The sequence below is a fragment of the Rutilus rutilus genome (genome assembly GCF_951802725.1).
Source record: "Rutilus rutilus genome assembly, chromosome: 5".
NCBI classification, from domain to species: Eukaryota; Metazoa; Chordata; class Actinopteri; order Cypriniformes; family Leuciscidae; genus Rutilus; species Rutilus rutilus.
Genome location: NC_140213.1, coordinates 25233599 through 25305687, shown reverse-complemented (window position 1 = coordinate 25305687; position 72089 = coordinate 25233599). Strand labels below are relative to the sequence as shown.

Below are 72089 nucleotides of genomic sequence, written 5' to 3'. Positions count from 1 at the left end.
TATGTGGGAGCTCATACTCAGGAAGGCCTGTGAGGCCTGAAACCTGGCGACCACAGTATGTGGGAGCTCATACTCAGGAAGGCCTGTGAGGCCTGTAACCCGGCGACCACAGTATGTGGGAGCTCATACTCAGGAAGGCCGGAGAGGCCTGTAACCTGGGGACCACAACCTGTGGGAACTTACTTACAGAAAAGCCCTAGAACCAAAGTCTGGGCCACGTAAAAAAGGGAATAAGCGTACAGCGCACAACCCTTACCATAAATATGGATATAGAAAGAACATGAAAGAAAGTGCATGTACTTAGCCATTCTGAATCCAAGAAGGCCGGTGAGGCCTGTAACCTGGCGACCACAGTATGTGGGAGCTCATACTCAGGAAGGCCTATGAGGCCTGAAACCTGGCGACCACAGTATGTGGGAGCTCATACTCAGGAAGGCCTGTGAGGCCTGTAACCTGGCGACCACAATATGTGGGAGCTCATACTCAGGAAGGCCTGTGAGGCCTGTAACCCGGCGACCACAGTATGTGGGAGCTCATACTCAGGAAGGCCGGAGAGGCCTGTAACCTGGGGACCACAACCTGTGGGAACTTACTTACAGAAAAGCCCTAGAACCAAAGTCTGGGCCACGTAAAAAAGGGGATAAGCGTACAGCGCACAACCCTTACCATAAATATGGATATGGAAAGAACATGAAAGAAAGTGCATGTACTTAGCCATTCTGAATCCAAGAAGGCCTGATGAGGCCTGTAACCTGGCGACCACAGCATGTGGGAGCTCATACTCGGGAAGGCCGGTGAGGCCTGTAACGCGGTGACCACAGTGTATGGGAGCTCATCAGAATGTGGAAGTTAGCTAGAGAAAGGCGTCTGTCGTAATATACGTGACGACAGGACGCATCTAGAGTGGGACCCGAGGTGAAAAGACCAGGGTCTGAGCCACATAGGAAGGGACCGAAGCGAACAGCGCATGACCCTTACCATAAAAATGGATTTTAGAAAGTACACAGGACGTTAGTCGTGTGACTTACCATAAGCATGGGTTTAAGAAAAATAGATGAAGTAAAGGTGCATGTACTTCATCACTCTATATTCAGGAAGGCCTAGTGAGGCCTATAACCTGACGACCACAGACTGTGGGAGCTCGTATCCAGGAAGGCCGGTGAGGCCTGTAACCTGGCAACCACAGCATGTGGGAACCCATGATCAGGAAGGCCAGATGAGGCCTATAACCTGATGGACACAATGCGTGGGAGCTCACATTCAGGAAGGCCTGATGAGGCCTGCAACCTGACATGTGGAAGCTCACAACTAGTGAGGCCTAAACCCTAGCGACCACAGTGAGTGGGAGTTCACATTCAGGAAGGCCTGGAGAGGCCTGTAACCTGTATCTGGATGATAGGCTGAATTACTAAATATCTAACTTCTTAAAAATCAGATAATATTCCATCATTTTAATTCATAGAATTAAATGCAGCCATAATCACCAGACAATACTGTTTTAACATTTATACATTCTCGTAATCTACACACTGCCTCGGCAAGCGCGAGAAACGAGCCGTTAAAATATATTTGGCTTTCATCCCTCAAGAAGAAAGTCAACAGGTGCGAGGTTGAAACATCCAACAGCGCACGGATTTTTTCTTTCTCACGCGCGCCGAGATATTTCTTAATGAACACTGCCAGCACCCTCAGGAACTGACTGTGAACGCCTCGTACCCAAACAGTATTGTTTCACAAATCGCACGCACCACAGCTCAGATGCTGAACCCTCCTCCCTCGAGAAAAGGGTCCGACGAGAGCGGAGCATCTTTAAATGAAAAACGCTCACAGTTTGCACAAGAGGCTCTCTCGAGAGCCTCCCGCGCGCTTCAGCGATATTCTCAAAACAGACAAACAGTCCCTGAAGACGAAAAGATGTTGTCATGTGTGCAAGGCTCCCCTTTATACATCCAGGTCGCGCGTTAATCAATCAAGCTGATGATTCACGGGCTGTCGCCGGTCAACATGATTGACGTGAGTTGATATTTGATTTCAGACACCTGTCACGCCTGAGGCGTTCCCCCATAGCGTCATTCTGACGTAGTGTAGAGTTCCCTTTCATGTGAAAACTCATAACCAGGAAGGCCTTTAGGAAGCCTGAAGCCTGGTGACCACTGAATGTGGGAGCTTAACACTCAGGAAGGCCTGTGAGGCCTGAGACCTGGCGACCACAGTATGTGGGAGCTCATACTCAGGAAGGCCTGTGAGGCCTGTAACCTGGCGACCACAGTATGTGGGAGCTCATACTCAGGAAGGCCTATGAGGCCTGAAACCTGGTGACCACAGTAAGTGGGAACTCACATTCAGGAAGGCCGGATGAAGCCTATAACCTGACATGAGGAAGCTCATAACTAGGAAGACCTGCGACCACGGTGTGTGGGAGCTCATACTCAGGAAGGCCGGGTGAGGCCTGTAACCTGGCGGCCACAATATGTGGAAGCTCACATTCAGGAAGGCCAGGTGAGGCCTGTAACCTGACATGTAGAAGACCATCACCAGGAAGGCCGGTGAGGCCTGTAACCTGGCGACCACAGTATGTGGGAGCTCATAACCAGGAAGGCCTGGCGAGGCCTGAAACCTGGCGACCACAGCATGTGGGAGCTCATACTCAGGGAGGCCTATGAGGCCTGAAACCTGGTGACCACAGTATGTGGGAACTCACATTCAGGAAGGCCGGATGAGGCCTGTAACCTGGCGACCACCATGTGTGGGAGCTCATATTCATGAAGGCCTAGTAAGGCCTGTAACCTGGCGACCACAGTATGTGGGAGCTCATAACCAGGAAGGCCGGATGAGGCCTGTAACCTGATGACCACAGTATGTGGGAGCTCACATTCAGGAAGGCCGGGTGAGGCCTGCAACCTGACATGTAGAAGCCCATCACCAGGAAGGCCGGTGAGGCCTGTAACCTGGCGCCACAGTATGTGGGAGCTCACCTGTAATCTGATATCCCAGTATGTGGGAGCTCATAACCAGGAAGGCCGGATGAGGCCTGTAACCTGGCGACCACAGTATGTGGGAGCTCATATTCAAGCACAGTATGTGGGAGCTCATACTCAGGAAGGCCTAGTGAGGCCTATGACCTGATAACCACAGTATGTGGGAGCTCATATTCAAGAAGGCCTGGTGAGGCCTATAACTTGATAACCACAGTATGTGGGAGCTCATATTCAACCACAGTATGTGGGAGCTCATACTCAGGAAGGCCTGGTGAGGCCTCTGACCTGATAACCACAGAATGTGGGAGCTCATATTCAACCACAGTATGTGGGAGCTCATACTCAGGAAGGCCTAGTGAGGCCTATGACCTGATAACCACAGTATGTGGGAGCTCATATTCAAGAAGGCCTGGTGAGGCCTATAACTTGATAACCAAGTTATTTTAATTCCTCAATTAAAATGCAGCCAAAAACACTGGATAATGCGATCTGGATGATAGGCTGAATTACTAAATATCTAACTTCTTAAAAATCAGATAATATTCCATCATTTTAATTCATAGAATTAAATGCAGCCATAATCACCAGACAATACTGTTTTAACATTTATACATTCTCGTAATCTACACACTGCCTCGGCAAGCGCGAGAAACGAGCCGTTAAAATATATTTGGCTTTCATCCCTCAAGAAGAAAGTCAACAGGTGCGAGGTTGAAACATCCAACAGCGCACGGATTTTTTCTTTCTCACGCGCGCCGAGATATTTCTTAATGAACACTGCCAGCACCCTCAGGAACTGACTGTGAACGCCTCGTACCCAAACAGTATTGTTTCACAAATCGCACGCACCACAGCTCAGATGCTGAACCCTCCTCCCTCGAGAAAAGGGTCCGACGAGAGCGGAGCATCTTTAAATGAAAAACGCTCACAGTTTGCACAAGAGGCTCTCTCGAGAGCCTCCCGCGCGCTTCAGCGATATTCTCAAAACAGACAAACAGTCCCTGAAGACGAAAAGATGTTGTCATGTGTGCAAGGCTCCCCTTTATACATCCAGGTCGCGCGTTAATCAATCAAGCTGATGATTCACGGGCTGTCGCCGGTCAACATGATTGACGTGAGTTGATATTTGATTTCAGACACCTGTCACGCCTGAGGCGTTCCCCCATAGCGTCATTCTGACGTAGTGTAGAGTTCCCTTTCGAAAGGGAACTTCAATGGTGTTTTAGTATACAGGTTTATTTTGAAGGTCTGTAATTTTAATATAATATTAAAAACATTATTAGGCTATAATCCTGCTTTATCGACAGCCAGGATGGGCTAGCAAAATATAGAAAATAGAAACTATACCTTTAGGCTATAACCTAGACTAGCACAAATGACACCCCACGCATTCTTTAAAAATTAAACAATCATTTTTATTGTATTATTTCATTTTGTTTTTCTTTTAACGTGCTAACTCCTGCTGCGTCTGTCTTCCAGCTCCTCCCGCTCGGTCTGGGGCGTAGCGCAGCCACTTCTGTACAGCTTGAGCGAATTAAGTCATAGGTGTTTGCCGTTGTAAGACGTTGAGTCAAGGCATCTGGAATACAAGTAAAAGTATGCTGTGATTTAGTCAATGATTTGTTCAATCAAGCTGTCGTCAAGGATTGGGAGCAGAACATGGCACGAACACAGTAGCCTACACATAGGAATAAATCTCACCGCAAAAACAGGCTAATAATAATAGGCTATGTCTTTAAAATTAACGAGGCATTTAATTGTTTCTATATGAAGTATGTGGGGCCAAGCCCCCCCTTGACGCCAGGCCTGGTAGTCAAGCGCTGTAATAACAGTGCGCACGGCGCGCGCGCTTCCCCGCGCTTAGAAAAGGTGCAGATCATCAAAAATCGTGATATCGCATATAAGCACTAGTATAAACCGACTGTTATCATTTCTGAAAACAAACACAATGGAGTTACAAAACTGTATCGCACGCATATCGCAGCCCTGCTTGAGGATTATATTTTGGATTTGTATTACGACGAGATGGTCTAATCGGCATTTCCAGTTAACGTTACAACTCGAGACAGTTCTGCATTGAATAAAGTAAAGGTAACTTACATGTCTTCTGTGTAATTCTGGCCCGCCGCGGTCACTTCTGTGGGTAGCGCTAGATGGAGCAGTATGCTAGCGTTGGTTCCGTCGGTGTTCTCCGGCGGTCAGAACAGAAGAAATAGCGGTGCTGTGTTAATAGATTTCACGACACTAGCAATGGGTACAGCAGACATGTAGTTTGAGCTAGCTATCACAAAAATAGATGGGACTCGAAGGTTTTGCTAACTTTATAACCTAGAAGAGAACCGCGAAGTACTTTTGGCAGATTTTGACACATTGGTAAAACAAAACAAAAATTTCAGTGACAGCAGCACTGCGTCGGTTACACTGACCATCATGTTAACGATCAACCTAACAGTATTTGATTTGGCACAATTCATTCATATCGAACATTAAGCAAGCTTACCTGTACGCTTGTGCCAAGGGTCCAGAAATGTGTCCGGTGCAGTACGTTGGTGTCGATCTTCCGGTCAACCAAAAATCGATGGATTTTCAATCATATTTCCCGGTCAACTATATATCGATGCATTTTCAATCATATTTCCCGGTCAACTATATGCCGATGATTCTTCAACAACAGCGTCGTTTCCCGGTCAACTATAAATCAATGACTTTTCAACACATTCAGCGATCGCCCGGTAAACCAAATATCAATGCTTAATCAATCATAAAGATAACTATAGATCAATGTTGTTCCAATATTGTTGCCATCAACATTAATAACATCAGGTTTTCATCGATATGGTAATGGTGATTCAACATTTATTTTGCATTGAAATTTCAATATCAACCATAATGATGATTCAGATAGAAAAACAATGTTTATTCAATGTTGGCTTGCTGTCTGGGAATAGTTTATAGAATAAATAAAATAAGCAAGGGACTGAAACTGATCTTGTACACAGCGATAATAATTCCCTCACGAAAAATAAGTTTATTCAAGTGTTCTATTACTATACTTCTTTTCAACTAAAAAGAACAAAGCATACTTTCAGTCTACATTTTATATACTTCTCAAAAATATATGTACTTCTCAGAAATATACTTAATTACACTTAAGTGTACTTGACTTATACTGAGAGAAAAGGCCTATACTTGTACTCAATCTTTTGATCGAGATATACTTAAAAGTTTAATTATTCAAAGTATACTTGGCTTGTAGTTGTGTTAACTCTTTTGATTGAGTAGCCTATTAAATATACTTTTTTTTACATCGTTTTTTTCATATACAGTCTTATGAAACTCACATTGTTTGAAAATATTGATTAAAATATTGATATAAAACAGATATGTTTATAATTATGCGTATCTGAATTTTTGGGTAGGCTAGTCCACTGGTAGTGCACATAGGAATTTACTTTAATTCTACTTTACTCTATCCCCACCATTGACTGAATTTTCCAGCTATCCATGTTTTCACTGTTATACGGTGGGGGCCCTATGACACATCTTCTAGGACAGAATCTCCGGATCAAAACACAGGAGAAGAAGAAGCTGAAACAAGTGATAGAAGATTGTTCACTCAAATGTAAAATAATGTGATCATCAAACATTAAACAGCTTGTAAATCAAAACTGCTTAATGTTTCCAAATGAAATGAAGCGTAACCCATGAATAGAAAACGACTGTGAAGCTTTGGGGGTGTTGGACTCGATCTACTCCATCTGTGTTTGATCACGTTTCTGAATCTGATCAAGGCGTAGTCTTTGACAAAAATGAGATTTTCTCATCTTTTTTGTTTAAAATGTTGCCTTTATTTATGAAACTTACCAACATTCAAGTGTTGATAAAAAAGGATACATGAAGCTAATAAAATGTTTTTAAAATTAAAGTACAGTTAAAGGTATTTTTCAAGTATAAAAAATAACATTTGAACATAGTAGTATAGGCCTACTGCAAGTGCAAAAAATTATATATAAATAGTAAACTATAAGTATAATGTTAAGTTCACTTAAAGAAAACTTGTAGTATAAAACATACTCGGTTACCTAATGTAACCTCGGTTCTCTCTAGAAGAGGGAACGAGTATTGCGTAAGCTGCTTACGCTACGGGTAAAGTCATCTTTTCTCGAGATATGAAGCCAAAAAATTATCCTTAATTTTTGTATTTATTGTCAACGCAGTGCAGCAGCCAGCAGACCTATAGCAGGCTACCTAGCGTGCTCATTGGCTGCCCTGCGGCAACTGCAGCAGCCTACCACTGAGCCCCGCGTGACGTTGCGCCCTCACGCGTCAAAGCCTGCCAGAATGGGAGTGGCTTAGCGTATATAAGGAAGGGCTCGGAGGCTGCTTCCCTGGTTTTCATCAACTGAAGCGAAATCAGCTCGTGGCGCGAGCACGGCAGGTTACGCAATACTCGTTCCCTCTTCTAGAGAGAACCGAGGTTACATTAGGTAACTGAGTACGTTCTCTTACGAGAGGTTCTCTCGTATTGCGTAAGTTGCTTACGCTACGGGAACCCCTTGTCAACGCCGTGCGCGCCAAGCATCCACTACATGAGTCCCAGGGGAAGCCCGGGGAACACAGATAAGTGGGAATCAGGCGGCCAGCAACGCGGACCGGCGCATGTACATAAGCACACCGTAGGGGAATACAGAGTGGCGCTGCCGGTCTATATTAAGAATATCAACTCTTATAGTGCAGCTCAACCAGGAGAGCTAAAGTCACGTGAGAGTAGCCTGCACACGAACAATCTGGGCAGAACATACACACCACTTAGACTGACAAAAATTTTGCCTGCAAGGCGGGAACTTCCAGGTTATATAACCTAACAAATGTAGAGGGGGAGGCCCAGCCTGCCGCCGTACAAATGTCATGAATAGAAATCCCGCTGTACCAAGCCCACGATGAGGCCATGCCTCTAGTGGAATGAGCCCTGATGCCCAGAGGGCACTGGAGGTGTTTAGACGCATAAGCTGCTGCGATAGCGTCCACTATCCATCTGGACAGGCTATGTTTCAAGGCGGCGAGACCCTTGGTGCGCCCATCAAACGAAACAAAGAGCTGCTCCGAGCGCCTGAAGGTGGCGGAGCGCGTAATGTAAACTCTCAGCGCCCTGACAGGGCAGAGGAGGTTATTATCGCCCTCGCTACCGGATGTTGGCAGAGCCGATAGAGAGATGACCTGCGTTCTGAAGGGAGTGCCAATCACCTTGGGGACATAACCATGTCTTGGTTTGAGGATGACTTAGAGTCATTTGGTCCGAACTCGAGACATGCGGCGCTAACAGACAGCGCATGTAGATCCCCCACACGTTTGACTGATGACAGGGCTATCAGAAAAACGGTTTTGAGCGAAAGGTATTTTAGATCCACGGAATCTAATGGTTCAAAGGGATGTGTTTTCAGGGCCTCTAGGACAAAAGAAAGATCCCAAATAGGAACCGATGGGGGCCGCGGGGGATTCATCCTCCTGGCTCCTCTAAGGAAGCGGATGATGAGCTCGTTCCTTCCTATTGACTGGCCGCGCGTCAACATACACTTTGAGCGTGGAGGGGGACCTGCCCTCGTCCAACAGCTCTTGAAGGAAGCAAAGCACCCACGAGACCCCACAAGTTCGTGGGTCTAGATTTTTGCCGGCGCACCACGCGGAGAACAGAGACCATTTAGACGCGTATAGCCTTCTCGTAGAAGGAGCTCTAGACTGCGTGATCGTGTTCACGACCCCTTCTGGCAAGGCAATGGGTATTCGTTGATTATCCATGCATGCAGAGACCAGCGCTCTGGATGGGGATGCCAAATTGAGCCGCCGGCTTGAGAGAGAAGATCTCTCGTCACCGGAATCGGCCATGGGGCCATGTGTGACAGCCGTATCAGCTCTGGGAACCAGGTTTGGTTCTCCCATCGCGGGGCTATGAGGAGCACCGAGCGGCACTCTTCCCTGATTCTCTTGATTACCTGTGGTAACAGCGAGATCAGAGGGAAAGCATACAGTGGGTGGCTGGGCCAGGTTTGGGCCAGCGCGTCCTCGTTCTTTGAAAAGAACCTTGGGCAAAGAGCGTTGTCTTTTGACGCGAAAAGGTCGACTTCCGCTTTGCCGAAAAGGCGCCATAGTAACTGGACTGTTTGAGGATGCAGGGACGGCTGGGCCAGGTTTGGGCCAGCGCGTCCTCGTTCTTTGAAAAGAACCTTGGGCAATGAGCATTGTCTTTTGACGCGAAAAGGTCGACTTCCGCTTTGCAGAAAAGGCGCCATAGTAACTGGACTGTCTGAGGATGCAGGGACCATTCTCCCGGGGGAATGTTGTCCCTGGACAGTCTGTCTGGGCCGTCGTTCGGGTGGCCCGGCACGTGTGCGGCTCTCAGGGAGCGTAGCGAGTGCTGAACCCAAACGAGGAGGCGTTCTGCTAGATCGCAGAGATTCCTGGATCTGACACCGCCCTGGCGGTTCACGTAGGACACCACAGACATGTTGTCCGTACGGACTAGAACGTGGTGGCCCCGTATGTATGGGAGGAAACGCTTCAGCGCGTTCTCGACTGCTATCATCTCCAGACAGTTTATATGAAGCCGTTTCTCTCGGTCTGACCACAGGCCAAAGACCGGTCTGCCCTCGAAGAGAGTGCCCCAACCTAAGTTGGAGGCGTCCGTCGAGATGACCTTTCGGTACGAGACAGCTCCCATCGTCACTCCCCGCTGGTACCAGTCGGCCGCCAACCAGGGCTCCAGGGCTGAAACGCAGCTCTGGGTCACTCTGATTCGTAAGCCGCCGGAAGCCCAAGCTCGGTGAGGCACTCGAGCGTTCAGCCAGCGTTGCAACGGGCGCATACGCAGTAAGCCCAGCTGAAGCACAGCTGCAGCTGACGCCATACAGCCCAGCATTCTCTGAAATGTTTTCAGAGGAGCGATGCTGCCCTTCTGGAAAGACGCGGCCAGGTGTCGAACACGCGCGCGCTGTGTCGACAAGCGGGCCGTCATAGCCACAGAGTCCAGCTCTATTCCCAGAAAAGAGACTGACTGACTGGGCAGTAATGAGCTCTTGGTCCAGTTGACCGTAAGACCCAGGCTTTCCAGATGGCTGAGAAGCACTGTTCTGTGAGATATAAGTTCTATCTCTGACTGTGCCAGAATCAGCCAATCGTCCAGATAGTTCAGAATTCGCATACCCCGATTTCTCAGGGGAGCGAGAGCCGCGTCCATGCACTTCGTAAATGTACGGGGTGCTAAAGACAGGCCGAACGGGAGGACGGTGTATTGATATACCTGATCGTCGAAGGCGAATCTCAAGAATGGCCTGTGACGGGGTATTATCTGAATCTGAAAGTACGCGTCTTTCAGATCGAGAGAAATAAACCAGTCCCTCGGGCGAATTTGCGCGAGTATCTGTCTGGTTGTGAGCATCTTGAACGGTCTTCTCATGAGAGCTTTGTTCAAATATCTCAGATCTAAAATCGGTCTGAGAGCTCCGTCCTTCTTGGGCACGAGGAAGTAACGGCTGTAAAAGCCTGACTCGCTCAGAGAAGGAGGTACTGGTTCTATGGCCCCTTTGCACAGCAGTGTCGCTATTTCTGCACGAAGTAGGTGTGCTACTTCCATATTCACTCTCGTCTCGGTCCGTGCTCGAAAGCGCGGGGGACGGCGAGCGAACTGCAGCGAATAGCCCTGTTTTACTGTGCTCAGCACCCATTCTGACACACCTGGAATAGCTTCCCATGCTTCTGCATGTACAGCTAAGGGCAGAATGGCCTCCAGGTTTCGATTTCAATTCGGTTTATATTACCGCACTTCGCGGGGTTGAGAACCTGAACCGGAGGTATGGGCGTGGAGCGCGCGCTCTCGGTGCTTGAATATGGCGGCTCGCTGACAGCGATGGCTGGTCGTTTTACACACGATGCGCGCGAGCAGAGCCGGGGGTAAAGTGTTTGTCAGTAAGTGTGAGCGCTCGTGAGCGGGCACAGGACTTACATTCATAACATGACCGGTAAGAGGTAACTTTGGCCGTGTAACAGAGCGGGCAGTGAGTAGGTGTGGGCACGGGTTCGTGGGCACATTTCCTACATTTAACACTCGAGCGGCATTTGCCAGCTTTATGAGAGTGGGCTCTGTGAGGGCGAGAGACACGGGGGGGTTATCGTGCTTGTGTGTAGGTGTGAACACTGAGACGCGGGCACATTTTCTACATTTAAAACGCCAACGGCGTGAGCCAGATAACCAGACATTACACTCTTTTAAGATTTCGCGGTTGCGTGCAGGCGAGCGGGTTGTATTACCGGCTCGTTGGCTGCAAAATACACTTCTGCAGTAGCCCTATTAAGGGGACTGACAGAGTAATGCTTTGAAGGCTCATATGTTTAGACGCTCATAAATACTCGCGGGAGGGTGCTAGAGGCGGGTTCGCTTTCTGTATGTAAGAAAGCTGGCCGCGAACTCGGAGAAGCGAACAGCATAATTTTTATCTGCCGCCAGAGCCAGGATTCGAACATGGGTCTCTGGCGCGAAAGCCTAAAGTTTCGCCACTGAGCCACAGGGGGAAAACACATAAGCTTTCGGTCAGCGTGAGCATATAAGAGAGCGTCATCATGTTCTGTGTCGGCGTTTGTTTGCAGGCGTGCATGTATTATAACAGGCTCATATACTGCAATATTAATATTTCCAGCCGCCTGAACTTAAAGGGTCATGAAACCCTAAACCAAATTTTCTGAGATTTTAACAGAGGTATGTGTGTTGAACACCATTGAAGACAATGTTAGCATCTGTTAGATTTAATAGTAGGGGTAAAATTTTTGTTTTTTTTTCCGCTATTTTCATCTTCCGGGTTTAAAATCTTCATCGTGTCCACGTCACAGAGCACTATAGTACTTTGATGACTCATCGGTGTCTCATAATTATGATAAAAATGATAAGACATTTTCTCTTAATTATTCATGACACCACGTGGAACTTTCCTATGATAGACATGTCAAACTGTGATATCGTGTAGTAGATGAGAGAGGCAGTGATGGGACGCGCGTTTGTTTTCGTGGTGCAAAAGTTCCAGTGCATCTTTCCCCGCGATGCTGCCAGGGCTAGACTCTGGCTGCGGGCGGTTGGTTGGCCATCAACCACGGACACATCTAAACTATGTGTGTGTAGCAACCATTCAACTGGAGAATGGTGGACTTGTACACCAATGCAGGTTTCGTCTTGCGAGTGATGCGGTTCCGAGGACTTTTCTATCGCTTCAGAGGTGTATGTGTGTGTGTGTGTCTAAAATGTAACCCTGACCGTTTACTTGCCTTTTGTTAAATAATCACTCGTTATTAAAATTTAGATATTTCGATAATACCTCAATTGTATGGAACGTATGCTTAATTTGTGCAAATTTCTATGTCACTGTCCATCTTTATTATGTGGGTTTAGGGGGCGTGTATCTAGGCTATGTACTGAACGTTTTTTGTTTTGTTTTTTTTTTAAGCGGAAAATTGCATTTATAGTGTGTATATAAACAAATATATATTTTATAATGACATCATTATAAATATGCATGTACATTTATATGTTTTAAATAGAATTATGATTAATGTAGGCTAATATATGTAGCAGGACATTCAGTTACTTTTGAAAGGACAAAAAGAAGGTGTCAGTGTATTTCATTAGACTTTAACTTTGCCAGCTATAAAAAAGCTAGCATTTCCTCACGTTTTACCACTGATTTTTAGTGACAGTCAATATGCATGGGCCACTGGCGATGACAGCCCCGCCGCCGTGCCATATCACACCCACTCCCCTCCCTTCTTCTCACAGCCATCCACGCCCATTTAAGTTGCATTTTTCAAAAAGATTGTGAGCTAGAATTGAGCTGAAAGAGGGGGGTTTCATGACCCTTTAAGAGGGGACTGAGAAATGTGTGAGAACTGGAGGTTGGTCCGGCCTCGGCGGGACTAACAACACTCTCTCTCCTCCTTTCGCCGGTGAGTGAGGCATGCGGGGTGCTGAACATTGCTCGTGACCGTCCGTTCTGACCTCCCTTGTGAACGGCGCAGAGCGGGAGAGAGAGCGGGAAGAGGGGTCGTAATAGGCAAATAGCCAGAGAGCGTCAACATGTCTTGTGTCGGCGTTTGTTTGCAGGCGTGCATGTATTATAACAGGCTCACTTACTGCAATATTGATGTTTCCAGCCGCCTGAACTTAAGAGGGGACTGAGAAATGTGTGAGAATTGGAGGTTGGTCCATCTTCGGCGGGACTAAAACACTCTTTCCTCCTTTCGCCGGCGAGTGACGCACGCGAACGGGGCGCGAGGGCGGGGTAGCTTTCTTGTAACGTAAAGAAAGCTAGCCCCGAGACCGTCTGCTTCTGACATCCCTTGTGAATGGCGCAGTTTGCGTGGCACAACAAAGGGAGCGAGAGCGGGAAGAGGGGTCGTAATAGGCGAGTAGCCAGAGAGCGTCATCATGTTTTGCGTCGGCGTTCGTTTGCAGCCGTGCATGTATTATAACAGGCTCATGTACTGCAATATTGATATTTCCAGTCGCCTGAACTTAAGAGGGGACTGAGAAATGTGTGAGAAATGGAGGTTAGTCCGGCCTCAGCGGGACTAAAACACTCTCTTTTCTCCTTTCGCCGGTGAGTGACGCACACGAACGGGGCGCGAGGGCGGGGGAGCTTTCACGTAACGTAAAGAAAACTAGCCCCGTGACCGTCCGCTTCTGACATCCCTTGTGAACGGCGCAGTTTGCGTGGCTCAAACAGAGGGGGAGAGAGAGCGTTTTCGGTGGTCTATGGGAGCGGCGCTTCTTCTTGAGCGGCCCGGCAGAGACAGGCGGAGTGACAGCCTCGGCAGGTTACACAATACTCGTTCCCTCTTCTAGAGAGAACCGAGGTTACATTAGGTAACCGAGTACGTTCTCTTACGAGAGCATCTCTCGTATTGCGTAAGTTGCTTACACTACGGGAACCCCTTGTCAACGCCGTGCGCGCCGAGCATCCACTACATGAGTCCCAGGGGAAACCCGGGGAACACAAATAAGTGGGAATCAGGCGGCCAGCAACGCGGGCCAGCACATGTACATAAGCACACCGTAGGGGAATACAGAGCGGCGCTGCCGGTCTATATCAAGAACATCAACCCTTGTAGCGCAGCTCAACCAGGAGAGCTAAGTCACGTGAGAGTAGCCTGCGCACGAACACTCTGGGCAGAACATACACATCGCTTAGACTGACAAAAGTTTAGCTTGCAAGGCGGGAACTTCCAGGTTGTAAAATCTAACAAATGTTGAGGGGGAGGCCCAGCCTGCCGCCATACAAATGTCATGAATAGAAATCCCGCTGGACCAAGCCCACGAAGAGGCCATGCCTCTAGTGGAATGAGCCCTGATGCCCAGAGGGCACTGCAGGTGTTTCGATGCATAAGCTGTTGCGATAGCGTCCACTATCCATCTGGACAGGCTATGTTTCGAGGCGGCGAGACCCTTGGTGCGCCCACCAAACGAAACAAAGAGCTGCTCCGAGCGCCTGAAGGCGGCGGAGCGCGTAATGTAAACTCTCAGCGCCCTGACAGGGCAGAGGAGGTTATTATCGCCCTCGCTACCGGATGCTGGCAGAGCCGAAAGAGAGATGACCAGCGCTCTGAAGGGAGTGCCAATCACCTTGGGGACATAACCATGTCTTGGTTTGACTTTAGAGTCATTCGGTCTAAACTCGAGACACGATATTTTGTCAGTCTGAATTATTTTTTGGTCATTGAAAGCCTTTCATTACTGAACCCAGTCCGTGCGCTCCTGCCGGGCCTAACCCTGGCCTAACCATCGTTTCAAAGAATAGTACAACGGCGAGCGCGTCGAGTATAAACGCCTCGTCCGTTTGGGGAGGTGCGCGCGCTGCGGAGACTCGCGCTGCGGAGGTGTGACTCAAGCAATGTAGCCCGACTACGCCACCCAATTAAAGAGCTTGGACTCTGTTAAGTAACCTTATCTTTTACTTGCAAGTTCTTTTTAGTTTGGTGGGAGCAACACAACAGAATTACCCAAACAACAGTTTCAATATAAAAATATATTTATTACAATCTCTGATTACAATGATAAAGGGAAAAGAGCGCGCCGTGCACTCACGCACTCTCTCGCTCAAATTTAAAAGCTGGACATCGGAAAAAAAAACACATTCACAAATCCACTGGAAGTCCGTAGTTAGGTATCCACAGTCCATAAGCGTTTCCTCTAACGCAAGTCCGTCTCGCACCAAGTAGCGGCGTATACACAGCAGGCCACCTGTCAATCACTCGTGCGCATCAACACAACACTCACACAAACAGAAAAGAAAGAGCCGCCAGTATCTCCACAGTAGATAAACAGCATAAACACAACACCACACTAGGAAAGCTATCAATCGTGCAATACTCAATTAGATCACTGCAATTCGTGAATATAGTTATGAGAGTGGTATGACTACAGTAGACAGACTGGAACTCTTCAATTTAGGTGAGACAGATCTTAATTGAAGTCATTTATATAAAAAACAAATATTCTTAGTTTCTGTAATCTGTATACAAAGAGAGCGACTCCAGTCGACCTCATTACAAGATGATTCACAGTAATTTGACCACTCCCCGGAGAGCGCACGCTATTCAAATGCAAATTCTGAGAACCATTTCAGTCTGTGAAACGCCCCCACATCAGCTGTAAACAAAGCGTGTCGCGAGTGAGACATTATAGCCTTTATGGAGAAAAGTTTCCACAGTGCTGATGAGGAGAAATATCTCCTGATATGAGCAGCAGATCGCGCTGAGGAGTGAGGTAGGCTGTTTTCTTTTCTCAAGTGTGGAATAAATAACGTTAGTGTAGGCCTATAAACCGCAAAAAGATGAATCGCATTTCTATAATATGACTCGCGTTTCTGTGAGATGAATGAAGGGTACATATTTGTAAAGAGTGTTTAGCCTAAATATGAATCGCGTGTCTGTGTGTGAAAGAATAAACTGCTTTGCCATAGCCTACTGAGATGAGTAAAAATCGACTGGAATATGTTGAAATAAAATGTATTTGTATAAGCAACGTAAATTAACATTTATATGCCCTGATATTTCAATAAAACAACATTAGTCAGGCGTTAGTCACACTATTTTTGTCAAAAATAAAGTCATAGACTAAGATGTTAGATGTTCCAATGTTGGCTATATTCAAACTAATGAATACATATGATAAAATGTAGGCCTATAATCTTTTTTTTCTTTCTTTTTTTTTTTTACAAAGAAAGAGTAGGCTACACTTGAAATATTGTTGAAATTGTAATTATTGTTGTAATTGTAACATTTTTAATAAAATAGCTAAACATATTTACAAGATAGATGTAAGCGAAATCTTAAATGGTCAATATAAGTATTCTTCTAAATACATTGTCCTTGCATTGTGGCTCAGTCAGTGTCACACCTGAATGAATGGCTAATTATGCAGAGTCATTATGCAGAGTGGGTGGGACAACCCAGGTGTAAACTACTCCTTCACGCCCCCCTCGCATATTGGCTTTCCAAGCAAAACCTGTTTTACACCATTTAAATCAATGTATTTTTTTTTGTGAACGATAAAGCAAGACTATTTTCACATAATTTTGAAGCCAGTACTCAAAGGTACAACATCAATTAGACAAAAGTCTTGTGGACACATATTTAATATGTGTTTTGTGGTCTTAATTCAGCCACTTTCATTTTTATTTTTTCCAATAACCACGCATAAACATTATTCTCTTAAAAATACAAACATCTACATACACGTTGCCCGCATATTTTGGTAGCCCTGTTTGTGCTATATAGAGTGATTTTACACCTTTGCCATTAACATGTTTATAAATAACTGAAAAAAGCACAAATTTCAAGGCATGTCAGAACATCTCAAGGGCTCCAAAAACACCTTGGTCCCCAGAGGGTTAACCCTCTGGGGACCAAAAACGCGCCCGCGCGTTTTGCTCGTTTTTTTTTTAGCAATGAAAAATAAACACAAAATGCTCTGTTAATTTTGATCTTTCATTTTCGTGTAATACATCAATCGATCCTGTTCAGTTTCTATTTTTTTTCTGTATACTCACAATAAAAATAAAGTGTTTTGCTTTTTGACAAATAAAGAAAAACTAACATGATGCTATTTCTGCCTTCTCTCTGTCAGTAAACTCCCATTTGAAACGCGTTCGAAAATGATCTATAACTCCGCGAAAATTCAGTCAAACAGGGAAACAGACCCACGGGCATAAAGCTTGAGATCGCAGCTTTTAAATGAAGTAATTTATATAAAAAACAAATATTATCAGCTTCTGTAATCTGTATAAAAAGAGAGCGACTCCAGTCGAGCTCATTACGAGATGATTCACAGTAATTTGACCACGCCCCGGAGAGCGCGTGCTATTAAAACGCAAATTCTGAGAACCATTTCAGTCTGTGAAACGCCCACATCAACTGTAAACAAAGAGGCATAATATAGCCTACCTTATGGAGAAAATTTTCCGTGCTGATATGAGGAGCAGATCCCGCTGAGGAGTCCCATACAGAAATGTAATATATTCACATATATGTGAGACACTGTTAAATATATTGAAATGTATTTTGAAAATATATTTTCAACATGCATAAAAATTCAAGCATAACAGTTGATCTACATGTTGCATGTATAAATATGTGTACATGTATGTGACAATATATTTCATGCCTCATGTCATATGAAAATACATGAGGCATGAATAGTGTCACATTGTCACAGATGGTGTTGGGTTATGTTTCAGTTTCTTGTCATGTGCTTCCCTGGTTTGTCATTTCTTGTGAACCTGCCATGTACTCCCCTGTTCATGTGTCTTGTTCTCATTGGTTCATTGTTTTGTTCACAGGTATATGGTCACTGTCTCAAAGAGCATGCACAAAGTCCAAATTAAAAAATTCCCCATCGTCTAAATGAAACAATTCCCCATCGTAAGTACACATTGATGGCCTAAGACACGAAACGAGCGGTTTGTGTGAGAAAACGAACAGTATTTATAGTTTTTAACTCTTGTACACAACAATGAAAAACCCCTTACAAAAAATAATTGCAGTACAATGAAGTGCATCTGTAGATTTGCACTGCAGTATAACGAAGTATAGATACAATATAACTGCAGTACATTGAAGTTCAACAGCAGTAAAACTGCAGTACAAAAAGTACAACTTCATTATAGTGAAGTATAACTGCAGTACGAAACCAGATTGAAACAATAACACTGATGCACTGATATGCATGTGAAGACTTTAAATGCAAAAACCTCATCTGACTTTTTTTTTTAATCAGGCTCCTATGTTTAGGTTTAGTAATTTCACTTTAATGGCAATGAGGTCATTTTAGTTGTCATTAAAGTGAAATTATTGAAACTAATAAAGGAGCTTTATAAAAAAAATATTTAATTAAATAAAAAACCTTCAGATGGACTTTTTGGTTTTTGCATATGAAGTCTTCATAGGTCTACCGTTTGTACTGCAGTTATGCTGTTTTGTAAGACGAACTTTTTCACAGCCCGCATAAATTGCCCGCACGTGACCAGATCTTCTTCCTTCGCGCGGTCGTTGTCCTCACAACGAGTCTCGAGATCAGCTGATGCTCATTACGGGTTACGGGTCAGTCAGCGTATTTTCCCGTAGTGTCTGCTCCATAAAATACGGTTTGGTTGATTATTCACTGACGACATCATTCATATACGTTCATATTTGTGGACTATCACAATTAAAACACAAAGACATGACAGAAATACAACCCGTGGTCATTCACAAGTGGAACGGAAGAGAGGCGTTTTCTGGAAGAAAAGAAGTTCAATAAGCGAGGTTGGCCTTGTCAACTCATTCAGTTTAGCGGTGAGTATAACGTGCTAATGCCCTCAAATCTGTTTATTTTAATTTTAGAGATATGTAAAAAGACTTTAAGTAACGTTATATGTTATTCAAACCGGTGTGAGCAAGAGGAAACGCGCTTATGTGTTAGTTTTACACTGTTTTGTGTTCTGTTTGCAGCATTAGGCCTATGTTTTTATCACTGTAACTTACACAAAATTCAGTTTATTAATGATAATGATAATTGTACTCATCTTTGTTTTATGTTAGCCTAAATTGGTATCACTTTATAACAAGAACTAACTATGAGCAATACATTTGTTACAGTATTTGTAAGTTTGTAACTTTAAGGTTAATAAAAATACAGCTGTTCATTGTTAGTTCATGTTAGTTCACAGTGCATTAACTAGGCTAATGTTTACAAGGTTTTAATAAAACATTAGTAAATGTTGAAATTAAAGATTAATAAATGCTGTATAGGTGCAGTTCTTTATTAGTTCATGTTAACTAATGTAGTTAACTAACGAACCTTATTGTAAAGTTTTACCGTTAAATTTCTTTGGAATATCAGACACTACTGGATATACATAAAAAATACAATCAATTATGTTCAATAGTTAATTGACATTAATGTGCAGACATTTTTTTTTTTTTTTTTAAATACTTCTTATTGTGTGATTGCTATTTTCAGGAAAATGCTCTGGTAACAACTAAAAACAGAAGATTTAAAAATGTAGGCTAATCCAACAGAAGATAATGGGTGAAACAGATGCACTCACAGTATTTAAAAATGATTGTGTCTTTCTGCTTTTCTTCAGAAATGCATGTCATTGTGCAAGTTGTGTAGACTGTCAGTGGAGTGATAAAAAGATCTCAGATTTCATCAAAAAGATTAAACGAACGTCTTGGATTGGAACGACATGAGGGTGAGTAAATAATGACATAATTTTCGTTTTTGGGTGAACTAACTACTTTAACTACCGTTCAGATATTTCAGTATCGATATTTATCGAAATATCGATATTTTTGACAACACTACTATAGAGTAGTATTGCATCCTTCATATCTCCAAAAAGTCTTTAGTTTTATTATATTTATAAAAGAAAGATAGGCTGTACCGAGTCTTTCCGGAAAAAAGCGAGCGTCTGGAGGCGGGCCGTGTTAAAGCTGTGCTGCTAACGCGTCGATTGCTAACATAGACAGTATATGATTGCTAACAACACACAGAGACATTTGAAGCAGTTTTACTCACCACCTGCGACCGCGAACCTTTATCATTGCGACTGCTCGATCCTTAAGCATTAGACGATCTGCAAATCCATCGATCTGGGCTTTGTTTATAAAACAATCATTGTCGAAATGCAGGGAACAAACAGTCTTGCACATCTCCATTTTTGCCCCGGAAAAACAAACTCCATCCACTGTTCCTAACGCTGGGTTCTTTGGGAAGCTAAACACGGTAAGCTTTCCCTCACATCCAAAAACACACTTTGAAGAGACATTCTTGAACAAATCCTATGCAGCGCTGCCGATGATTTCCTGTTGATGTGCGCGGTCTCGCTCTCCTCTGGTCGACGTGTGCGCGGGCGAGCTTTTCCGGGAGAAATGCTCATATAAGGAGTTCCTCTCTGGTCTACGTCATTAGATCCATGATCGAAAAAAATCAGCCGAAACTTGTACCAACCCGGAAGTAAGATCCCCCCCCCCCCCCCCCCCCCCCCCCCCCCTTTAAGTTAATAGTCTATTCGTGTCTCAGCTGCGAAGCTGAGGTCATGTTCAGCCTCGCTCGGTGCGAGCCTGCGAGGGCATGCATGTGAAATGATAGTGTCTGACAGTTATAACTTATTATTATAACTATATGACAAAAATAATTGTCTAAATTATGTTGCATATTCCTCAACAGTTCTTGTGGTGATATCACTAGTTGACAACATAGTACTATTTTCGGAAATCATAAGCTATGATATTGCGCAGGTGCACGTGATGCAGCGCTGTCAGAGCTGACAGACTCGAGTGTCAGACTCATTTCAGTGCAAAATAATTGTCAAAAATGATTTAATATACTGCAAATAGCCTACTAGTTGTTTGTTTATTTATAATTCATTTAGGCGGAAATCACACAACGCGCACGACACGTCCAATTCGCGAACTAATGACTCCTTTGAACCGATTAATTTTAATGAATGGTTAAAACAACTGATCTTTCCAACAGTGAACTCAGGAGACGTCTGAATCGGTGTATAACTAATCAGTAACACTTTATAATAAGGTTCTATTTATTACATAAATTACATAAAAAGTACAGTTTGCTAACTCAAGCTTAAACTTTAAAATAAATAAAACCACTTTTAAAAAAAAAAAAGTAAAACATTTTTCCACACAGTGCTATCAAGAATCGAGAAAAAAGAGAGAAAAAAGAATCGGATCGATAATCAGAATCGTCAGTGGCATTATTATTATTGATAAAATGTTATCAAATCCCATCCCTATGTGAAGACAGTAAAATTATAATTAAACATTAAAGAACATGCATGTTTTTTAATAGTTTTTTTTAAGATTTAAAAGATTAAAACATTTTGCTAACATGCTCTTATTGTGTGTCACTGTCAGTCTTGTTACATCAGTGCAAAACTAGGGTATGCAGATTAATTATTATTATTATACATCATTCATCAGCATGCATTGATTAATCCCATGGCATGTATAAAAAAAATAAAGTTAGTCTGCACCCCTGCCCCCCCGACACTGTCACCTTTTTTAGTGTGTGGAGTTTGCAGGTATGATTTTTATCCATATCTTTCACATCTACTGCAGTCAGATTCACCCGTTTTCACTCTGAAGCAGGGCTCCAGACTAACTTTTCCACTGGTTGCACTGCTGCCACCAACTTTCTCAGTTGGTCGCACCTGCATATGATTTGGTCGCACCTTCTTTTTTGTTTGTTTTTTTGCTACATGCCATGGGATTAATCAATGCATGCTGATGAATAGTGGTCTTAATCTGCATACCCTAGTTTTGCACTGATGTAAAAAGACTTGACAGTGACACAAGACCTCATGTTAGCAAAATGTTTTAATCTTTTAACTCTCAAAAAAACTATTAAAAAACATGTATGTTCTTTAAAGTTTGATTATAAATTTACTGTCTTTACATAGGGATGGGGATTTTATCAATATCAATGCCACTGACAATTCTGATTATCGATCCGATTCTTTAACGATTCTCTTATCGATTCTTGATAGCACTATGAGGAAAAATGTTGTCATATGCTTTTCAAAAAAACAAGTGGTTTTATTTATTTTAAAGCTTAAGCTTGAGTAAGCAAACTGTACTTTTTATGTAATTTATGCAATCAATAGAACCTTATTGTAAAGTGTTACTGATTAGTTATACATTGATTCAGACGTCTCCTGAGTTCAGTGTTGGAAAGATCAGTTGTTTTAACCATTCATTAAAATGAATCGGTTCAAATGAGTCGTTAGTTCGCGAATTGGACATGTCATGCGCGTTGTGTGATTATCCCAGCAGTTAGGACATGGACATCCAAGATTTGTGTCAACACAGAAAACATTTCATCATTGGATAGTTTTTTTCGTTTAATTAAAGTGTTGTTTTATGTCAGCTGAATGTCCGGAATGCTTTTCAGAGAAGACAAGGCAACTTATTTAGCACAATTCACCCAGCGGTAATTCAGGAAAAAAAAAATCTCCGAATGCTCCACATGAAACTTTGGTCTTCCGACCTTTCGAAGGTCGGAAGCCGATTGAACCGGTCGAAGTTCAATCTGCCACAGGAGCTGCTGATCCAGTTCTACTCAGCCGTCATTGAGTCTGTCTTAAGCACTTCCATCACTGTCTGGTTTGGTTCAGCTACCAAATCAGACATCAGGAGACTACAACGGACAGTCCGGACTGCAGAGAGGATTATTGGTGCCCCCCTGCCAACCCTCCAGGACCTGTACTCTTCCAGAGTGAGGAAGAGAGCAGGTAAAATCATCACAGACTCCACTCACCCTGGACACCCCCTGTTTGAACTGTTACCGTCAGGACGGCGACACAGATCACTGGCCACAAGAACTTCCTGGCACAGGAACAGTTTCTTTCCACAGGCCATTTCCCTTCTGAACACTTAACATGCCCCCCAAAGCATATGCCTGTAAGTGCAATACTCCCACTGTCTAGTGCAATAAACTCAGGTGATATTTATATCTATATTATTCATACTACTCAAAATACTGTAAATATGTTTATAATCTGTAACATGCGCTAGACTCCCACTGTCTAGTGTAATATTCTCTAATTCAGGTGATATTTATATTACTCATACTACTCAAAATACTGTAAATATGTTCATAATCTGTAAATGTTTATTCAGACTAAACCCAACTGTGACCCTACTTTTTTACTTTTATACTATTTTTATTTATTTTTTATATATTTTCATTCTTAGAATTTGTATTACTATGTTCTTGTTGTATTTGTATTTGTATTTGTATATGTGCACTGGAAGCTTCAGTACCAAGAAAAATTCCTTGTGGGTGCAAGCACACTTGGCAATAAAGCTCTTTCTGATTCTGATTCTGATTCTGATTTTACCACCGTGTCGATTTATTTTGATTAAAATGTGCGAGGGAGAGAGAGCAAGACAGCGCTTAGTTTGTAGACGGTGAAGTCTTGTTTACACTTTCGCCTGCTCCGAAGAGAGTGTGTGCGCGCGCAACCGGGTCTCTCTCTCTGCTCGTTCAGTTAAACATGAAAACATGTAACGTTAGTTCATCTACATTACTCACCGATCAAATAAGTCTTTGGCGGGACAAAAATTTATTTTGGCGGGCGCTAAAACAAGTTCAATGCAGGAAAATTCATGCGTGAATTTAACTGAGTTGTACATGACCATGCACTCGCACAAATGCGACCACATACAATTTTAACTCGCACATTCTCAAAAAATGGTCGCATATGCGACCATTTTGGTCGCAGTCTGGAACCCTGCTCTGAAGGAATCACTCACATTTTCTGTGCACTTGTAATGACACATCAAGGATGTTAAGAGGCTAAAAGCAGGTTTAAAACTTGCCCCATTGAAGTCAACAGGGTGCAAATTTTAAAAATAGAATAACTCGGTGTAGGCAACACCGATTTGTGTCGTTGTTCTCTGTATTGACAGCACTCCAAATGTACAAAAAAATGAGCTCAATGTTAAAATTGACCGGTGTTCTCCTTAAACTATTACTCTAATATTAAAAATGGTTGATATTTTTTGCAAAAACATTGATGCATTATTATTATTAACTAGAACTTTTATGACTCTCTTATTATTTTCATATTTCCTTATTGTCCGTGCAGAGGCCATTTCATTTTATTTATTTTTTCTTTGTGAGGTGCATGTTATTCAGACATTTATTTATTGTTTACACCAAGATGAAGACAATGAAAGTCTCACAGCAGAGAGCACTTATGGAGAAGATCCAGAAAAAAGACTTGCCACAACCATACAAGGACATACGTGAGGACATATCAGACCTTTGAGAATTTGTTGTAGAGAGTAAGATCTGCACAATATGTGCCTTATTATTTACGTCTCTTAAGATCTAACATTTTAGGAATATTTTATATTTCTTTTGCAAATTCCTTCGTACCCTCAATGTGAAGTATCTTGTTGAGATTTTGCATTTAAGAAATGGGAAACATGGAAGAGTCACTTCGTGTTATTCAACAGTCTATTGCGGAGCTTAAAAACATGATAACAGCACCTGGACAGTACCCAGTACCATCAGACAATGCAGCCAACACTAGTGTAAGTTTCTCAGACACCAAATCACTTAAATTCTTTCTTTTGATATGTAGTTTTCTTTGACCAAAAAATAACTTCCTTGTTTTTGATTATTCTAACTGTTCTAATACTTTTCAAGTTTTTTAAAGGAGTCATACCCTAGTATTACCTTGGATACCTGCTGTATTATAGTCTTTCAGGCCCTTCTAAAAAAGAAAAGTGGAAAAAAAATAAACACAGAGCTCCTCAGACCCTTATTTCTGTAGGCATTATGGTCTCGCGAGATCTGATGCGATATTTTGGCTGTCGTTATAATAATGCAAATGAGGGGCGCGTTGATTGGTTGCAGGAAGGAGGGGGGTTGACACCGCATGTAACGATTTAGCATATCATTACAAACTGACATCATGGCGCAAGTTGTGAATGAATGCGACCGGCTTCCCGGCCAGTGTATAAGTATGAGGCTCCGTTTAGGGCTTAAATCAAACTTCATTCACGCACACATATATGAAACACGCTTGCATATATAATAAGTAGTCACACATACATGTATATGAACCCTCACGCACATAAAGTTACTCATATGAGACACGAGCACAGCACACACACACAAATATAAGACGTGAGCACACACACACACACACAAACTAGACGGCGCCTCATATATAAGCGTTAGGCAATAAATAAACAATAACCGAATTCATGATGATCTCAGTCATTTGTTTTTTGCAAAGTACGTTAGCAGCCATTCCCCATACCTCGAAGCTAATACTCCCGCCAGTGTTGTGCCTGAACGCGTTCATTGAACGATAGTTCATCAACTCGTTCATATTTTGGGCGAAAGTGAACTGAACGTACCGCATTACTGCCTGATGAACGTTACTGTGAACTCGTTCATTCTGGTGTCTGTGAACGCCACGCTCTCTCAGTTTAACTTCGTTCAGTAGGATGCCAGATTTCTATAAAGCCTTCCAGGCGAAAACCCACCTAGATGCTGTTTGTTACACACAGTAGAGCAATAAAAACACAGTCTCACCGTTTCAATTGCAGGCAATTTTGTTGGAATGGCGCTTTTCCCGAGCTTCGATGCCAACTTCGCCTGATATTGCCCCAAATTTGTGAAGGATTTCGGCGTACAATGTTTAGCACAAACACGTAACGATAAGCCAGTGGGAAGGGTTGAAGGAACCGCGTCAGTAAAAATTTATTTAATCCACTGGTCCCTGATAGCTAGGTCCGTTCTTGGTAGAGAAAACACATTTACATGTTGATTCTGGCAGTCAACCACAGAGCAACTCACGTGTGCACTTCGTTTCTGCATCTTTCGCGACTGAATATGAGGGGGAGAGGGGAGAGGGTAAGGGCGAGCTTCCTGCTGCGCTGTCCATATATGGCATATCCTCCCCCGTCGTGACGTCAAGACAGAGAAGAAATCAAAGGGTGTTTCTCAAAACCAAGAATGCAAAGAACGGACTTGTGTTCTTGGGGAGAACGCTCTTGCTAGTTGTTCTTGGAAGAATGAACTCACAAGGTGACGAGCACACAGAACGCCGCTGACAGTTTGAGACGATGTGTTCTTGCTGGTATTGCGCAATAACACCCCCGCACAGTGTCTGCAGTGCCCAAACATAACGAGAATTATTGACGGTAACAGCCAGGCTTTATCGCCCAAGCCTACCTCTCAGCTCAAGGGATTACTTTACAACACTATGTAATGTATATTCATAACAATAAAGCTACCTACGCTGAAGATTCTCACTTCCGAAAACGTTTGAGCGCATTTTCGAAAAATGCCAATATTTGAAATCTACACAGTTGATTTCTCGCATCAAATGTTCTCAGAAGTGAATTTAGCGATGAAATTGTAGAAAAACGACTTGCTGTATTGACCTCTCGTTCCTCGAATGCCGAAATGAATGCTGGGATATTTCTGCCGTCAAGTTCACACAAGTTACCAACCAATGCATCCTCGGTAAAATGGGCGTGTCAAGAACACTTCCGGGATTTTTAACCGTTCTTGCCAAAATGCAAACTTGTGTATTGGGACGGTACTTGGGCAGCGACTGATGACGTTTCACAAGTCCACAAGAACGCAAGTACAGACAAGAACGCATATTGAGAAACGGCCAAAATCTCGTATTTGAGTGCGCGTGCACGTGGGCTATTTTACAAAACCTGAGGTAAACAAACGCTTCACTTTTAAATATCGGCTTCCCGGCCAGTGTATAATCGTTAGGCAATCATAACATGCATTGATTCTCGTGGAAAAGTGAAGATTGTAGGTGATCACTCCTTTAAGAATAAGCCTAACCCCAGTGAGTGTTTTTACAATATACAGACACACACTAGTGCTGGGGATCGATACAGATGTCCAGATTCAATTTGATTCCGATTAGCAAGATTTCAATTTTTGGTTCGATTTAATAATTTTCATAAAAAAAAATTGTGATTCTCAATTTATCCAGAATTGTGCATCTTTATTGTATTATAAAAAAAATAAGGTTATGACACCAAACACCATTTGATTTTTATGAGCCTGAATATTCGAATGCAATATTTTTGAAAAATGCCCATCACTACTTCTTATTTTTAATAACAAAGATAAAATAAAACATTATCTGGTCATTTTTGTTGTTGTATCCTTAGGTTGAAATCTATCCTGGATCAGAAGTGTTTGTGTCCAGAAGTGCATGGAGGGCAGCATCATGCCAATACGTCCACTTCTATGGTAAGGTGTCTCCTCTATAGTGTTTTTGACATGGAGACTCTTCTCCGAAGCAACCTTAGAGGTACATTTACAAGTACTAATAGTAATATACCATTATACTTTAAATGTTTCTTCCTACAAGTATCACTGTTTCCGGTATTTAGGTGGAAAATCCAAGACCGCATGCGGTGAAGAGGCAAGAGATCGCCTGGATCCAGGGAAGGTCAAGGCAATTATGAGTAAGTTTATTAATTGGTCTGTTTAAATGTATGACTGAACCATAGACTGCAAATATAGAAACCTCCTGTATTTGAGCCTGTCATAAACAGCCCTGAAAGAGACATTTTGACGGGAAAAATTAGTGAAAAATTACATGGTTTTTGCTTTCTTTCGCAAATATTTTGTCCTCCCCCGAGAATTTTTTTGCATTCCGACCGGGGGTTAAAAACGGGGGGAAAAATGTAATAGGTTATATTTACAGTACCAGTCAAAAGTTTGGAAACATGACTATTTTTAATGTTTTTGAAAGAAGTCTCTTATGCTCATCAAGTACAGTAATATACATCAACAGTAATATTATTAAATATTATTACAATTTAAAATAATTGTTCTCTTTTTTAATAAAATGTAATTTATTTTTGTGATGCAAAGCTGAATTTTCATCAGCAAGTACTCCAGTCTTTGGTGTCTTATGATCCTTCAGAAATCATTCTAATATGCTGATTTATGATCAATGTTGGAAACAGTTGTGCTGCTTAATATTTTTTTTATAACCTGAGATACTTTTTTCAGGATTATTTGATGAGTAAAAAGTTAAAAAGAACTGTATTTATTTAGAATAGAAATCTTTTGTAACAATATACACTACCGTTCAAAAGTATGGGAACAATAACTATTTTTTAAAGAAATTAGTACTTTAATTCAACAAGGATGCGTTAAATTGATAAAAGGTGATGGTAACGATTTATATTGTTAGAAATGTTTTTATTTTGAATAAATGCTGTTTTTATGAATTAATGCTGTTAACGTTTTACTCAATGAATCCTGAAAAAAGTATTCCAAAAAAATATATTAAACAGCACAACTGTTTCCATCATTGATAATAACTGAGTATCAAATCATCATATTAGAATGATTTCTGAAGGATCATAAGACACCAAAGACTGGAGTACTTGCTGATGACAATTCAGCTTTGCATCACAAAAATAAATTACATTTTAAAGTATATTAAAAAAGAGAACCATTATTTTAAATTGTAATAATATTTCATAATATTACTGTTTTTTAACTGCAGGCTTGATGAGCATAAGAGACTTCTTTCAAAAACATTAAAAATAGTCATGTTTCCAAACTTTTGACTGGTACTGTATATTTAGTTATTTTATATTTTAATATACTTTCAAATATAATTTATTCCTGTGATCAAAGCTGAATTTTCAGCATCATTACTCCAGTCTTTAGTGTCACATCCTTCAGAAATCATTCTAATATCCTGATTTGATACTCTACTAAATACTTTGGTATTTTTCAATGTTGGAAATGGTTGTGCTTCTTAATATTTTCTTTTATAACCTGTGATACTTTTTTCAGGATTCATTAATGAATAAAAAGTTAAAAAGAACAGCATTTATTCAAAATAGACAACTTTTCTCACAATGTAAGTTGTTACTAGGGATGTTAACGATTAATCGATTAATTGATGATAATTCATTTAATCGATAAAACTTAAGCAGGTTCATGCTGCTCAAACCTTCATGTAAACACCTTAATCGGTCCGATTGAGCTCGATCCGAATGAAATTTCGATCGGATTGAAAGGGGTGAAATGCAATGTGGCGCCGCATGATTAACATCGCGCAACATCAGCATCACACGTGCACACGGAACACACATGTAGGAAACCTTGTGAATTACAGCCGTTTCACACCGCAAGCGTGAACGGTGCATATTTTTTCAGCATCCATGTTAATCAATGAGTGCATTTACACTGCGAGCAGGAGCGTCGTGTGAGCAGCAGTGAAGCGGTTTCGGCGCTGAGTCTATTTTTGCTGTGCAGCTCACGCTCAATTAAAATGAAAGCACACTTTTGATGGACAAAATAAATGTGATTTCACACAAAAACTGCCTAAACTGCACATAATTTGCATGTCTAGTGTGTTAAGTTTTAACAGAAGTGTTTGATGTCAGAAAAGAAAATGAAGACTCAAAAATATTTCTAGAAAATGTACCCATTTAAACTTGTCTTAATTATTCAGTTTGGGTAAAACTATATAGTTTTATAGGTTTGGCCAGAACCTAGTGGCCTTGGCCTTGGTATTTGGGGGGCCTTGTCATGGAAAAGTTTGGGAACCCCTGATATAAAGTAACACTAGCCAAAGGATGACAAAAATGAACGGATGCTGTGTTGATGCGTTAATTATTTTATCAATATTTAACGTGTTAACATTGACAGCCCAAATGTATTTATTCCATAATCTCAGCATTTTGTGCATAATCACATAGCCTTGACATCGCGATTGCGATATGATTAATTGTGCTGCACTAATGATTACTGAAGGATCATGTGACACTCAAGACTGAAGTAATGATGCAAATTCAGCTTTGATCACAGGAAATAAGTAAATTTAAAAATGTTACACTATATTCAAATAGTCAAACAGTTAGGCTATTTTAAACTTAATTTTAATTAACTGAGCATTGGTGTTTTGGCACAGAGTTGACAACTCAGTTGCGGTCTGTGCGGGCATGAATCTCAGAGTTTGTGGAACCATGTCAACTGCCTGTTGCTTGTTTATCTTTGTTTTCTTCGGAACAGGTGCTTGGAAATGTTCATTGTCACATCTGTAAAAACAAACAAAAAACAAAACACTTGAGCATGCTCATAACACATACACATCAAAAACACATCAAATAAACTGTAGGTATTATTATCATTATCAATCACTAATGGCCATGGATTAAAAAAGACAACAGTTGTTGTAATTTCATACAAGAACATGTACTTTTGTATTATGACGATGTAAACAATTGCATTTCATCAGTAAAATATAACGTCTGTTTACTCAGTATGATTCTTGATCACACTGAGAACTGAACGACACCTGCGTTCCCCTCTGCGAGGTGCTGGAGAAGGAGAGCTTGATGCAGCCACATTCCAAAAAAAAAAAAAAAAACACAACACGCATTGTCCAAAATAAACTGATTAATGGTTATGGATGCATAATGTATGTATATATCTGTTGATGGGCCATAGGACAGAGAAATAACTATTGATGGGCCATAGACCGCGTCACCGCGAGTATCAGTTGATGGGACATAGGCTATAGACCGCACGCATTTAGAGCATTTCAAACATGTACACCTGTATTCACAAACTTCTGTGCATAAGGCAGTATTTTAGCATGATAAGCTGGGCCATAGGCTAACCAAAATCTAACATTTTATACATAAAAATATATTGTCTAGTATTTAAACAGTATCACATTTTAACTGAAGCTAAAATATATTTGGACCAAATCACATAGGTTATATTTACATAGATATCCGCAAAGCTAAATTAGGCATAAGGCAGTATTTTAACATGATAATCAGTGTCAGAAGCTAAACAAAACTGAGCTAAATATATTGTGTATATTAATATGTTTAGTAACTTATCACATTACAAATGTTTACACCTGAGCATAGCTTACAAGAAAGTAAGGGACACTGTTAGGCAATATTTCCCATAAGATGTCAAAAGCTAGCCAAAACTAGGCACAATATAGTCTGAAATTTATACGAGAACTATATTATCAGAAGAAGAATTATATAACACCAAACAACTTACTCCGTATCCTTGGCAGGATCAACTCTCTTCAAAATACAACTGTTCGTCATCTTGAGTTTCAATCTTGCTCTGAGGAAAAGTTGAATTCTTCCTCGCTGTCCAGAATCCTCTGAAGGGCCTCTTTACCGGAGTAGCGTGCCATACTCAAAACGCGATGAACTATCAGTGAATCTGATGAAGGAACTTCGTGTTTTTGTATCATTGATCAGGGGCATGTGTGATGCATATAGATCACCTAAACTATTTACCATGTGAATAGCACCTGGGGTATGGCGGCCTCAGCTCATTAGAGATGAAAGGAGAACGAAAAAACTGTACATCTCCATGGTTTCAAACGGATTACATAAAATGAGAATATTTGTTTTTGATATGAATTACTTAATTTAAAAGTAGACATTCCAAGCTTTATAAAGACATCTCTCATGAAAGTGTGGCTAATATTCGCTGAGTACAGTTTATTTTCAGACACGTTTTAGAATGGACTTCACTGACAGAGATGGCAGAACTCGCATCATGTTTAAACCATTTCTGATGACCAACAAAACACATATCTCTGACTGGTGGAAAAACTTGTAACTCCATTTGAGCTTGATTTGGTCAAAAATTAAAAAAATGGCATTAAAAAGCATAAGATTTAATTTGAAGATACCTGCTGAAACCCTGTTCTGTCATTAATTACTCACCTTCAAGCCCCAAAAAGGTAGTAAAGACATCAGTGCTTTGTGAAAAAAACATAATTTGGCACTTTATTTACATATAATCTCCAACGCTGTCATGATCCTGCCATCTAGTCCTTGAGGTTCTTTAATTCTTGAGGCAGGATCATGACAGACCCATGTTTTATGTGGACACACATTTCCTTTTTCTGGGCCATGTGCTTGTGTTGTCTCATCATCTAGCCCCGCTCTCCTTGTTATCCTTGTTTAGTCATTATTGTTTCCCCATTATCACCTGTTGCCCTCATTATTTGTTCCCTATTTAATCCCCTCATGTCTGCTGTCTTGTGTCGGTTCATTGTCATTCAATGTCAAACTTTGTCAAACATTGTCAAACATTGTGTGATCACTCTGTGAGTATTCCTGTCAAGTGGATTGTCTAGTGTAGTTCTGATCTTGTATTTGCTGTTTGTTTATTGTCTAGTTAATTGTCAAAGTCATAGTCCAGTTTAGTCACACGTTGTCCTGTCTAGTCTTGTTTTGCCCCCTCGTGGGTTTTGTTTTCCCTTTTATTTGTATATAATAAACCTAGTGTGTCCTGCAAACTGTCTGCTATTGGGTTCATCCTTCAACCTCATAACAAACGCACGTTCACACAACGTCTGCCCTTGCTGCTCTAGTGGAGATGAATATTTTGTAAATAAAGTGGTAATCATTTTTTTTTTTTTTTCACAAACAAAATACTCGACTTGTCTTTACTAACTTTCTGGTGCTTGAAAGTGGTAGTTGCGTAGAATGTCAATGGAGGGAGAGATAGCTCTCAGATTTCTTTAAAAAGATCTTGATTTGTGTAAACGGAATGTCTTACAGATTTGGATTGACATGAGGATGACTAAATAATGACAGAATTTGCATTTGTAGGTAAACTAACCCTTTAACCATAACCACTGACATCTTGTATTGTTTTGCAGATGCTGTCATAAAACGTCACGAAAAGGCAACTGTTGGACAGTTGGGCCAGGCCATTAATTCCAAGTTGGCAGAACTGAGGTTCCAAAACAAGAAGAAAGAAACAGTTTTATAATAACTTTTTTTTATTATAAATGTTTTGTTCTACAACGTACACTGCACACATTCACACCCAAACATCTAGATACTTATTAAAAACTTATGATTTCAAAAGTTAACATAACTTCAACTAAATTCGTGTTTTCAGTATAGTTGTGTGCAATTTAGGTTGTAGAACATAACTCAAAGTATCCTCAAGTTGTTTACCACAGGCTTTATTTAGCTTGATTCATGTTTGAATCAATTCATGATTGATGTTTTAAGTGCAGTTAATATTATATGTACTTACTTTACCCTGTTTGTCAGCATCAATAAAAACATAATTTTGTGTAGTAGTGTGTTCCTGAATGCAATGTAAATATTTACATATATGGAGACTATTTGCATCAAGTGGGAGTAAATGTGAATATATTATATGAAAACATGTTTAGGTTTATTTACATATATATGAAGTATACTAAAAGGAGCACTGAATATTTGAGTATGTTTCAGAATAGATTTACATACAGTATACAGAAATCTAATGTTAACAAATATTAGACGTTAATATATGCACATATATTGCAAATTAATATATTTACATAGATAAGCATCTAAATGTATTTACATACAAAGGAAATTAATATATGTAAATATTTCCAATTAAAATATATTTACATATAAAGAAATCTAATATGTTAACATATATTAGAAATTAATATATGTACATATTTTGCAAATTAATATATTTACATATAACGGAAATTAATATATGTAAATATTTCCAATTAAAATATATTTACATATAAAGAAATCTAATATGTTAACATATATTAGAAATTAATATATGTACATATTTTGCAAATGAATATATTTACATAGATTGATATCTAAATGTATTTACATATAAAATAAAGAAATATATGTAAATATTTCCAATCAAAATATATTTACACATATTTAATATATGTGAAAAATATTAAAAAGGGGCCAAAATCAAATATTTAAATATATTTTTAATATATATTTCAAAATATATTTACATATAAATATAACATATATTTTAATCTATTTAGATTTAAGACATTTAAATATATGAAAATATATTTATTATTAATATATTTCAATATATGTGTCTTCTGTATGGGGTGAGGTAGGCTAAGTTATCCTTTCTCAAGTGTTAATGTGGAATAACGTTATGGAATAACGTTAGTGTAGGCCTATGTAAACAAAAAGATGAATCGCGTTTCTATAATATGAATCGCGTTTCTGTGAGATGAATGAAGGGTACATATTTGTAAAGACTGTTTAGCCTAAATATGAATCGCGTTTCTGTGAGATGAATGAAGGGTACATATTTGTAAAGACTGTTTACCCTAAATATGAATCGCGTTTCTGTGAGATGAAAGAAGGGTACATATTTGTAAAGACTGTTTAGCCTAAATATGAATCGCGTTTCTGTGAGATGAATGAAGGGTACATATTTGTAAAGACTGTTTAGCCTAAATATGAATCGCGTTTCTGTGAGATGAATGAAGGGTACATATTTGTAAAGACTGTTTAGCCTAAATATGAATCGCGTTTCTGTGAGATGAATGAAGGGTACATATTTGTAAAGACTGTTTAGCCTAAATATGAATCGCGCGTCTGTGTGTGAATAAACTGCTTTGCTAGAGCCTACTGAGATGAGTAAAAATCGACTGAAATATGTTGAAATAAAATGTATTTGAATAAGCAACGTATTAAACTGCAAAATAACATTTATAGGCTATGCCCTAATATTTCATAAAAACAACGTTACAGTCAGGCGAAGTATGAAAGACAATATTTTGTTGACTAGATTTGGGTACAGTTTTTACTGTAGAATATACTGTCACATCAAATAAGCTTTTCTGCTCATATATATAAAATACTATTTTGTCAAAAATAAAGTCATAGACTAAGATGTTCCAATGTTGGCTATATTCAAACTAATGAATACATATGATAAAATGTAGGCCTATAATCTTTTTTTTTTTTTTTACAAAGAAAGAGTACTTTTTTTGCAGAAATATTGCTGAAATTGTAATTATTGTTGTAATTGTAACCTTTTTAATAAAATAGCAAAACATATTTACAAGATAGATGTAAGCAAAATCTTAAATGGTCAATATAAGTCTTCTTCTAAATATATAGGCTATTTTGTCCTTGCATTGTGGCTCAGTCAGTGTCACACCTGAATGAATGGCTAATTATGCAGAGTCATTATGCAGAGTGGGTGGGACTGGGTAATCTAAGGTGTAAACTACTCCTCCCCCTCGCATATTGGCTTTCCAAGCAAAACCTGTTTTACACCATTTAAATCAATGTATTTTTTTTTTGTGAACGATAAAGCAAGACTATTTTCACATAATTTTGAAGCTAGAACTCGAAGAGAAAACATCCATTAGTCAAAAGTCTTGTGGGCACATATTTTGTATGAGTTTTGTGGTCTTATTTCAGCAACTTTCATTTTTATTTTTTTAAATAACCACGCATAAACATTATTCTCTTAAAAATACAAACATCTACATACATGTTGCTCGCATATTATGGTAGGCCTGTTTGTGCTATATAGAGTGAATTTACACCTTTGCCATTAACATGTTTATAAATAACTGAAAAAAGCACAAATGTCAGAGCATGTCAGAACATCTCAAGGGCCCCAAAAACAGCTTGGTCCCCAGAGGGTTAAAAGATGCGATCTCAAGCTTTATGCCCGTGGGTCTGTTTGCCTGTTTGACTGAATTTTCGCGGAGTTATAGATCATTTTCGAACGCGTTTCAAACGGGAGTTTACTGACAGAGAGAAGGCAGAAATCGCATCATCTTAATTTTTCTTTATTTGTCAAAAAGCAAAACACTTTATTTTTATTGTGAGTATACAGAAAAAAAATAGAAACTGAACAGGATCGATTGATGTATTACACGAAAATGAAAGATCAAAATTAACAGAGCATTTAGTGTTTATTTTCATTGCTAAAAAAAAAAAACGAGCAAAACGCGCGGGCGCGTTTTTGGTCCCCAGAGGGTTAACTTCAGACGAGGCAAGGCACACAACTTAACACAGGGCGTCACTCACCAATAAACTGGGAACAGACGAATCAAATTCCCAGTATTGTTAGACAGTGCTCCACAACACCACCAGCCCAAGACAGACGAAGCAGAGCTCCGGGCAGCACAGCGGAGAACAACAGCGATCTGTAGCACAGCAGAGGCGGCAGCAGTTCAGTGCAGATGAGAACGGCAGCAATCCCAGCGCAGCAGAGAACGGCAGCAATCACGGCGCAGCAGAGGAAAGACGAAGATACCAGCAGCCAACGGATTATCAGCAGGACCGTCAGTCAACCGAACTTCAGCTTCAACACGAGCAGACAATAATCCATGCAACAGTCGGGGCAGGGAAATAAAAACAATCACGACTACCGTCCAACAATAAAAATGTGGAGAACAGAGCTGCACAACAGAGTTCTCTTACGAGAGGTTCTCTCGTACTGCGTAAGTCTTACGCTAGGGGAAAATCTCTTTTCCGCGAGATACTGAAGCCAAAAATTATCCTTAATTTTGAAATAATGTAAAACGCGTTGCGGCAGCATGCAGACACAGGCGAGACGGCTCGCGCGCCTATTGGCTGCCCTGCGGTAACTGCAGCAGCCTATCGATAAGGCCCTTTCGTGACGTCAGCTCCAATGGGGGCGCTTCGCACCCAATACGTCACGTCCCGCCAGAATGGGCGTGGCCTAGGGCTATAAATATAGCTTCGAGAGGCTAGCTCACTGATTTTTCATCTCTTCAGCGAAGCTCTCGCATCGCTGGATCCGGAGAGAAGCCGCGCCGTCTGAAGAAGCCTTTCAGCGGGACGAGTCGACACTCTGAAGCCGCTGGCCGCGCCGCCTTCAGTCGCCTTCCTGCTGCGCTATCCGGCGTTATATCCTTTCTCTGCTACTGTGTTTTGTGTATGTGTGTGTGCTTTTTCAAGACGCCCCTTTCCTGAGGATCACGCAGCTCTCGCACTCGCTGACGGCGACTGCCCTCACTGCGAGCCAGTTACTGCCTATGGTGACTCTGAGGACTCACCTGGCATCCTTCTCCGAGACTGCTCCTCTGCCCCCCCCCCCCCCCCCAACCAACCCGCAAAGCTCGCCGGTTCGCCCGCTTGCCTTGCCTGCTTGGGGGATGATACCTGCTCTCCCTCTGTTCGAGCCGCGCAAACCGCGCCGTTCACAGGGGATGTCAGGAGCGGACGGTCACGGAGCTAGCTTTCTCTCTCCCTCTGTTCGAGCCGCGCAAACTGCGCCGTTCACAAGGGAGGCTGGAAGCGGACGGTCGGGGTTAGTTTTTCTTTACGTTACAAGAAAGCTACCCTGCCCTTGCGCCCCATTCACGCGTCACTCACCGGCGAAAAGAGAACTCAGTTCCCTGATTAGGCGACTGGAAATATCAATATTGCAGCAAACGAGCCTGTTATAAACACGCACGCTTGCAAGAAAACGCCGAAGAAAACATGTTGACGCTCTCTTATATGCTCGTGCATCTATAAGCCTTTGTGTTCCCCCCTGTGGTTCAGTGGCGGAATCTTAGGTTTTTCGCACGAGAGACCGGTGTTCGAATCCCGGTCTAACGGCAGATATTTTATGCCGCCAATGCTTCGCTCTGTCAGTTCCCTGAAAGGCGACTGCAGATGTGCATTTTGCAGCCAACGAGCGCGTTGTACAACCCGCTCGCCTGCACCCAAACACCGTTTCTATGGTTCCCGTGCGTCACTGGCGAAAGGAGAAAAGGGTGTTTTTAGTCCCGCTGCGGCCGGGCCGACCTCCACTCCTCACACATTTCTCATTTCCCTCTGAAGTTCAGGTGACTGGAAATGTCAATATTGCAGTGAGCGAGCATGTTGTATTGCACGCACTCCTGCAAACAAACGCCAGCTTGTTGACGATCTCTAATAATACTCGCGCTAACTGAATGCCTATGTGTCTTCCCCTGTGGTCCAGTGGCAGATCCTCTTCATGCCACCTGTAAATCGAGGTTATTCTTGGTTATGACAGCCAATCACGTTCCCTGCTGCAACCAAGATTCCTACTATTCTTGGTTATGACAGCCAATCACGTTCCCGGCTGCAACCAAGATTCGTATGCTATGGCCAATCACGGCTCGTATCGCTACCATGATTCAGCTTAGTAACTAACCAAGAATTGACCAATCAACGTCAAGAGACATACCAAATGTGTTTGTCTGTTTCTCTATAGTCTTTATAGACTTTATCTAATCTTCTTTTTTTTTATTTAGATGGAACCTCGCTTCAGGAGACGAGCTGATGGGAGCCTGAATCTGACTGATACATTGGAAGCGACAAAGGTGAAGGAGGCCAACAAAGGAAAGCCGTACACAAGACCCCTGTCCCCGGAGATAGTGCTGGACAAGGCCAAGAAAAGCTTAAGTCAGCACCACGGAGATCTAGCTAACAGAAAGCACCTGCTGGGTTTCTTTGAAATCCAGTTTGGTGTATTTCGCTGGCAAACATTCAGGTGGGTGGCTGAAAATGCCCTGGGGTATGCTGCTTACCTGGTGGCAGCTATGAAGAGGGACCCCACAGGAGGTAGCAAAGACTCCCAAGAACATGCCCACAACAAAGCGAGTTTCAGGGAGTATTTTGAGCTCTTTCCTTCTTGCAGAATTGCCATTGCCATGAAGGAAGAGCAATATGCTGGGAAAGCTCCCCAGCACGCTACCACCACCCAGCACGCTACCACCACCCAGCACGCTGCCTCCACCCAGCACGCTACCACCCAGCACGCTACCACCACCCAGCACGCTGCCTCCACACAGCACGCTACCACCCAGCACGCTGCCTCCACCCAGCACGCTACCACCACCCATACTTCCACCGCCTCTCTCCGCTCCCTCTTGTTTAGGAAGTTGCCTGACCAGAAAGGCCTGGCCAAGACCATAGAAAGGCTGGTTTCCCCCGTCAAAGCCACACCTTGTAAGCAAACATTTATTTGTATTACACTTTTTTGGTTTGTTTAGTATTTATCACTTTGTAGGATTTTAGGATTTATTGTTCTGTAGTCATGTCTATCTGTTTGTCCTGTGTTTTGTTTTCACATACATTTAATATTCAACAATATTATTGATCTGCCTTATGGGTTGACAATGATGCAATTTTCTTCTAGAAACAAACTTTGTTGTATTATTTTCATGTTATCAATGTGAAGCTGCTTTGATACAATCTGTATTGTAAAAAGCGCTATATAAATAAAGGTGACTTGACTTGACTTTTGTTTTGTAGCTTTGACCCAGGCACGTACGCGGCCCTCAGCCACCCTCACCCGCCCAACTGTGTCCATTGAGGCAGCCACAGGGCCCTCAGCCACCCTCACCCGCCCGACTGTGTCCATTGAGGCAGCCACAGGGCCCTCAGCCACCCTCACCCGCCCGACTGTGTCCATTGAGGCAGCCACAGGGACCTCAGCCACCCTCACCCGCCCGACTGTGTCCATTGAGATAGATGACAGCACACTGCTGGCAGAGGCAACTAAGTGTGAGAAGGCACATCTGGCATGTACGTATATAATTATTTAAAACATACAACAAAATATTCAAGTTTCCATTCCAGGGATAAAAAAGTAAAGGGAAGCAATGTGAATTTGCATTTGTTTTTTAATGTATTTATGTCTGTTTTTGTTTTTTTCCCCAGCACGACAAGTCTGTCTTCCAGCTGGATGGATACACACTCTGCCTGAAGTGGATCAGAGGTGGATTTCCAAGGCCCTGTTCAGGTGGACAGCACAGGGACATCCTGAGCTGATCTTTAGCAGGGTGACCAAACTTTGGTGGTATCCTCCACAGGTTCCACTGAAGACCAGTAATTGTCCTCCCTTGGAGAATTACTTTGGCCATTCCCTGCTGCTCTGGATGCCACGAAAACTGTGGCAAGTGAACCTGACCTGTCCACATCCAGACTGTCAGAAAGAACTTCTGACCTCAGCTGGCTTGCATCAAAAGATCAGGCAGGTGTTTGCCTTGGGTAAGATATACTTTGTGGCATCTGAGTACCTGGCCTGCCGAAGATGTAAGAGGAAGGTAATCAGCTGGAGCCATGATATCGTCTCCCAGCTCGACATTGGCCACAGGGTGCAGTTCCCTTGCATTCTTACATCAAAACTTGCATGTGACGTCGAGGTAGTAAGTTTGATGCGTCAGCGAGGGCTGGGAAACAGCAGCAGCCAGATCCAGCGCAAGCTGCAGGAGCGTCATGCTGAGGTGTGGTTGCAAAAGACAGTCCAGTATCTGACAGATTGCAAGGGGATTGCCAGTGCTGTCACGTCGAGCCTGATCCTGCCTGTGACATTTGAACCTCCTCCTTCAATGCCTTCTGTCCCTAAGCACCGGTGGCTGATACAGGTGTATGCCCAGGATGTCCTGCAAAGGCTGGATGAGATCAAGGCCACAATAACATCACAATATGGTCGGATCTTAAAAATGGATTCTACCAAAAAAGTGGCCAGAAAACTAGCAGGACGCAGCTATGGCACTGCTACCTGGGCAACCAATGTTGGAAATGAGCATGGACAGGTGATCATGTCCGTGCTCACAGCCAGTGAAGGTTTTGGTCTCGGGCCAATGATTGAAGGCCTCATCAGGCGGTACAGAGTGGCTGGGGTGGCTCCTCCCGAGGTACTGTATGTCGACCGAGACTGCTGTGGCAACACTCTTCTGAGGAGGATGTTTGAAGAGTGGGAGCAAATGACCATCCGGTTAGATATATGGCACTTCATGCGGAGGTTTGCTGTGGGTTGCACCACCGACTCACACCAGTTGTATGCCACATTTATGAGTCGCCTCAGCCACTGTATTTTCATGTGGGACCAGGTCGACCTGACGGCCCTGAAGAAGGCAAAACGTGCAGAGCTAGAAGCTGACTGGAAACCTTCATCCGAGGCTGATGTGCTGCGCTGTATCAGCCGTAGCGAGCTAGCCCTCCATTGCAGGAGAACGACTCGTGGGACCAAGGAGACCCTGGCGCTGATTGAGAGCCATATTCAGGCATTTGATGGAGATGCTGGTCGTGACACCATGGGGGTCCCACTTATAAACTCAGCCCGGATGAGAGAGATCTTGAAGTCCCAGCGGAAGCATGTGGCCTGCATCCAGGATCCTCTGGGTGTGCAGCTCTACATGCAGACGGGCACTTTAGTTAAGGGAGGGCACCGTCTGCCAACCTACCGCTGTGCCAGAGGTTCCACTTCGCTTGAGTCATTTCACCTGCACCTTAACAGATTCATCCCAGGTAAATAAGTGACTTCACTGAACTGTTAAAATAAGATTCGATTTAATTATATTTTAAAATAAGTATGAGAATTGCAAGAACAGCTATTTGTGTATCCATATGACATTTTTGTGTGGTCTTATTTTTCTTTTTTGAATTTACAGGTACGCTGGCAAGTGACACCTTCTTCCAGGCGTATCTTTTGGATGGACTTGCAAGGTGGAATGAGGACCGGGCTGTGGCAGCAACAACTGATGAGCAACAGCCACATTCCTACAATCATCTTCTGCGTCATGCTGTCAATACTCTTGCAGAGGAGGTTATGGGCAAGAAAATCATCCCTTATGTTGGGCCAAGAAAGTACACTGGTAGATAACTATTTGTTGTTTTTGGTGACAATTTCATTCAAGTGTACACATACCATTTAACCACTGAGTTATAATATAACATCCTGGCATATTATCTAATTGTCATTGTTTTAATATTTTAAAGGTGAGCTTATCGGAGTGGAATACCTTTACCAGCAAACTGGTAAAGTTCTGCAGGACTACAAGTTGGCCATTGAAGAGTCAGAGACCACTGAGGTTGGTATAGAAGTGGATGAAGGTTATGCTGAACTTGAGGAGTTTCAGGACATCACTGTCCCCACCTTTGATACAGAACGGACACCTTCTGCCTCTTCACAAGCATCAGTGTCTGCAGCATCATCTCCAATCCCTCCATCACCATTGACATCTCCTGTCACCAGCTCCATGGCATCACTGTCTGTGGTCCCTCCATCACCATTGACATCTCCTGTCACCAGCTCCATGGCATCACTGTCTGTGATCCCTCCATCACCAGTGACATCTCCTGTCACCAGCTCCATGGCATCACTGTCTGTGGTCCCTCCATCACCATTGACATCTCCTGTCACCAGCTCCATGGTATCACTGTCTGTGATCCCTCCATCACCAGTGACATCTCCTGTCACCAGCTCCATGGCATCACTGTCTGTGGTCCCTCCATCACCATTGACATCTCCTGTCACCAGCTCCATGGCATCACTGTCTGTGGTCCCTCCATCACCATTGACATCTCCTGTCACCAGCTCCATGGCATCACTGTCTGTGGTCCCTCCATCACCATTGACATCTCCTGTCACCAGCTCACCGCACAGTCATTCAAAGCCAGGACTCTTTCCTGGAGCATATAGCTGTGAGTTTACCAAAGTATTCATAGAGGTTTTGGTAATGGTTTTGGTAATTGTTGTCACACTAACTCTATATGTATATATGTCGTATTGAAAGGCAAAAATACAAATTTAAACTAAATGTTTACCTTTTTCATGTAGTCCCAGTGGACCAATTATCGGCAGAAACTGGTCTTCCGACATCTGAAGAGAACACTTCACATGATGTAAGGGCCCAGTTTCGTTTTTAATGTTCATTAACTTGTGTAAACAAAATATGGGTTATGTTGGCTGTGCTTTCATGTGAATATTTGTATTTATTGCTGCTATCAAAAGTTCCTAAATTATCTTTCATTTTAGGATTCTGTTGGACCTGATAATATTGAGGGGTATGGAGCTGTGCAGGACTTGGCAGAGTTTTTGGTTAGCCTCAGAGACCACCGCCTGGCCTTGACTGGAGAAGAGTGCGTCAAGATAATCACCTTATGGCAGGCATTGGGGGAGTATGACAAGAGGAAGACCATTTACTCACCACGTCACCAAACCTCCCTAAAACAGGGACGATTCAGGGCCACTAAAAAGATTGTGGCACCAGGTGTGGAGAGCACCAAAAGGTATGTTAAATTTAGCAAACACAGGTTCTTGATTGTCTTAAAAGTTTTGAATAAAATAAACAAGACAACATAACTATGCACAGGTATTAAAAATTAACATCTAGACAACACAAAGCAAAACAGACAGAATAGAAAAGGGATACAAATAACAGAGTAAGGATCACTAATTGAAATTAATAATATGTATTCTGCTGTAATTTGCAGGTGTTTCGTTGGGGCTCATAGTCCTGCACAGTGGCCTGACTGCAATCGAGTGGTGGAGGCCATCTTCACAAGGCTCTGTGCCCTCTACCCAAACGTGGTGCGGTGTGATGGAGTGAGGGTGTCCCGCTTCACAATGGTGGTACGTGCTTACAAGCACATCCGAGAGTGCATCCTCACCAATGCTAAGGTGATGAGCGAGACCACCATCCAGCTCCCAGAAGTTAATGCTGCAACAGTCACACAATGGTGAGTAAATTAGCATTGTTACAGCTAAGCCTAAATTTAAAGCAGCTGAGGGCCACACAGAGGGTTCAAGTAATTGACGCGGTTGACTTAATATAGCTATGGCTGCTTTGACGGGTCTAGAAACAAATCAACAAGAGTCTAACTTCTGCTTTCTTCTCCATTATGAAAGATAAGATTTATTGCTCACGACACGGTATTCAAAAGACTGCAAGTATCCATAATCATTACAACGTTCCATCTCCATAAACAGCTTTCCAACACACATACAAACGAACAGTTACAGTACCAGCGGCGTTTTACAAAAGCAATGATACACGAGACGAGGGTGTGATCAATTGCTCTGTGATCTCAGCTGTGTCACGCTGTTGCATCATAGTCGTGATCAAATAGTACTTGATGACACCATCTTTTGTATTATTGCTTAAATGTTTTTTAATATTTATTTGCTTTATGTTTTCCCAGGTTCAGCAGGCGTTGCAAGTCACAAGAACAGGATATTTTGAAGCAGGGTATCCAAGCCCCTGAAGCACCCATGGCAGGACCTGAGAACCTTCCTGCGGCTATGCAGAAAGGGCCGACTCTCTATTCTGGCAATTTGGCTGAGCCTCACCTTTATATCCTGCCACCAAACACTGCTGGGGAGGCAAAACTCAAGGGGAGGTCGCAACCTCAGGCCATCTTCCAGGCTCCACCATCACATCAGGGACTTCGTGTCATTGCACCAGCACCACCTGTCTCTCTCCCTTTCATTGCACCACCTGTGCAGCTTCCTACAGTGCCTGGTACCTCACAGGTGATGTTCTATAGCCTCCCATTACCTTCAGCTATGCCACCATCAGCTCAGACACAGACATCCAGTCAAGCCGTTCCTTACTCCACTCAGCAATACAGAAAGAGAAAACAGGAGAGGGAGCAGACTGGAACTGTCACAAGAAAGTATGTGAGGAAGACAGACGTCATTCTTTGCAGAAAGTGCAACAAAGAGAGAAAGCCACCATCACATCTTCAGTACTTTGGGAACTGGTACTGCGAAGAGTCTGAGACTCAAACATATGGTGAATGGAGGGCTGTGCTGATGGAACGAGGTTATAGGAAAAAAAAGCCAGGAAATGACAACCCTCCATCTTCTTAAAATTGCTCTTTCAGCACGTTATTTTTATTTATTTATTTGATTAATGTTTGATTATAGAGCAATTCTCCAACAATGACAGCTGTCTCTAAAATGTATAACACATGTGTGAGTATGATGGTGATAATGGGTGTTGTGTTTGTACCTTTATTTTTGTTTTGTTCATTTTATTTATTTTACACTTTATTTGATTACATTTGTTTACAGTTTTTAGAATACGAGAGAAAGACAGGTATATTGTATCAGGTAATTTAATTATTATTGGAGTTAAGTGAAATGTACTTGGCCTAGGAAAAGAAACTATCCAGAGATTGGTGGTCCATTGTTTTAATGGTCCTGTTAGTAGCTGTCACAGGGCAACAGGTGGTTGCCTGGATGAGAAGTTTATTTTAGTTATTTTGTTATGTTAACTTATGCCTTAAGTTATTTATGTACCTGATTATCATTACTATCATTATTACTATTTTTATTATTAATAATATATATTTTAAATAATAATAATAGATGAGAAGCATTTATTTTAGTTTATTTATGTTGTGACTTAAGTTATTTATGTTATAGTTGTTTATGTTATTTATGATTATTATTACTACTGTTATTATTATTAATACTACCACTATCAATAATTGTTGTGATTATATTAAAAATATATAATAGGGATTTGGACGTTTCTGTGTTTTTTCTTCTTCCTCTTATCATTATTATTATTGTTTACCTAAATTGCTACTATCATTATTACTATTATTATTAATAATAATATATATTTTAAATAATAATAATAGATGAGAAGCATTTATTTTAATTATGTTTAGTTATGCCTTAATGTACCTGATTATTATTACTACTATTATTATTATTAATACTACTACTATTAATAATTGTTGTGATTATATTAAAAATATATAATAGGGATTTGGACGTTTTCTGTGTTTTTTCTTCTTCCTCTTATCATTATTATTATTGTTTACCTAAATTGCTACTATCATTATTACTATTATTATTAATAATAATATATATTTTAAATAATAATAATAATAATAATAATAGATGAGAAACATTTATTTTAGTTTATTTATGTTTAGTTACGTCTTAAGTTATTTGTGTACCTGATTATTATTACTACTATTATTATTAATAATACTACCACTATTAATAATTGTTGTGATTATATAAAAAATATATAATAGGGATTTGGACGTTTCTGTGTTTTTTCTTCTTCCTCTTATCATTATTATTATTGTTTACCTAAATTGCTACTATCAATATTACTATTATTATTAATAATAATAATATATATTTTAAATAATAATAATAATAATAATAGATGAGAAGCATTTATTTTAGTTTATGTTTAGTTATGCCTTAAGTTATTTATGTACCTGATTATTATTACTACTATTATTATTAATAATACTACCACTATTAATAATTGTTGTGATTATATAAAAAATATATAATAGGGGTTTGGACGTTTATTGTTTACCTAAATTGCTACAACAACTAACGTTACACTAAAATGATAAACATGTTTTAATTTCTACACATGACAGAATTATCTGGACTTAAATGTGTAGATAAATAACATTAATCTCATATTAAACTCATATTAAAAGTTTGGACGAGCGGGATTCGATCCGGCGATCTCCGGGTCTATTTCACGCATGTTATGGATAGCTTAGATAGACGTATAGTCTAGATGGGATGTACCCAAAAAGTGAAAGTGAGGAGCATTTATGGGTACAAGTCGGGAACCGGCCTACTTTACATATTTCAAGGGTGCTGAATCCAAAAAAACTGGTTCCCAGGCGAAATTGTGAGTTTTTGACCTTCTAATTTGCATATCAAAATGGCCGCCAAATTGCCTATCTTGCTCAGTCGTTGGACCATTTTCCCCTATTTGTTTTGTAAGTAGGCAATCAAGTTGAGGAAATTAAGTTTCTAGATCGATAGTCAAGGGTCAGAGCAAAGATATAATGGAGGCTCACTGCCTTTTTTATGTATATATATATGCAAAATACCAACTTTTAAGGTGAAATTAAACATTATTTGTGTAATTTTTTAAGGCCGACATACATATTCAATCAATATCACTCTTAAATGTTCCCAGTGTATATATGATATGTGATGTATTCCATATTACATAATAACTAAGAAAAACACCATTGCAAGTTGTCTGAGATTTATTTTTATGCAAATTAAGCATTTGTCCTCTAAATTCTAAGACGGGAAAAACCCAGGTGAATAGGAAAAAAAAACACCTTGTAACTTCCTCCGGGACATCGTGCGTAAAACGGCCAGCCATCGCTGTCTGCGAGCCGCCGTATTCAAGCACCGAGATTGCACGCACTGCGCCCACGCAATGCGGCAATCGGAGCCCGGAGGCCATTCTGCCCCTAGCCGTACATGCGAAAGTGTGGGAAGCTATTCCAGGTGCGTCAGAATGGGTGCTGAGCACAGTAAGAGAGGGCTATTCATTGCAGTTTGCTCGCCGTCCCCCGCGCTTTCGAGCGCGAACCGAGACGAGAGTGAATGGGGAAGTAGCACACCTACTTCGTGCAGGAATAGCGAAACTTCTGTGCAAAGGGGCCATAGAACCAGTACACCCTTCTCTGAGTGAGTCAGGCTTTTATAGCCGTTACTTCCTCGTGCCCAAGAAGGACGGAGCTCTCAGAACGATTTTAGATCTGAGATATTTGAACAAAGCTCTTATGAAAAGACCGTTCAAAATCCTCACAACCAGACAGATCCTCACGCAGATTCGCCCGAGGGACGGGTTTATTTCCCCTCGATCTGAAAGACGCTTACTTTCAAATCCAGATAATACCCCGTCACAGGCCATTCTTGAGATTCGCCTTCAACGGTCAGGTATATCAGTACACCGTCCTGCCGTTCGGCCTGTCTTTAGCACCCCATACATTCACGAAGTCCATGGACACGGCTTTCGCTCCCCTGAGAGGTAAGGGCATGCGCATTTTGAACTATTTGGACGATTGGCTGATTCTAGCACAGTCAGAGGAAGAACTTATCTCTCACAGAACAGTGCTTCTCAGCCACCTGGAAAGCCTGGGTCTCACGGTCAACTGGACCAAAAGCTCATTACTGCCCAGTCAGTCAACCTCTTTTCTGGGTTTGGAACTGGACTCTGTGGCAATGACGGCCCGGCTGTCGACACTATCCGACGCCTGGCCGCGTCTTTCCAGTTGGGCAGCGCCGCACCTCTAAAAACATTTCAGAGGATGCTGGGTTGTATGGCATCAGCTGCAGCAGTGCTTCAGCTGGGTCTACTGCGTATGCGCCCGCTACAACGCTGGTTGAACGCTCGAGTGCCTCACCGAGCCTGGGCGTCCGGCGGCATTCGAATCAGAGTGACTCGGAGCTGCGTTTCAGCACTGAGACCCTGGTTAGCAGCCGACTGGTACCAGCGGGGAGTGACAATGGGAGCCGTCTCGCACCGAAAAGTTATCTTGACGGAAGCATCCAACTTAGGTGGGGGCGCTCTTTTCGAGGGCAAACCGGTCTTTGGCCTGTGGTCAGACCAGGAGAAATGCCTCCACATAAACTGTTTGGAGATAATAGTGATCGAGAACGCGCTCAAGCGCTTCCTCACACATATACGGGACCACCATGTGCTAGTCCGCTCGGACAACATGTCCGTGGTGTCCTACGTGAACCGACAGGGTGGTGTCAGATCCAGGAATCTGGGAGCCGCGCACGTGCCAGGCCACCTGAATGTCGGTCCAGACAGACTGTCCAGAGACAACATTCCCCCGGGAGAATGATTCCTGTACCCCCAGACAGTCCAGCTACTGTGGCGCCTGTTTGGCAGGGTGGAAGTCGACCTTTTTGGGTCAAAAGACAACGCTCACTGCCCGACGTTTTTCTCAAAGAGCGAGGACGTGCTGGCCCAAACCTGGCCCAGCCGCCCGCTGTATGCTTTCCCTCCGATCTCGCTGTTACCACAGGTAATCAAGAAGATCAGGGAAACGCGCCACTCAGTGCTCCTCATAGCCCCGCGATGGGAGAACCAAATCTGGTACCCAGAGCTAGTTAGGCTGTCGCACTCAGCCCCATGGCCGATCCCAGTGAGGAAAGATCTTCTCTATCAAGCATGAATGCCTGGATAATTAACGGATACCCGTTGATTTGCCAGAAGGGGTCGTAAACACGATCACGCAGTCTAGAGCTCCTTCCACGTGAAGGCTCTATGCGTCTAAATGGTCAGTGTTCTCCAAATGGTGCGCTACTAAGAGCCTGGATCCACACACATGTGGGGTTTCACGGGTGCTCTCCTTCCTACAAGAGCTGTTGAACAAGGGCGGGTCATCCTCCATGCTCAAAGTGTATGTTGCGGCTATTGCAGCGTTCACGGAAACGACGTGCAGCCGTGCAATAGGAAGGAGCGAGCTTATCATTCGCTTCCTTAGAGGAGCCAGGATGGTGAACCCCCCGCGGTCCCCCTCAGTTCCTATTTGGGATCTTGCTCTGGTCCTAGAGGCCCTGAAAGCGTTTCCCTTTGAACCGCTAGAATCTGTGGATCTGAAATACCTTTTGCTCAAAACCGTTTTCTGACAGGTCTGTCGTCAGTAAAACGCGTGGGGGATCTACATGCACTGTCTGTTAGCCCCGCATGTCTCGAATTCGGACCAAATGACTCCAAAGTCATCCTCAAACCGAGACACGGGTACGTCCCCAAAGCGATTGGCATTCCCTTTAGGGCGCAGATCATCTCCCTGTCGGCACTGCCAGCATCCGATAGTGAGGACAGTGATAACCTCTTATGCCCCGTCAGGGCGCTGAGAGTTTACATTACACGCTCCGCCGCCTTTAGGCAATCTGAGCAGCTCTTTGTTTCGTTTGGTGGGTGCACCAGGGGTCTCGCCACCTCGAAACAGAACCTGTCCAGATGGATAGTGGACGCTATTGCAGCAGCTTATGCGTCCAAACACCTGCAGTGCCCTTTTGGGCATCAGAGCCCATTCCACTAAAGGCATAGCCTCATCGTGGGCTTGGTCCAGCGGGATTTCTATTCACGACATTTGTATGGTGGCAGGCTGGGCCTCCCCCTCTACATTCGTGAGATTTTATAACCTGGAAGTTCCCGCCTTGCAGGCTAAACTGATATCAGTTTAAGTGATATGTATGTTCTGCCCAGTCGTTCATGTGCAGACTACTTTCCTGTACTACTAGCTTTTCTGGTGAGCTGCACTAAGGGATGAGATTCTCTATATACAGGCCGGTGGAGCCGCTCTGTATTTTCCACATCACGCGCTTGTGCACTGGAGCTGGCCTGCGTAGCTGGCCGCCTATTCTCCACTCAGCTGCGCTAGGGGTTATACTCTCTATACATAGACCAGGCAAAGCCGCTCTATATTCTCCCTATGATGTGCTTATGTACTGTGCCGGCCCGCGCTGCTGGCCGCATTCTCCATGCTTATACTTAGACCGGCAGAGCCGCTCTGTATTCCTATGAAGTGCTTATGACATGTGCTGGCCCGCGTTGCTGGCCGCCTGTTCCCGCATGTTGTGTTCCCCAGGCTCCACTGGGACTCATGCAGTGGATGCTCGGCGCGCACGGCGTTGACAAGGGGTTCCCGTAGCGTAAGCAACTTACGCAATACGAGATAACCTCTCACAAGAGAACGTACTCGGTTACCTAACGTAGCCTCAGTTCTCTCTAGAAAAGGGAACGAGTATTGCGTAACCTGCCGTGTCGCGCCACGAGCTTATTCGCTTCAGTCTATGAAAACCAGAATTTCAGCCTTTCAGCCTCTTTTATACACGCTAGCCACACCCAATCTGGTGGGCTGAGGCGCGTGGAGGGCGCGACGTCACGCAGGGCTCACTGGTAGGCTGCTGCAGTTGCCGCAGGGCAGCCAATGAGCACGCTTATACAGCCTGCTATGGTCTGCTGGCTGCCGCTCTGCGTTGACAATAAATACAAAATTAAGGATCATTTTTTGGCTGAAAAATTAAGGATAATTTTTCTCACTGAATGCCACGCATATGCGCCATTCAGAGACATGGAAGCGTCTGAAAGCAGCCGAGCCTATAAACGTTAGTGAGTACCGGCACTCCATTACAAATATGTACAATTCTGCGAAATTCCACGTTAAAACTAGATTCCGCGGACGGAATTGCGGATTCTGTGATCGCGGAAATCATATGGCCCTAAATTTTGACCCATTATGGTTGAAAAAGTATCATTTTGGATAAATAGGGTAAGAAGTTCAATCAATAACTAAGGAATATTGACCATGTTTGTCAAAAAAAAAAAAAAATTTTTACCAAAGCGTGTGAAACTGTTATGATCCTCTTTGCTGTTACATTCACCTCAGGCAAAAGGTCCTCAGAGATGGGACTGACCATGCTATGTCCTGATCTAAATATTCAACTTGGGAAGTTTCATGGTGGTCTCTTTTTGAATATTTTTCCCTATTCACCTGGGTTTTTCCCGTCTTAGAATTTAGAGAACAAATGCTTAATTTGCATAAAAAAATAAAATCTCAGACAACTTGCAATGGTGTTTTTCTTAGTTATTATGTAATATGGAATACATCACATATCATATATACACTGGGAACATTTAAGAGTGATATTGATTGAATATGTATGTCGGCCTTAAAAAAATTACACAAATAATGCTCAATTTCACCTTAAAAGTTGGTATTTTGCATATATATACATAAAAAAAGGCAGTGAGCCTCCATTATATCTTTGCTCTGACCCTTGACTATCGATCTAGAAACTTAATTTCCTCATCTTGATTGCCTACTTACAAAAAAACTAGGGGAAAATGGTCCAACGACTGAGCAAGATAGGCAATTTGGTGGCCATTTTGATATGCAAATTAGAAGGTCAAAAACTCAAAATTTCGCTTGGGAACCAGTTTTTTTGGACTCAGCACCCTTGAAATATGTAAGGTTGGCCGGTTCCCGACTTGTACCCATAAATGCTCCTCACTTCTTATAGAAGGCCATTTTTCTGAAATCCGTCTAGTCTATACATATTCAATCAATATCACTCTTAAATGTTCCCAGTGTATATATGATATGTGATGTATTCCATATTACATAATAACTAAGAAAAACACCATTGCAAGTTGTCTGAGATTTCATTTTTTTATGCAAATTAAGGCGAGACACTACAGGTGAATAGGGTAAAATTTTTAACTAGCAGATATCACCATGAAACTTTCACAGTTGATTACCTACATTAAGATGAGAAACAAAATGTATTACAAGTTTTCTGTAATTTAATGTTTAAATATGCAAATTAGGCAATATCTAATCAAATATGCACTAATTTGCATATATTTAAAAAAACGAAATCTGAGTATTGGATAAAGCCAGGTTAAAAATAATTTTTTCATTGTGTTCACATATTAGATGGGAAAAAAATTACAGAGGGATTTATGGATATCTACTTTTGTTATCCTGTAAATCAGAAAATACTGTCAATAGCCTTAAAAAAATGATTTTCGCCATGTTTTTTGGAATAAAATGTTATATAAATCAGGCTAGGAATAATATATTTACAAATCCCTCTGTAAATGTCTTCATAATATAACTAGGTACAAGACTGGAAAGTTTGGTGTATAGGTGCTACTGAAGTGGAGCGTCATCCATGTGGTTTCCTTAGTCTGCTTCCGAAGCCTTCACCGGCCCCAAGCAGGAGGACGGCACCGCCCGTTCCTCGAGGGAGCTTTATCATCACATATCATATATACACTGGGAACATTTAAGAGTGATATTGATTGAATATGTATGTCGGCCTTAAAAAATGACACAAATAATGCTTAATTTCACCTTAAAAGTTGGTATTTTGCATATATATATACATAAAAAAGGCAGTGAGCCTCCATTATATCTTTGCTCTGACCCTTGACTATCGATCTAGAAACTTAATTTCCTCATCTTGATTGCCTACTTTAAAAAAAACTAGGGGAAAATGGTCCAACGACTGAGCAAGATAGGCAATTTGGCGGCCATTTTGATATGCAAATTAGAAGGTCAAAAACTCAAAATTTTGCTTGGGAACCAGTTTTTTTGGATTCAGCACCCTTGAAATATGTAAAGTAGGCCAGTTCCCGACTTGTACCCATAAATGCTCCTCACTTTCACTTTTTGGGTACATCCCATCTAGACTATAAGTTAAAATAACACAGACTTCGTTTTCATGGTTTCGTGTTTTTTTTTATTTTTTTTATTTTAGTTTTCATTTATTTGCTTTAATGTATTTATTGACACTAATGAATGGTTAATTTCGACCAGTAGTCTACAAATTTCTGTCTGTCTTTCCAGGACCTCATCCGTCAGGATCCTTGGCCGTGGCGCACGTGAGGCTGGTGGACGGGCCTCGGCTTCCCCCGCTTGCATCTGCTCAGGCTCTGGGTGGGGCGCAAGGATAGGCTCAGGCTCCTGGATGGGCTGAGGGGGAGATGCCTCGAGGGCGCTGGGGCCTGCAGTGCCATCATCTGCAAAACAATAGAGCAAATTTTAAATAAAATAAGTTAACTATGGACTTATGTGTGTTTTTTTTTTTATTGGTCTATCAAATTTAAGTTTACTTACCATGAATGTCGTCGGTATCTCCCCCACCGGTGATACCTTCTAAAGACGCCGTTCCGATGAGGGCTGCCACCCGCTCCTCGTTTGGTGTCAGCTGGAGGCTTGGATCCGGTGGGCCTCCCCCAGTCTGACTCTGGCTCCTCTTCAGTGCCGAGACGCGCCTCTTTGTGGCGATCTTTATATCTGACCACTTTTTTTTCACCTACAATAAACAAGAAAACTCATGCTTAACTTGATCACTATTGGTCTATATTAAGCATTAAAGAAAACGTCTCAGGTTACGACTGTAACCTATGTTCCCTGAGAACAGGGAACGAGACACTACGTCAGAATGACGCTATGGGGAACGCCTCAGGCGTGACAGGTGTCTGAAATCAAATATCATCTCACAGCAATCATGCTGACCGGCGACAGCCCGTGAATCATTAGCGTGAATGATTAACGTGCAACCTGCAAGTATAAAAGGGGCGCTTTGCAAACATGACAACATCCTATCGTCTGAAGGGACTGTTGCAGGCAGGCCCCGAGGCATGGCAGGAAGACGTAGTGTCTCGTTCCCTGTTCTCAGGGAACATAGGTTACAGTCGTAACCTGAGACGTTCCCTTTCGAAAGGGAACTCACACTACGTCAGAATGACGCTATGGGGAACGATATACCAACGCCACCATGCTAAGGGGAGTGCATGCCAAAAGGCAGTGACAACTGTCAGAACCGGCAATTCAAATGAACGCTAGTACCACTCACCCCCAGGTCACACTGAGCTGTCAGTGACAGCACTCCCTACGGTCATAGCCCAAGCTAAATGACACCACAGAAAACCTCCATAAACATAGTTTAGTGAAAGGTCTACCTGGGCCTGCTCAAGGGCCAAGGACCACAACTTCAACTTCTTAGAAGGGGTCCCTTCTAGGGAATGTGGCTAGGGAACCTGAGGAACCCCAGCCAGTCACTATTCAGGGGAACGTGCCGCCTGAAACGCCACCAGGCAGGCCTGACCTGGTGTCACTATATAAGACACTACAGTCTGGCCACTTCCTGTCTGTCCGAAGACAGAGCCTCTGGACACTTACCTTTAGGAAGGCATCCAACCCGAGGGACTGTGAAGCAGGCAGTGAACCACTCGGACCGGATCTCAGAGACGGGATATCCTGGAGAGTATGACTCAGCATAGTGCTTACAACCCTTGCCAGCGAGGGGAGTTTCTCTACTCAATCCACGGATCAACTCAGTGTTTGTGTTTCAAAACACTGAGGAGGCCTGTGAGGGCCTAAGGGCTGATCTAACTGGGAGGCCTCAAGAGAGGCCTACGACCGACTGACCAGACTCAGGAGACCACATACTCATACTGACCCTCAGTGAGGGGAGGAGCATTAGATCTACCTGGTAGGCAACCAGGCTGTAGCAGGAAAAAGAGGTTCCAGGAGGGAACCCGTAGCAGAGAATAAAAACTTGAGTCGAGCCAGGGCGCAAGCTCACCTTCGCTAGCTGCCTGATAAGGTCTGCTAAACTGAAAGTAAGCGGCCACTAGCTTACAAAAAACCCAGCACCACTGTGAAACTACTCTCAGGGAGACCTGGAGAGGCCTTACTACCTGACAACCACAGTACGTGGGAGCTCACCTTCAGAGAGGCCTGGTGAAGCCTACTATCTGATAACCACAAAACCTGAGAGCTCACTTTCAGGGAGGCCTGAAGAGGCCTACTACCTTAAAGACCATGCTAAGTGGAAACACACAGTAAGTGGGAGCTAACCCTCCAGGGAGGCCTGGTAAGGCCTACTACATGACAACCACAGTATGTGGGAGCTCGACTTCAGGGAGGCCTAGTGAGGCCTACTACCTGATAACCACAGTGCATGGGAGTTCACTTACAAAGAGGCCTAGAGAGGCCTGCTACATGACAACCACAAAACGTGGGAGCTCAACTTAAGGGAGGCCTAGTGAGGCCTACTACCTGATAACCACAGTGCATGGGAGTTCACTTACAGAGAGGCCTGGAGAGGCCTACTACCTGACAACCACAGTATGTGGGAGCTCACCTTCAGAGAGGCTTGGTGAAGCCTACTATCTGATAACCACAGAATGTGGAAGCTCACTTTCAGAGAGGCCTGGAGAGGCCTACTACCTGACAACCACAGTATGTGGGAGCTCACCTTCAGAGAGGCCTGATGAAGCCTACTATCTGATAACCACAGAACGTGGAAGCTCACTTTCAGAGAGGCCTGGAGAGGCCTACTACCTGACAACCACAGTATGTGGGAGCTCTCCTTCAGAGAGGCCTGGTGAAGCCTACTATCTGATAACCACAGAACGTGGGAGCTCAAGAAAAACCACATTAAGTGGAAACTCAAAGTATGATGGAACTCAACTCCAGGGAAGCCTGGTGAGGCCTACTACCAGAGAGCCATGACATGAAGGAGCTTACTTTCAGGGAGGCCTGGAGAGGCCTACTACCTGAAAACCACAGCTGACAGTGGGCCAGACTGGCAGTCCAGTTGACTGTCTATGGGGCTTTGCCTTCAGGGAGGCCTTATGAGGCCTACTACCTGATAGTTCAACCTCAGGGCCACTTAGTACCACAGTATGAGGGATTCAGCCCTCAGGGAGGCCTAGTAAAGCCTACTACCTGATCCCCACAAAAAAATGTGGGAGCCCATCTTCAGGGAGGCCTAAAGAGGCCTACTTCCTGAAACGGTCTAATCAGCTGGATGTGTACTGCTGCTGGGGACTCGCCTAACAGGGAGGCCCGGTCGAGCCTACTAGCTGATAGCGAGTCTTTCTGCTACTTTAATGAACACTGCTGGAACCATACTAATAAAAAACTTTCCTGAAGTTTTGACCTAGTGTATGCTCCACAATGTTGTGACCCACCTCCGAGGAGGCCTGTTAAGACCTACTACTCGGTAGTGAGTCTTCTGCCCGAACTACCAGGGCCAACCAACGAAGGTGAGCTGGCCTAGGAGCCCTATCTTAGGGGCTACCCGGTCAAGGAGGCCTGCTGGGGCCTACTACCTAACTGTGCAGCCTTCAAGGCAGAAAAACTGTTACTACAGCGCTTACAGCATCCTGGTACCTAATCACATTGCCAAAGGCAGTGTACTCAGCAAAAAGCAATACCCTCATAGCAGGGGAGTACAACATACGCCACTCTGCCTAGTGGAGGCCCCATTTTAAGGGCCTACCTACTAAATGCATGGGCGTCAGCTCATGGCAATGCTCTGGCTTCAAGGGAGCGGAGTTCAAAAACCGGAATGAAATGTAGTTAGAACTCCCTGCTCAACCGGAGCCATCGTGGTGTGAGGTAGATAATACAGAGCTGAGAATGGATTACTCAAAACTACCCCGCGTTTAGTGGGGGAGTAACACCATATGCCCCTGAAATGTTAGACAGGGAGCGGGCCTGCAAGTGGCTCCAAAGGGTAACAGGGATTTGTCCTGTGCCCAGCCTGGGGAAGCGGGGCTTGCTTGCAAGCCAACCAACCTTCACCCCTCGTTCGAGTGGTTCAGCTCAACGGGCTGAGTGGAGCCAGCTCTAGAGGCCTAATCCAAGTAGCTCTGTTCGGCAGGGTCTGGCAAACTATCACATCGCAGAGCGAAAGACAGCCTAACCCTGCCTGAAGGATCATACCTCAACTACCACCCTGCATTACTCTACCACCCCTGAATGCAGTGAAAGGGGCGGGCCTTGGCCAACAACTCCCATTTAAGGGAGGAGGCTGAAATCTAGGGGAGGAAGCCTAACACAAAATGAATGTGGCAGCTATACTTAGCAGAACGCCTCCAACATCCCAAACCTAGCCTAGGCCAGCTACAGAGGCGGCCCGGGTTAGGGCCGACCTACAAGCATAGATCTACCTGAGAGCTCGGAGGAGCCACAGCCTACTTGATTGAGAGGCTGTAAAACACTCACCTACTGACACCTTACAGAGCTCAGGGGAGCGAAGTACTCAGGATACCAATGTCACAAACCAATAGGTAAGACATAAGATCTATCTGAAGCGCCAGCGTCAGTCTAAACCTAAAGCAAAAAAGTTCTTTTTTTTTTTTTTTTTTTTTGGAAGACCAACTACTCTACCCCAGGGTGGCTAACAGCCCTGCGGCTAAAAAGAAATGAGCGGTGGCCCACCACGCATAAAAAATGTTATGACAGGAAGGCCATCACATACTCAAAACGGAAGCCAATTTTCCTTGAGCTTCTCGTTAGATCGTTCCAGCCACCAACTGGGGAGGCTTCAGGGCCCTGAAGTCTCCATACTTTACCTTTTTATTCTAAGAATGACCCCTAGGTCTATACAGGGAACAAGGCTTCTGTAGAGAGATACAAATAAGTGTTAGTTATACACACAAATTCTCCAAAAACCAAAAAGTTCACCTGCGGCGTGCGGAGTGAAGACTTCACCAGAAAGGTCTCAACGAACCTGGGGTCCACCACTTTTACATGCCTAAAAGATTTTTTTTTTTTTTTTTTTTTTTTGTGAAGGGCAGCACCAGCCTGACCTGCTGCCATGTACGCTCTGCCATTCAAGCGAGCCGTGACTTTAAGAGGCTTGGATGGCAGAGTCGGAGCTTTTAGTGTCGACGCCCGCCCAGATACGAGATAGTTCGCAAACGTCTCGTCAATGGGCGGCAGCGACACATAACCATACTCCTCGATCCCCTCAACATCAGCGAAATTACCCCGCTGATGTCGATGAATACGGGCCGAGTATGGTTTCTCCCTTGCCCTCTCGATCTCAGAATGAAGATCCGGAAGGAATGGGAGGCTCCGTTGAGCTGGTGGTCTATGTTCAGGGAGAAATCGATCGTCTAACCGGCCGCGAGCGATCTCTCCCTGAGCGCGCTGCCATGGCAACTGAAGCTTGTCAGTGGCGCGCTCCATAACTTCCACCAACTCAGCGTACATGGGGCAGGATGGCTGACGAGGTTGAGGATCTGATTCATCCTCCTCAGCCATCTCTTGCCCAGCCTGAAGAGCACTCGCTGCAGTATCAGTAGGAGAATCTTCTCCGTCATCCACCTGCAGCTCACTCTCGTCAGCCGATGACTCGTCCGAGAGGTGAACAACCCTCTCGAGACTGTCAGCGAGCTCCATCTGGGAGCCCCATGAAGCGCGTCGCCGCTCTGCCTCGGCACGAGCGGGACCCGATCCGCGAGGACCAGATGCTGAACTCTCTCCCCTTTTTTTTTTTTTTTTCGAGAAGAGAGCCAGACGAGAGCGGAGCGTTCTCATAGGAAAACACTCACAGTTTGCACAGGATGCTCCCTCGAGAACATCCCGTGCGTGCTCTTCACCCAGACAGTACACGCACATCTCGTGAGTGTCACCCGGCGACAAATATCTTGGGCACGGGTCAACACATTTGACAAATTTCTTAGGACTTGCCTTGGACGTGCGTTTCATTTCCTTGCTGGAGTAGACGTTTTTAATTACAGACAAAAACAGTCCCTGAAGACGAAAAAGATGTTGTCATGTTTGCAAAGCGCCCCTTTTATACTTGCAGGTTGCACGTTAATCATTCACACTAATGATTCACGGGCTGTCGCCGGTCAGCATGATTGCTGTGAGATGATATTTGATTTCAGACACCTGTCACGCCTGAGGCGTTCCCCATAGCGTCATTCTGACGTAGTGTCTCGTTCCCTTTCGAAAGGGAACTCATGCTTAACTTGATCACTATTGGTTTATATTAAGCATTAAAGAAAACTCATGCTTAACTTGATCACTATTGGTCTATATTAAGCAATAAAACATTCTTACCTCTGCTGGAGTGCGCTTCTCAACACCCACACTATTAACAGAAGTCGTAATTTGGGTCCATATTTTGTTTTTGTGGGCGCCTTTAATCCCACTCTTTAAACTCCCAAATAAAATGATTTTATTTATTTCCACTTCCCTGGTGATGGTCTCGATCTCCACGTCGGAGAAGTTTCTCTTTTTTGCCGTCTTCCGTGTGTCCATGGCGTAAAATGAGGGCGTGGGGGAAGCGGACACTTGAATATATAGGGGCGTGTTATTCAAATGACGATCGTTTTCAGCCGCGGCATTTATCAAGGGCAGGTATTGCGTACACCTGGATTTCAAAGGTACGCACAGCTTCATAAATCAGGCGGTGAGAGAAGTGTAAGCATAATCTTACGCCAACATATACGCCCGTTTCTACGCAAGAATGATAAATGAGGGCCAGTGTGAGTAGGTACCTTGTTGAAATCGCACAGTGTATGCCCGCCTTAAGAGAGTACATTCCGCCTCCCTTGATGTTTTAATTGTCTAAGCAACGCTGTGGGAAATGTGGTGAAGAACATCAGTATGGAGAGTGTGGAGAAGGAACAAAGCTGAAATGCTGTAACTGTGGTGTAGAAGCATAGTGTGGCATATGGAGGATGTGCTGTAAAGAAAAAAAACAGCAAGGATTCAGAACATTAAAGTGACAGAAGGGATATCATATGCAGAAGCAATCAAGAGAGTCAAGAGTCCATCTACTCCCATTCAGCATGGCAATCAAAGTACAATTAGGATGGCAGAGCCAGAGCGTGAGAGGAGGAGTCATCCTTGTAGGATGACAAATTAATCTCTAATAGTGAACACAAATCCGTTCATGACATTCTTAGCGTAAGTAATTAATTGCTCAGCGCAAACATCTAGTAGAACAGAAAGAATAAAGATTATAATCAGGGCAGCAGAAAAATACAATTAACCCAATTAACTCAAATTAAAGTCTGAGGTTTTTTCTGGGCCCTGGAGGTGTTCTGACATGCTCTGACATTTGTGCTTATTTCTGTTACTTGTGATATTTTCATGGCTAAAGTCTGATTACACTGTATTCAGCACAAACTTTGCTACAATAATATGTCAGCAGCATGTATGTAAAAGTTTGTAGTTTTGAGATAATGACATTTATGCATGGTTTGTAAAAAAAAAAAAAAAAAAAAATTCACTGAAATAAGGCCATGAAATCCATACTGATTATTTCTTCACAGGACTTTTTAAAATTGTATCACGTAGCCTAGAATATTTGCTTCAAAACTATGTGAAAATCATCCTGCGTACTCATTCAGATAAAACAATATATTGATTTAAAATTTGTAAGACATGTTTTGTATAAGAAAGCTTTATGTGAGGAGGCGTATGAATATTGATGTTTCACACCTGAGAAAGACAAAGGCCCTGTCCCAAATGGCACACTTCATATGCACTTTCGGTCTAGTGGACTTACAATGGCTGCCACGTCCGTGTGTCCGTTTAGTCCGTGAGACCGTAAAGTGTCCCATTTGTCATTTTAGGCCTCAGAAGGGTGCTCGCGAGCGCCCCCTTTGCGGTCGATATGCACCCTCGATGCGCACTTTTGCAGAGCCCGCACTGATGCACATGAGTGCTTAGGGTGCCATTTGGGACAGGGCCAAAGGCCAAAGACAAATCAGGTGCTATCATTATGAGGAACCTTGCACAAAGAATGAGGAGAGATTTAAAAAAGAATGGCTTTTTGATTGTTTGGATTTATTTACAACACAACATAATCCAAAGATACACAACAAGGGACAAAAAAAGCACATTATTGAACACACTGATCTAAAGACAGAGACTTGAACAGTCACACACCTTTGTGCCATTCCTGAAACATAGTACATACCTGTCATTTCCAAGGTGTTTGATTTTTCATTTTACCATGTTCATGCAGGGTTGCCAACTTTGGGACTTTGGCTGGAGTGAGACTCTGTAAAACATCAGTGCGCGCGCGTAACCCTAACCCTAATTTTAAAAACATCAGTCCTTGTTTACTTAGTATAAACCCTGATTTATGAAAAAAATTTACAATTAATTTATTGATTGCACTATAAAAAAAAAAAAAAGATAGAGGTGATTAAATAACAAACATGTAAAACAACAACATCAAAACAATAAGAAATCTCAAAACAAAAGGGACACATAATAGTTACTCCACCTCCCCAGAAAACCACAACACAAGTTTCACACATTAGGCCTGTTGTGCCACAGTGGCAGAGTTGGCCTGCTTCACTACCTCTGCAGGAGGCTCGTATCTGAAGCAGGATTCAATCCGGTCATGAACGTTCATTGCGTCTGTCACGTGACAAATGAACGAAAGACTCGAAAAGTAATTATTTATGTTCCCTGTAAATCATTTTTGACTGCATTACAATGATTTCTTAATTCAGAATATGATAAAGACTGCGTAGGTGGATGTGTTCGGGGAATTTGGCTGTTAAAAGTATAACATTTAAAGCCCCTTAAATGAAAGGAATGACTCGAAAAAAGATTTGTTCATTTTAATGAACGAGATCGAACAAACGAGTGAGTAAAATGATCCGAACTTCCCATCAGGGAAGGGTCCCATGACAGGGTGCCATCAAGTGACAGTCTGTTCCTGGTGTCAGTCTTGTTTAGGCCAATAACTGAAAAGGTTCGCTCAGCATCCGCATTTGACTGTGGCAGGCTCAACACAATCTGGGCAACCTTTGATCATTTTTTTGATCATCACACAAAATGGGGGAAAACGTTTTTGCACTTTAAAAAAAGCAAAAATGTTTTTCACAATTTTAATCACATTTCCTGCATTTACATACCTTTAGGGACTATGGTGATACAAAATCCAGGAAATAATTAAGTTGATTATAATGATAAATTCTGCCAAAAAGAATATAGTAGGCTACTAAACTATGTAAAAGGAAAATATGTCTTACTTTCTTTATTGTTTAATAGGGGCCAATTGCCAAGACTTGAGAGAATCATTTTATAAAGTCAAAAATGTTCACCATTAATGTTTTGTGTGCAAATAAAATTTAAATAATGTGAGACTCAATTCCCACTGTAATATAGAAACAGCATAAAGACAGTATATTTTAAACAATTGTTTACTGCCTTTTTTTTGTGAATGAAGGCCAGTATCACTGTAGCTACTGATGTCTCCATGAAAATGATTTTTTTTTACTTTTGAAAATTATAACAACTTTTAATATAAGTGAACTTAAAACTTTCCTCACATAAACCCAAAAATAAATGTAATATTTACATGTGCCCTTCCTGTCTAACAGGTATGAAATATACAGAAATTGAATTAGGTTATCAAACAGTCCGCACTGCATAAATGAACTGCAACGAACGGGATTTCGAAAAGAGGGGGGTCCACATAGGAAATTACGCCCGTGAGTGAAAGGCACACCATTTTGTTATCTGCTTACCTTGTCATCCAAACTTTCAAACGCGCATCAGTGGGCTCCGACTCCGAACCTATGCTCTGAACTCTCTCTGAACTTCTCACACGCAACTGACGTATCAGGTGCAAGGTTTTCAGCGAATCAACGATCAGAATATACTGCAGTGAGAATGTTGTAGGCAGATGTTACAGCTGTGGGCCTTAAACTCCTCTCCTGTAATTAATACGCAGTGGTCTAGTCATCAACAGAAAATGAACGGATTGAGAGGGGAGAAAAATGGATTTTGGCGTGACATTTCTTGCGTGTGCGTGAGAGCGTGAGATTGATGCTGAAAGCGTGAGTGTCACGCCAGATGCGTGAGAGTTGGCAACCCTGTTCATGTACAGTGTCTCGCGTGAATGCTTAAGTCCGCAGGACTCATCAGTGGCATCTGGTCCCCGTAAAAAAAAATAATACAATAAAACGAAACAACTGTGAACATGCTGATATCAAGAGAAACTATAGGGCTGCACGATTTTGGGAATACATTTTAGATTTTTCTGGTTAAAATTGTGATTTAAATTAAAAATGCACAAAATACATACATATAGTGTTGTCACAGTACCAAAATTTCAGTATTCGGTACCAATACCAGTGAAAATCCACGGTTCTTGGTACCAATTTCGGTACCAAAGCTTAATTTAGATTAAATTTACATATATTAAAGTGTATTTCGTGTTTTATTTGACTTGACTGTACTTTTATTTAATCCAAAACTGCGTTCATATTTAATTTTAGAAGGGCTTTTTAAACCTGCTAAGAGTTATCCAGCCAAGAATAAGCCTAGAACTGCTTCTCTGACGGACTGATATTAATGACATAAATAGGGATGCACCGGTACTGATACCAGTATTTGGGTGTCGGTCCGATACTGTGCTCGTAAAACTACCCCGATAGAACCGCATTTTTTGAACATGCAAATTTTTTATTTCAAATGTAGGCTATGCCACGGCGAGATCAAAACGTCTCAACTTCTCATCTCAACAGGTCATGTGACAAAAATCAACCGATCAGCTTCGGCCTTTCCGTAACATCGAAAGCTTGGCCGAACAGCTGATCATAGCTGTACAGGGCGGCTTTTTATTTCTCATCTCCATAAATATATCTAGTAGTAAAGCTAATGCAAGGGCTAGAAGTAAATTAATTCTTTGCTGATACTTCCTCGTCATCATGGAGAGCGCAGTTCGCACCGCTTTCTCTTTCTTTCCACAAGCGCTTGCTCTCCCGTGGCATCTGTCGTTGCTGTGCAACCATGAATAAAGGTCTATTATTTAGGATATAAAGATCGCTTCTATTATGAGCGCGCATGCAGCGCGCCTACATTTGAAATAACGAATTTGAACGCGCAAAAAATGCGCTATGTGAACGGCCCCTTATAGCAACGTGACATTATCCTAATCCAAAATATTTCCATATGTGGCTCTTTCCTCATTTCTTGTCAGCGAGCATTAGTAGCGCCGCCGGTCGCCATGTCTCTGTGTTTTTGTGAAGAGGACACAACTGTACACCTTTTGGACAGCGCATCAAGAACCGGATTAATCCGGTACTTCGGTACCACCGGTACTTAAGAAAAGCTGTTACCGTAACGGTTAAATTTTTTGGTAACACTTTAAAATACGGATCCTTCGTTAATGAATAACTACACAGGAACAAATGAGTAACACAATATTAACAATCTAGTAACTACAGTTAACTAACAAGTAACTCTGATTAACGAATTAGTAAGTAATAGCACACAGATTTAAGTGGTAGTTCACTATTAACTAATCAATAACTACTATTTTTTAATACTTCCCAGAGGACTTCCTCTGGACTGGCTTTGAATAACTTGATCATGGTGAGTACTGGAACATACTGAGTCATCAGCCATCCAAATACCAGTTATTTTATTATTTAACCTACCTCTCAAAATTGTTTTTATGTATGTCTCTTTGTTCATATGTATATATATATATATATATATATATATATATAAATATGTGTGTGTATATATATCCTGTGAATGATTAGATGACTCTACCCTTTCGGGTTGGCTCTTCATTAGTAACTACAGCATGGAATCATGATAACTAGTAATGACTCAAGTGTTAATGCATACTTTTATAGGACTTACAAATTATTTGGATCCGTATTCTAAAGTGAAGATCATGTTAACTAACTAGTAATGACTCAAGTGTTACTACATACCCCTATAGGAACTACTAATTATTTGGATCCGTATTCTAAAGTGAAGATCATGTTAACTAACTAGTAATGACTCAAGTGTTACTACATACCTCTATAGGAACTACTAATTATTTGGATCCGTATTCTAAAGTGAAGATCATGTTAACTAACTAGTAATGACTCAAGTGTTATTACATACCCCTATTTGGATCCGTATTCTAAAGTGAAGATCATGTTAACTAACTAGTAATGACTCAAGTGTCTCAAATGACTCAAGCTATAATAAAATAACTGGTATTTGGATGGCTGATGACTCAGTATGTTCCAGTACTCACCATGATGAGTCTAGTTATTCAAAGCCAGTCCAGAGGAATGCCGGAAAATCGGCCACAGGGTAAGTGTTCCAGACAAGTGCATTTATAAAAACAATTCTTAAAAATTATTTAGTTTATGAATAGTTCTCTAAAAGACAGCAGTGCATAGGCTAATTATTGACAGCTTTCCCAAATCATAAGTCTGCTACGCTATTACATATTTATAATTAGTGTACAGTATCTAGCAGTAATGTTAATCTAGTGCTAGTAATTTGTCCTGCATTAGTTATTAATTAGTTTTGCATGAATTGTGAATTTTTTTCATTATTTCTCTGGGAAGTATTGAAAAATAGTAGTTATTGATTAGTTATTAGTGAACTACCACTTAAATCTGTAAAAAAATTCAGTAGTTCTCTGTGAAGTATTAAAAAATAGTAGTTATTGATTAGTTAATAGTGAACTACCACTTAAATCTGTGTGCTATTACTTACTAATTCGTTAATCAGAGTTACTTGTTAGTTAATTGTAGTTACTAGATTGTTAATATTGTGTTACTCATTTGTTCCTGTGTAGTTATTCATTAACGAAGGATCCGTATTTTAAAGTGTTACCAATTTTTTTAGTACCGACTTGGTACCGAAGTACCGGGTCTTTTGACAACACTACATACATCAAATGTTTCCATTCGTTATGACGTTATGAAATAAGATTGGAGTAAAAAACATGAAGCCTAATGTTTGCTGTGTTTTGCTTTTCAAACGTGTTTTGTGACACAAACTCACAGCGAGTGCAGAGACCATTTACTGAAGCGATCGAGCCGCTCCAAACTATGAAACATTATTGTTACTACATTATACATATCTACGTTTGAGCAGATATCCACAAACACAGTATTTAACAGTAAACACGGGTCTAAACATTTTAATACTCACCATGTTAGAGTACACACTCACACTAGCCTACTTTTAGGCCTATATCATGCTGTGTTTTATTACTGAACATAAAAACATCCTTGTGTCGTACATGTATATAAATTTAGCATTGAAAGGTTGCCTACCTGTCTATAGTTCATATTTCAACATATTTCTGTCTATTTAATTAGGCTTCATGTTTTTCTCCAATCTCATTTCATAACGTACATTTTAGTCTGGCACCAGTTTGACTAGTTGCTACAATGTAAAGTTTATACAACAATAACATGCTTACTATTATGAGTGGAAATGTCTTACCTTAAAAATCTTTCTCATCTTCAGATCGTATTCTTCTAATTCTTCAGAGGTAAATCCAAAGTAAACAGCACAGCACAGCACAAACACAACGTGTCTTCCAAACTCGATGAAAAGCAGAGGAGTACTAAAGTCTGATTCTTTGTTTTTGAGATGATGGGGCGTTTACAGATTCGCGTTCCTTCACGTGGACGATTTGCATGTGAACAGCTTGTGCGCGCGTGGGTGTGGTCGCATTAGAGCTAATGAGGACACGTTTGAGAAACTTTACATCTCGTTGCTTTCATACGGATTACTTAAACAGAGAATATTTGTTTTTATATAATTTACATCATTTAAAAATAGAGACTTCAAGCTTTGTAAAGATTTGTATGTCTCAGATCAGTGTGACAAGCATTCGCTGAGTTACAGGGGAACAAGGCTGCCTGTCCGGAATGAAGCGGCCAAGTGTTGAACGCGGCGCGCGCTCTGTGTCGACAGGCGGGCCGTCATAGACACAGAGTCCAGATCTATCCCCAGAAAAGAGATCGTCTGGCTGGGCAGTAATGAGCTCTTGGTCCAGTTGACCGTGAGACCCAAACTTTCCAGGTGGCTGAGGAGCAGCGTTCTGTGAGATATTAATTCTATCTCTGACTGCGCTAGAATCAGCCAATCGTCCAGGTAATTCAATATTTGCATGCCCTGACTTCTGAGGGGAGCGAGAGCCGCGTCCATGCACTTCATAAATGTACGGGGTGCTAGGGACAGGCCAAACGGTAGGACGGTGTATTGATATATCTGACCGTCGAAAGGCGAATCTCAAGAATGGCCTGTGACGGGGTATTATCTGAATCTGAAAATATGCGTCTTTCAGATTGAGAGAGATGAACCAGTCCCTCGGGCGAATTTGCGCGAGGATTTGTCTGGTTGTAATCATTTTGAACCGTCGCCTCATGAGGGCTTTGTTCAGATATCTCAGATCTAAGATAGGTCTGAGAGCCCCATCCTTCTTTGGTACGAGGAAATAGCGGCTGTAGAAGCCTGACTCGCTCTGGGAAGGTGGTACTGGTTCTATAGCCCCTTTGCATAGCAGCTTTGCTATTTCTGCGCAAAGTAGGTGCGCTACTTCTTGATTCACTTTCATCTCGGTCCGGGCTAGAAAGCGCGGAGGGCGGCGAGTAGCAGCGAATAGCCCTGCTTCACTGTATTTAGCACCCACTCTGACACTCCCGGAATAGCTTCCCACGCTTCTGCGTGCATAGCTAGGGGAAGAATGGTCTTTCGGTCCCGATCCACAGTGTGGGCTCGTGAACCTGAGTCTGAGGTATTGGCACGGTGAGCGCGCTCTTGGTGCTTGCATACACGGCGCGCTGAAAGCGGCGGCTGTCCAGTTTACATGTAACGTCCCGGTCAGCTTGGGCGGGGAACATTTAATGGGAAACAACCTGGAACGCGTGTGTAGCGCTGGGCGTGGTGTGTTTATCAGTAAGCGTGAGTGCTCGCGGGCAGCCACCGGTCTTACGACATAGCCGGTGTGTGTCGGCTTTATACTTTTTGTTCCCTGAGATAGAGGTGTAGCAGAGCGGGCAGTGAGTAGGTGTGGGCACTGTTTTGTGGGCACATTTCCTACATTTAACACTCGAGCGGCATAAGCCAGCTTCATGAGAGTGGGCTCTGCATGGGAGAATGACACCGGGGGAACCGTGCTTATGTGTAGGTGTGAACACTGGGAAGCGGGCACATTTTCTACACTTAAGACACCATTGGCATGAGCCGGATAACCAGAAATTGTACTCTTTATGAGATTTCTCTGGGTCGCCGTAAAAACGGCGTTTGTGTGCAGGTGAGCAGGTTGCGCGACGCGCTCGTTGGCTGCAAAATACACATCTGCAGTCGCCTTTTCTAAGGGAACTGACAGAGCGAGATGTTTTGATGGCGGTCCGGCCGCAGCGGGACTCGACCACCTTTTCCTCCTTGATGCTAGGAGGACTTCGCTGGCTCAGGTGTCAATGCAATCCTAGGCCGGGGTCCCCGTGAGGGAGGCTGGACGAGCGCGACCTCTGGCGAGCGCCCTGGCGTCGTTGCGGAGGTGGAGGCTGAGAGGACTGCTGGGTAGAACTACGGGCAGGCGGCTGCTTCTGAGAGCGGCCTGCGGCGGAGCTCGAGCGTCGAGGTAGGAAGAGCTTCATGGCCTGAGTGTTCTTCTGTACCTCAGAGAACCGGTCTACAATCCCACTCACAGCTGGGCCAAAGAGGCCGGACGGAGAGAGCGGGGCGTTTAAAAATACGGCTCGCTCAGCCTCCCTCATGTCAGTGAGTGTCAGCCAGATATGCCTCTCTGTAACGGTGAGCGAGGCCATGCATCGTCCAATAGCCTGGGCTGCGGATTTCGTAGCGCGAAGGGAGAGGTCCGTCTCACTTCTCAAATCCGTCACGATGGACTGATCCGCGCCTTTCTCGTCCCATTCACGGAGGAGATCGGCCTGAAGGATCTGGACCACAGCCATCGAGTGCAGGGCAGAAGCAGCTTGTCCCGCGGCGGTGAAGGCGCGGCCGACAAGAGCTTAGGTGGCCCGACAGGCTTTAGACTTTGCGCGCCATCCAGCGGAGGGCGGACATAGGTGCGCTGCTACCGCCTCTTCCACGGGGGGAATGGACTTGTACCCCTTCTCACTGGCGCCGTCCACTTGGGAGAGCGTCGAGGAGATGGAGGAGTGAAGTCTCGCAGAGAATGGAGCGTTCCACGATTTTGTGAGCTCGTTGTGGAGCTCTGGCAGGAAGGGTGCTGACCTGGAGGCGGGCGCGTGGCAGCGGCCAGGTAGAAAACACCCATCGAGCCTGCTGGGCGCGGGCTCTTCAGGCGGGGACCACTCGAGGCCGAGTTGGCCGACTGCCTTCGTAAGGAGGCGAATGAGTTCAGCCTCCACGCTGGCCCGAGTCCCACCGGACTCCTGGAGCGAAGGGGCGGGGTCTGGGATGGAACCAGACCAGTCCTCGCTTCCTGAAGTCACGAGGGAACAGCTGTCGTTTATTGCGTCCTCGTCCGCTTCATCTCCCGAGGCGTCGACAGTGCGGGCAGCAGCCAGCATCTGTGCATCCATGAGGGAGCGTGGAGAAGGGGAAAGTGAGGCTCGAGGAAAAGGTTCGAGGAAAAGGTGCTTTGTTGCTTGAGTCAACGGCGTCGGCTTCTCTCAGAAGATCCAGCGATGCAGAGAGCTTCGCTGAAGAGATGAAAATCAGGTAAGCAGCCCCCGAGCCGTCCCGCTATGACGCGTGGGGGTGCGAAACGGTTGCCACAGAGCAGCCAATGAACACGCTAGTAAGCCCGCTCTAGGTCTGCTAGCTGCTGCAACGTGTTGACAATAAATACAAAATTAAGGATAATTTTTGGCTTCAATATCTCGAGAAAAGATGACTTTACCCGTAGCGTAAGCAACTTACGCAATACGAGAGAACCTCTCGTAAGAGAACTGAGGTTATATGCATACAAAAAACGTGGTTAAAACCACATCTTGATTTTGTATTAAATGGATATGCAAGTGTACGAAAGGATAGGGAAACAGGTAATGGAGGTGCAGTGGTTTACTTTTATAAAACAAGGTATGAATTTTAACAAGAAAGAGAATAAAGAGACTGAGGCAGTAGTAGTTATAATCCTTGTAATAGAATTACTAAAGACATACTTGAAGATATAGGGGGATCCAATAATAATAAGATAATATGGTGTGGTGATTTTAACGCGCATAATACTTTATGGGGAAGTATATGTACAGATTTAATGGAAGTATAGTTGAGGAAATGTTAGATGAACAAGGATTGATCTGTCTTAATGATGGTAATGGTACAAGGTTGGATGTAGTACATGGCCAAGAATCAGTGTTGTATCTCACTTTAGTTTCGGAAGATATGGCAGGGAAAAGTTTGTGGGAAGTTTTCACTATTGGCAGTGATCATTACCCTATATACTACAATGCACGTCCTGATTTTGCCAAGTGGGAGTTGACCTGAGACCAATACCTTTATGATGACCCTGGGACAACAACTGCCTCAGCCAATCAACGCTTATGATGTCATCACCTTGTGCCCCCCGTCGAGTCCGCCAAATTTAAAAAAAAACACACACACCTCTTCAGAACAAGCGCACAATTTACAAGGTAATACCAACGGTTTTTACATTCTATTAATTAACATGTGCCTTCTACCACGGCTGATGATGTTAAAATTCATATTTGTTTTTAGAATATGATTTTTCCACCATCGAAGTAACGTTAATAACGTTAACAGTATTAGCTTGGATTGGCGAGTTTGTTTAAACAGTTGTTAACAGTTTGTTAGCGCTCGCACTGGTGCCCCAGAATAGTATGTTAACTTATCATTTGCGCGTCGCACTGACCATTCAGTGCACGATTCGCTGCGAGATCCAGGGAGAAACGTTTGAATTAGCTTATTTATTCTGTTACATAGGGCTATATGTTGACCTCAGGTCATCACTTATTTATTCTTACATTATGTTGTCCTCAGACCATCATATGAATATGTTGACCTCAAGTCATCACTGATTTATTCTGTTACATGATGTTGTCCTCAGACCATCATATGAATATGTTGACCTCAAGTCATCACTGATTTATTATGTTACATTATGTTGTCCTCAGACCATCATATGAATATGTTGACCTCAAGTCATCACTTATTTATTCTTACATTATGTTGTCCTCAGACCATCATATGAATATGTTGACCTCAAGTCATCACTGATTTATTATGTTACATGATGTTGTCCTCAGACCATCATATGAATATGTTGACCTCAGGTCATCACTGATTTATTATGTTACATGATGTTGTCCTCAGACCATCATATGAATATGTTGACCTCAGGTCATCACTTATTTATTCTTACATTATGTTGTCCTCAGACCATCATATGAATATGTTGACCTCAAGTCATCACTGATTTATTCTGTTACATGATGTTGTCCTCAGACCATCATATGAATATGTTGACCTCAAGTCATCACTGATTTATTCTGTTACATGATGTTGTCCTCAGACCATCATATGAATATGTTGACCTCAAGTCATCACTGATTTATTATGTTATATTATGTTGTCCTCAGACCATCATATGAATATGTTGACCTCAAGTCATCACTGTTTTATTATGTTACATGATGTTGTCCTCAGACCATCATATGAATATGTTGACCTCAAGTCATCACTGATTTATTATGTTACATGATGTTGTCCTCAGACCATCATATGAATATGTTGACCTCAAGTCATCACTGATTTATTCTGTTACATGATGTTGTCCTCAGACCATCATATGAATATGTTGACCTCAAGTCATCACTGATTTATTCTGTTACATGATGTTGTCCTCAGACCATCATATGAATATGTTGACCTCAAGTCATCACTGATTTATTATGTTACATGATGTTGTTCTCAGACAATATAGTAAAATGTGTTCCAAAAATGGCTTTCCTGATGGTATAAAAAATAGCTTACAGTATGCATTGAATTGCTTTCATGAGATTATGATTATGACCAATACATTATTTTAACAGAATAAGAGGGAAAAGGAAAGAATGGAAAAGCATAGCGCCAAACAGTAGTCAACAAACAGATAAATAAACTTCTTGCAGTGCGTTGATCCAAGAAAACAAAAAAATAGGATAAAAGATTTGCCACACTTTATTTGTGACCTCTGGACCATAAAATCCTGTGAGCTTTTTGGCCAGTTTTCGTGCAAGGTGCGCAAAACGTTTTCGGATTCAACCCTTCATCAGTGCCTTGTGTATCCAAGCCTACACCTGCAGTCATTTATAAGCTTATTATGTAATCAATGTAATATACTGGAATCTGACTCTAACAATATAAATACACACGTCACATGATTGGACATTGAAGTATAAAGGTTACATGATTCTCATTATGTATCTCACTGTATAAATTAACAGATAAACATAGTAAAACATCACAATCACTCAACATTTATAGAAAACAATTAAATAGTTAATTCCTCATTCATGCCCAGAGGATATAGATATTTCCATTTGCACTACCTCTGTAAAAGTTTCCGTTCCATATTACCAGCCCTGCGTGACCCTGTGTTATGTGCACTATAACTACGAAATGTAATTC

At 42.6% G+C, this 72089-nt stretch overlaps 1 protein-coding gene across 2 annotated transcripts; it reads left to right on the top strand.

Moving 5' to 3' along the window:
* Positions 1-18433: 18433 nt before the first annotated feature.
* LOC311290423 (uncharacterized protein) lies at positions 18434-33433 on the top strand. Of its 2 annotated transcripts, none has more exons than XM_084408881.1 (7): positions 18434-18845; positions 19640-19747; positions 24242-24326; positions 24499-24617; positions 27240-27321; positions 27465-27539; positions 32753-33433. In XM_084408881.1, exons 2-7 carry the CDS (start codon positions 19742-19744, stop codon positions 32863-32865), a joined length of 480 nt encoding a protein of 159 aa, XP_084265007.1. In that variant the 5' UTR covers positions 18434-18845; positions 19640-19741; the 3' UTR covers positions 32866-33433. The 2 variants fall into 2 exon arrangements, with proteins under 2 accessions (XP_084265007.1, XP_084265008.1); XM_084408882.1 differs by having other exon boundaries at positions 24242-24365.
* The last annotated feature ends 38656 nt before the right edge of the window (positions 33434-72089 follow it).

What these genes read in the sequence shown, in the direction of transcription:
- LOC311290423 (XM_084408881.1), top strand. An exon ending in ACAACCATACAAGGACATAC is followed by an intron (nt 24,327 to 24,498) that starts GTGAGGACATAT and finishes TTTGCATTTAAG; the next exon opens with AAATGGGAAACATGGAAGAG. An exon ending in ACAATGCAGCCAACACTAGT is followed by an intron (nt 24,618 to 27,239) that starts GTAAGTTTCTCA and finishes TTGTATCCTTAG; the next exon opens with GTTGAAATCTATCCTGGATC.